This window comes from Arachis ipaensis, chromosome B9 (assembly GCF_059453495.1).
Source record: "Arachis ipaensis isolate K30076 ecotype BB chromosome B9, ASM5945349v1, whole genome shotgun sequence".
Classification (NCBI taxonomy): Eukaryota; Viridiplantae; Streptophyta; class Magnoliopsida; order Fabales; family Fabaceae; genus Arachis; species Arachis ipaensis.
The window spans coordinates 141,048,315-141,120,403 of NC_142444.1; the positions used below are offsets into that span (position 1 = coordinate 141,048,315).

Consider the following 72,089-nt stretch of genomic DNA (forward strand, 5'->3'; position numbering starts at 1 on the left):
CTGCATTCTTTAAACCAAACGGCATGACTAGCCATTTGCTCCTGGGAATCAAAATGCCGACTTTGACACGTCCTCTTCAGATATGAATATTTAATTATATCCCAAATATCCATCCATAAAGCTCAGAAGTTCGCTTCATACTGCAAAGTCGATTAACATCTCTGCAATTGGCATGTGGTACTCATCTTTTGGAGAAGCTTTATTCAAATACCTGAAATCAATACACACTCTTAGTTTTCCATTTTTCTTAATTACAGGCACAATATTAGAAATCCAATCGACATACCTGGCTATTCGAATGAATCCAGCTTTTAACAATTGTTCGATCTCCTCTTTAATATTTTCCATGATTTCAGGAGCACAATGTCTTGGAGCTTGCTTAAAAGGTTGAGCGTCCTTAAGGATAAGAAGCTTATGGTCAACTAGAGATCTATCCAATCCAAGCATCTCTTCATTTGCCAAGCAAAATAATCTTGATATTTCTCGAATACCTTTATTAACTCCTTTTTGAAATCAGGATCTAAGCACTTGCTTACATAAGTAACTCGACCTTCTCCATCAATCTCGACTTCATCAAGAGGATCTTGTACTTCAACTTTTTTATTGTGTAAACCTTCTGAAAATAAATCAGATTTCTCGAACTCTAAGGGGTCGAGATCATATATACAATCTAGTGCATTCCTTCTTCTCAGCCATATAGGCTGAGAGTCGAGCCAAATGGCTCAATATATCCATCAAATGGATTTTATGGCCAAGTTCTCCTTGGCCTTAGGGGCCAACTTCATGTCATAAGCCCCTACATAGCAAGTTTTGATGAAAGTAGGGTCAAAAGTGCTCATATCAATATCTAATAGTTGGACACTAGTATGATAACATTCATCTGTTTGACATAGCAAGGACTTTCATCAGTTTCAATCTCTTCAATCCTCCTGTCTTCATCCCAAAGCACCAATTTCTGGTGTAGAGTCGAGGGTATTGCCCCTACTCCATGGATCTAATCTCTTTCCAATAACATGTTAAAAGTTGCTTTGGTGGGTACTATTATAAACAATGTTAGTTGTTCGACACTCTCTACCTTGACCCTGAGTGGAATCATTCCCAATGCGGTTGTCGACTTACCATTAAACCCAATGACAACCAAGTTTATTTTTATTAGATTTTTTACTGTCTTTTGGAACAAGGATAGCATACTTTTAGGCAATAAATTAATCGCTTCTCCTCGACCTTAGCTTTAATGTGCAAAGGTTATGACCTTTGGTGATTTCATTAGGTTTTCTCGAACAAACCTTCTTTAATCAATCCATTCTTGACAAACATGCATTCGTCTCCTAGGATGACATCATCACAATCTCCTTTGAGACAATTCCAAAGCTTGTCAGGGTTGCTCTAGAAGTCGAAAAGGAGAACAAACACCATAGCCACATATCCAAAACCAGCTTCTCCAAACATCACATCTAGGTCGTCTTCGAATCCTAAGTTAAATGTTTCTATCAACGCTTCCTCCTCTTCTTTTCCTTTGGAAGTTGGTTTGGGTAATGAAGTTTCCTTCGATACGTTTGTTTACTCTTGGCTCTTAATCACCGATGGTGCTTTATCCTCCTCCTATACTTATTTTTGAGTCGATCTTCCCTTTTTAGTCAACTCTGGGTACTGACCCTTTGTGTTGACGTAAGCACCCTGTGCCTGAGCGATGGCTCTTGGAATGAAGGAAGCTCTATCCTGGGAGTTGCATCGAGATTGCGTTTGACCTCTGCCTCTCCCGTATGCCCCTTGTCGAGAGGCACCCCTCTTTTAATTCCCAGCCCAATTTTCAAAACCATCTCTAGAAATGTTGAAATTTTAATTCCTTGAGTAGTTTGTAGCATTGTTCTAAACCCATTTATTATTCGACATGTTAGCAGGAGGAATTCTAGTCCGGTTTGATACTCCTTGAGGTTTCTGATTGACTGTGATGATAGTATGCATCTGTTGCTTAACAGGCATGCTGGACGAGTCTCGACTCTTTCCTCCCTACTTTAATTGGGTTTGCCTCAATTCCTCTTGGTAAACCCATTCTCTACTCCTTTTATAAGAGTCGAAGGCCTTAGCAACTGATGTGTAATGCATGAGTATCTTTATTTGTTTTTCTTTATCATTCCTTTGAATAAAGTTAGTGATTTTCTCATTACAATAGAGATTCTTATGACTTAATTGATTTTACGTGGAGTTGTTTTAAGATTTGATATGTTTAGGAGATTTTTAAAATATTTTAGACAAGAACAAAGAAAAAATGGAACAAGTAGAGAAGCCCCAGGGAAGTGCAATGCCTTCGAAGAGAATTTGTAAATGTTGTCAATTCTTACCTCTTCATACTCAAGCGAGCATAACTTGAGCTATAGAGGTCCAAATGAGGCAGTTCTAGTAGTGTTAGAAAGATAACATCTAGAGCTTCAAAACAATATGCATGTATCAATAGTGGACGTTCAGTTTGAGCCATGCACAACCAGAACCTTTCAGGTTGTAAAAACAGCGCTCAAAACCGGCGTGCCACGCCCAAAACCGGCATGCCACGCCTTCGAAGGCCCCCAAAACTGGCGTGCAATGTCCCCAAGTCACACCAAGGGCGTGCCACTCCCTCCCATTGTTGTGCCATGCCAAGATCAAACAACTCCCAAGGAAGAGGATGTGCCACGCCCTCCCAATGGCGTGCCATGCAAAGTCTTGAAGACACGTCTAGGGACCAAGGCACCCATGGCGTGCCACGCCAAGTCCACCAGCGTGCCATGCCTTTGACTCCCTTCTATGAATGGGCGTGCCACGCCACTCTCTCAAGTGGCACATTGGGCCAAAAACCAAGAAGCCTCCTAAGACATCAACACCATTGCGTGTCACGCCACCTTCACCAAGTGCCACGCCAACTCTACCAAGTGCCATGCCCATGCCTCACATATTGGGCCAAGCTCTAGTGACCACCAAAGCACCTTGGCATGCCATTCCGCTTTTATCAAGTGCTATGCCAAGCCCAAGATCAATTGCATGGCCCATTATTTCAAGCAAGCAACTGTCAAGTTTTGAATCCTAATTACAAGGAGAATATCACTTTTTAGAGATTAATTAGAAAAGATTTGATTTGATTTTGTTTTGAATTTGAAAGTTAGGTTCAGGTTATAAAATAAATAAGTCCAAGGAACCATTTAACGGACATCACTTTACATCTTATCACAATTTACAATTCTGTTTTGATTTTCTCTGCATTATGAGCAACTAAACCTCCTCTGTTAAAGTTAGGAGCTCTGTTCATCTTTTTATGGATTATTAATCTAAGTGTTTTATTTTGTTTGAGATTTTTACATTGATCTATTTCATAATTGAGTTTTCCTTCTTCACCCCCTAAATATTAAAACTGTTGGAAAATATTCTAACTCCGATTTAGATTTTAGTATTACTTTGAAAATTTTAATATTAGAATTAGCTTGAAAACTCATTTTCATGAATTTTTAATCTAACTAGGAATAGTGCATTAAAAAGTGTGTGACATATAATTCAACCTAGGATCACTCTTGAATCTTATGTGAATATAAATCAGAATTATGCTTAACCTCTTTTCTTAAATAATTGACTAAGGAATTAGTGATTAATTGGGTTAAAGAGAAATTAAAATGCCAAGGAATTGGAGTTTGATTACTTATGATTTATCGTGAAGGATCTCTGTAAGCCTTAACTAAATAAACATCAGGATTGATTTTTCTGAAGAGTTGACATCTCCAAAGCCTTAACACTTTTATTCATATTACTTTTCTCATAATTCATATTTGCTTTCTTTTAGCTCTCTATTTTTTACACTTTAATACCTCTCAACTCCAGATTTTAATCTGTCTAATTAGAATACTCAATTAATCATTGCTTGCTTAGTCTATTAATCATTGTGGGAACGATATCCACTCAACGTGGTATTACTTGATACGAGTTGGTTTTACGACCATCAATATGTCGAATAAAGCACTGCATCGAGGACATATGGCAACATTTTCTTCTTCTTCCCTTTGTCTTAGCAAAAAATCCAACAAATCCACTCTTGCCTTTGGATAGATAGGCCTTTCTCTTTTGAACATGTCGAGTTCGAACTGATCACCTTTTCCCATAGGCTCGACAGAGGCCATGTTGATCGCAAAAGTTATTTTTTCTATTTCAGCAAATTTTGACGTAACTTGAAAAGGATCAGAGTCTACTTTCATTTTAGGCTTCTCCGCAAACTTTAGTGTACCATCTTCAATAGCCTTTTGTATCAAGTGCCTAAAATATACACAATTATTAGTATAATGCCCAGATGCTTGGTGGAATTTACAAAACTTTTTATTTCTGATTTCAGAAACAAATGGCATTTTCTTTCCTTCGGGTGGTACAAGTTGTTTGTCTTTTAATACCATGTCAAATATGTGTTCCGCTTTTGTCAAATCAAGTTGTTTGTCTTTTGCTGGATTAAGAGATTGACACACATATGGCGGTCCATCTTTTAATTTTGCAGCAAAAGCAGATTCATTATGGGACTCTTTCTAGCTCATACAGTCGACGTAATGTACTTTTTTGTTAAAGAAAGGCTTTCTTTTATTTGACTCTAGTTCCTCTTTCTTTTTATTTAGTTTTTTGATTTGCTGCACTTTATCAGACAGCTGAGCTAAATCCAAAATTTGCTAGCTTATTAATTTCTTTCGAATATTGAAATCAAAACCATTGATGACCATCTTGACTACTTCAGACTCAGGAATAGGAGTGAAATATTTGTTTCTCATATTCTTGTATCATATTAAGTAGTCGTTGATTGACTCTGCTTTTTCTCTCTTTACTGTGAACAAATCGGCTAGCGTTACTTTTATTTCACCTCTAAAGAGCTGATAATGAAAACTTCTTTCTAACTGAGCCCAACTATGGATCGAATTTGGGGTTGCAAGTTTGAAAAACAAGTGAAGGCATTCTTTGTGAGAGAAGAAGAGAAGTATCTCATTTTCAAATATTCATTACCAGCTATTTCTCCAATTTTAACTCTATATCAAGCCACATGCTCGACAGTCGATTCTCCACTCTCACTTGAAAATTTGGTGAGGAACTTCAAAGTTTTGACTCCTCTGGAGAGTTTAGCTTGTAAGACATAATCGGAAAAAGGAGATATGAAGTAAGGTTGATTTGTCACCCCTATGTTTAATCCTGCTCTATTTAAGAGTTGTTCGACAGCTTGGGTTATGTTTTGACCATAAGCTTGAGCAACATTATTTGCTCTAGCCTCATTTAATACCTTGTTTGGATTATCTCCCCAGTATAGTATTTACGGGTGGATTATTGGGATTTATTCCACCTATGAGTGGTACAAGCGATCGATTGATTGCTCCTATAATATCATCGACTCGTCGAGTGACTTGCTATATTCTAACATTGTTATTTTCTATCATTGGATTCAATACTGTAACCATCTGTTGCGTAAGCATATTGACTAAGTCATGATGACTCTCCTCGATTTGTTGTCTGAATATGGCCGAGTATTTGACCGTACTAGGAGACGTCATTTCCGACAGAAATTTGTCTTGACATTTTTGAAAAAATCGAGGTATGTGTTCCACCCATTGGAAACTTTGTTGCCCCTACGCTTCTGTCGAGAAGATATTTGGCATTGTTGAAGTAGGTTGTGACATAGGAATTGACCCCAAATATGGAGGATTATTCATCAAATATTGATAAGCATTGTAATTCACCTTATTAGGATTATAATTAGTTGGTATACCCACTGGAGGATAACCCAAAGGAGATATAGGATTGTACAAGGGATTGTTCCTTGTAGTGGTTGTGCCTCTTAAATATTCCATATTGGGATTTTCTAATAGTACAGAATAATTTGGAGGCAACCCATATGGAGGCCACGTGACAGGTACAGTCGATAGAATTCCTTCTATGATATCAGGGTTGATTCTTTGACCTGGGATGCCTGCTAAGCCTCTGTCTCGGGGCCTTTCGTAGACTCTCCAGTATCATTATTCAATGTATCAGTCGAAATTGAGGCTCTATCAGACATTCTTAATTTGTCATTGTGTAATCGCATACAACACTTGACACGTTAGCTTAACCCAGAGTTCCACCGGGGGTGCCAATTTGTTTGACTTGATTTTTGGTAATCTCGACAAAGTATCGAATCAAACTTGTATCAAGATCTCAATTCGGAGAGCAGTAGATACGACTTCTCTAAAAAAGAGTGAGCGCTACCCAAAAATTACTTAGCGTAGGTATCGAAACTGTGTATGTTGAAATATTTGTAACTAATTGTAAAGTAAGAAGATAAATAAATCGAGATAAAAACTCGGAAATAAAATGCTCGAAAGAAAAGAGTCAGAAAATAACAAGAAAAAGAAATGAAATAAATAAGAACTATAATTGAACTAACAAACAAATTTAAGTGTGAATAAACAAACGAAAAATAATAGGAATTACCAATGATAAATAAAAGAGAAAATTTAAAATAATGAAAATAAGATGAACAAGGAAAAGAAAATTTGACTCCAGACACTTACATGCACTTGCACTTCATAGATCTCTTTGACATCAGTGTGACTTTAGATTTTGTAGAGTTTTTATGTGATATGGTAATGTCAAATTGGAGTCCCTTCTCACTTCTGCCTTTTTGCTATTTATAGACCAAAAGATAGACTTACAGAGTGTTTTTCTCTTCCTACGATCTAACTTCTTCCTATTTCTTATACCATGATACTACCTTGACCATGAAAAATCTTGACTATCAAATTTGTGATCCCACATTTTTCTTTATCTTAGTTTTCAAACTCCACATTTCATAAAAAGTCTTTATCTCATTTTGACTTTTAGAAATCATCAACTCGACTCCTTATAGGGTCAATCAAATTTTTGTGCCAATGCTCTCATTGAATAAACTATGTTATAGTACTTCGACCTAACAATTCAGGTGCTATGACATTTTGACATACATATTTGTCTATTTATTTTTTAATCAAACAATTATAGTCGAGCCACTTGTACCGTCAAATTTTTGTGTTAACAACCGTAAAATATTAAAATAAAAAAATAATATATCTGTGACTAAAACGTTAGAATATGTACTTACAGAAGTGGATAAGGAATATTTTTCTACCTCATGTTTGGAATCTAGTTTGTTGGTCGTTGCTGGCTTGCTGCTGTCACTATTAACTTTCTGAAATGTCGTTATGCTACCTATGACTATAAGTCATAAGTCATATCTTATCTAAGATTTTATTTTGGATATCCAAAAACCCGAATTGGATCCTACCCTCAAATTTCAGACCCATGTGGGATGGGGCCAGATTGATTTTTGGGCATAAACAACATTCGATGGCTGAAGCCTGTGATAAGGCTCGCAATTCATTGTCTCTTGAAATAAAATCATTATTACATGCAGTTGAGGCCTAGTTGAGAACTTGAGATAGTATATTAGTATGTCTTTTAATATGTTGTAGCTCAGTTCAAACCTTAGCAATATCAAATAGTGGATAAAAATTCTTAAAAATATTGAGTGTAAATAGATAGTATGTGTGAATTTGTGATGTAATACTTAAAATTGAGGGTTGTTTAATCTATCTAACAAAAAAATATTATTATATGTACACAAAAATTTAATTACGAAATTAATTATTTATATATAATGCAAGTATATGACATGATGACTAATTTGTAATATGCAGATAATTTTTTTTTATATTCAATACATACTTCATTTTGTACTCAAATATTTAACAATGAAATTAAGCTCTCTTGTCCAAATATATATATATATATATATATCAAAGGACGGAATCATCCCTCTAGACTGTAGTTCTCATTCTTTGAGGCTAGGGATCCAACAACGCTTTATGTGAAGAATTTGCCACTCATCTTATTCTTCGGACATCGCATCAAGAAAAATAAGAAAGGGATGGAATATTATATCTTTGTTATCTTTACTAGGCAATAGAGCACCGAAAGGGGAAAAAAATCTCTCAAATTATAGAACAATTTTTATTGCTAGTGATTTTATAATAGGCACAAACATACTTATTAATTCCCTTTTTATAAATTAAATATGGATAATAATAATAATAACTAATTTAATAAGATAGTAAATATGTTATACTAAAATTTAAAATAAATAAAATATTTTTATAAATTATATATTAGAAAAGTATTTTAGAAAAATAAAATTTGTGTATCATTCTAAAAATCATTTTAAGAACAATTTAGGGACCATTCTAGAAAGTTAAAAAAACACACACCAGAAGATGCTATGAAAACCGGTAGTCCGATACAATACATACGTGTATTCATGGTTTTGCAAAAGAAAATGTGTTTTCTTTTCGGTTTGGAGAAAAATGTACATTTGCCTTGTCTTAAAAGAAACATAATGTGACGTAAATAATAACTTCTTTTTGACAAGAAAATTACACAAAACAAAAGAAGAGAGGTTATGTAATTGGAAGGGGAATGACGTTTTTCTAAAAATATAGAACATTTATAACAAGAGGATCGATCCGCTAAAAAATTTAAATATGGAAGATTTACGCGTACGTGAAAACATGTAATTTAATGGGATGAAAAGCTTTTTCAGTGGGGGCACAATGCTCTTTTCTTTGGGTGAAAAGTCCTTTCGAGTGGGGAAAACAGCCCTAAAAATTGCAAAGAGATTTTAATAAATTTAAACATTACAATATTGGAATTTTTTATAAATAAATAAATTAAATATTCTATTTACTCATATCTAATTTGAGGAGTATCTACAGTTTTAAATCGTTTCTATGTCACGTCTACCACGTAAATGAAATAACTATAAACTAGATAAGTAAAATTTTAAATGATTAAATTTTATTTGCAAACGAGATATAAAGAGTTTACAAAAAAAATTATATCTTATTTATAATGTAAACGAAATATGTGTATAATTATAATAAAAAAAATTAATGTTTATAATATGATTTGGATCAATTTAAAAAATAAAATCCATATAAGTTATTATGATTTAAATTATATTGGTATAATTTTATTTTTTAATCTAGTCCAATTTATTTTAAATGATTGTTATATATCAATTTGGATATATTTTTTATTTCAATTTAATTCAAATTATTGTTAAATGATTGGATAAATTTATTTAATTTTGCTGGAAAAATTTATAATTTAAAAATTTTAAATTACAAAATTTATCTATATAGAATTATAAAATATTTAACAATTCAAACCGTAGAATGAAAAAAACGTAAAGATGTTAAAAATTAGTGTAAGTTTCGAATTAGGGGTAGTTTTCAATTTCAAATTTTTAATTAATTTAGTAGGGCAATTTCAAATTAGTGGACAATTCAATAATTAATGAGAGGTTTTATACGTACAAATACTCATTTTATTTATAGTGTAGTATATAATTACATATGTATCTCGTTTACACTTAATCAAAATTTAAAAAAATACTGTATCAAATTTTTTTAGAAAAAAAATAGATCTCTGACCAATTTGACATTAAAATAATATTATTTTGTTTGAATGAATAGAGATAAATAAAGCCTGATTGGCCAATGAATAATAGCTCAAATGACATAGACTCCCATACTCAATTAAGAGGTTGCGGTTCGAGTACAATTTCTTGAAAGCTTCAATTTTTGGTTTGGCTAAATTTTCTCTCTATAAACGCAAAAGTGATTTTAGTCTCAAAACCACGTTTACAAGAAGCAACAATTTCTAGCTTCTACGTGGCACTAACTAGCTTTTGACCATTAATATTTAACATTTATTTTTTTTACCATCTTTATCCTTTATATATATTATTATATTATTTATAGAATTGTTATTATTTCTCCTTATATGAGTTTTTTTTATTATTTATTATTTATATTTTTTATTAATTTTTTATTTGACATTATATATTTTTATAATGATAATTTTTGTACATTATATTTATTATTATCTTTTTATAATATAATCTATTGAGTAGGTAAAATAAATTAAACAAAAAAATTAACCATAAATAATAATAATGGTAAAAAATTATAGCGTACTAAAAGTACTAAGAATATACTATATAAAAACATATAAAAAAAAGTATAAAAAAATTAAACATATATAAAAAAATAACATTATAATTTAATACCATGTCCTTTTTAATAATTATCTATCTAAAAGTGATTTTAATTGATATTATCTAAACAATATTTATTTTATCAAAATCAATTTTAGTATAAAGTTGCCAAACATAAATCATATTGACACAAACTTGCTTCTACCCAAAATCAATTCTATAAAATCACTTTTATTCAAACCTCAATTTAACAAACCACACGCTAACCTTTATCCCAGTTTGTTGTAAGAGATCGAATTGGTAATTCACTCTAACTATTATCCCTATTTGTTGTTAGTGAATCCAACTAACACAATAGACAATGTAGATGAAATTTCAAAATTTTTAACTGCACAGGAGGGTAATATTCATAAAATTAATAGTGCAGAAAATGTTGTATTTCTTACTTTATTGTCTTGCAAGATCATCATCCATTAGGTACATTCTATAAGAGAAGCAATATTACTAAATCTGAACCAAAATCTTTTTAATTAAATAACAAACTTCTTTATACTATTATGCATCAAAACTAATTTTTTAAAAATATTAAAAAATCACAAATAGAAATTTCAGCATTAAACTACAGTTTCTAAGGAATAACTTTCTATGCCTAGCTTTTGATTTGAAAAAACAGAACACTGAAGGCCAATTTAAAACCAATTTACATGGTTGCTGCAGAACACTCTATTTTGGAATAAACCCCTAAATTAAAATTCACAGTTGGGGTACAAGTATAAAGAATGAAGACTTTATACCCTCAAAAAGAAAAAGAAGAGTTGGAAATGACCTACCTATGAATATCTCTCTCTCTACTATACATCCCAACCATCTTGTCTCCTGTCGAATTCCCATTTCCGACCGGCCAAGCTTCCGTACATCTCCGAGAATTTCATGAGGCATGAGCTCCTCAACCGATAATGCACTTGTGTGTTCCCACTAATCGCCACACCGGAAAATTTCGAGGTGTCAACTGCCCATGCTGGCTTCACGTAATCAACTGTCCTTGATGAGCTTGCGTTCGCATACAAGTAATTTAAGAGAACATCTTCGCAGTTAAATAACTTGTCCACAACTTCCCTCCCTTGCTTGGCTTCCTCACTCCAGTACCTCTTGAAAGCTAATTGAGAATCGATGAAAGCCGCACCAGTAAGAATCATGTTGTACCCTTTATGCTTTCGTGCATATTTTTCTCCCCTATACCTCAACGGACTGCCATAAATAAGCCGGGGATAAAATCCAACGATTCGATCTGGATGCTGACGCCACACCCTGAAACCTCGCTCAACATCATTGCATGTCATCATAATGTCGTCGTCAAGCTCTAGTACTGCTCGCGTCTTTATCAATGGGTCAATCTTGAACCGATTATTCAAAGAGTTCTTGTCCTCTACCCTAATCCTCACCGGTACTGCAGAGTCAAAATCACTCAATTTCGGAGGGACTCCCTTGTTCCACACCACTACAATCTCCCCAACCGAAGAGCATCTCGAGTAATGTCTGATATACATCTTCAAGTTCCATAGTCGAGCATCATAGGTCATTGCTAACAAGGTGAACTGTGAATATTGTCCATTATATGGGTAAGGTTCTTCTGATCCATTACCTCCGTAAATATTTCTAACTCCTATACACATCAAGCCAACTACCACTGCAAATAATATAACAAGAATAAACCTCCTGGCGCAAGCATTATGCTTTATCTTACCTCGGATAAAGGTCGGGGCTCTGTTCAACCGGCTGCAAAACCGTCTTACTTTTGAACAGAACACATTAGATCTCTCCCAAGACAAGACGGTTAAATTCCTCTTTGCCGAGTTATGAATGAACCAATTGAGAGGGACAATGCAATTCACAAACCCGAGCAACACGCCCAAAAACACAATAAGTACTGCAGCAACAGCAACGGAAGCACAACCAACCATGAACCGCCGGATTGAATCTCCAGAAGGAACACGATCTCCATCCATAACCCCAACCCAATCACCAGATGGCAGCTGTTGCACATCAAGGTGATGGTAACGAGCACCATTCCAAGCATTTCGACCCTTCTTTGGCTCAACAAAGCCAGAAGGGACTTCAACTTCTTTGTATTCTTCAGGAGTAAGAGTTTCTATCTTAAAGACACGCACCCGTCTCCCATATGTGTCGCCACAATCCTGACCAACACGATAAAGATTCCCTTCGTATAAAAACGGCCTGCCCCCATTGCGAGCTCCTTGACTCTTGTCAATATTATAGATTGGGTTTTTCTTGTGAGGTTTCCAAGGACCAAGAGGCGAACTACTATGCCAAATCTCCAACTGCCCATTTTTCTCGGTTCCAAAACCACTATGGTCTGAGCCAAAAAGCCAAAACCTTCCACCATAGTTGACAATGAAGGAATCAATGAGGGGCTTCTTCAGGAGAACCTTTTTCACTTTCCAATGCAAGGGAAAGTTAACTGCTTCGTAGAGACGAAGGTCTCCTTTCTTACTTCCCTCAGGCATCATATATTTCTGCCAATTCACAAAAGAAAAAGGAAAATGAAGAAGACAACAATTATAATTTAATTAAACCAATTACTTTAGCAAGTACATGAACAACATACAAGGTCATATGCATTGCATCCTTAACTATAACATTGAAAATTACCTTCCCATCATGCTCAAAGACATATGGATACGAAAGGTGCCATTCCTCATCCAAAGCAATTCCGAGGTGTTTCCATGTTGCTCCCTTATCAGTACTTTTTGAGACTCCAATATCACCTTGCATGGTTATTGCATTCTTTGTCTCATAGAATATATAATAATCATCTCCCTGAATTGCAAGTAAACATGAGTAAATAGGTTCATAATGAATTAATGATCGCTAATTATCCATGTAACAAACAACTGAACAAGCAATATCAAATCCAATTGACCTTCTATTTTTTTCTTCTAACATCATCAACCAATTTTAATTGTTAAAATATAGATTATGCAACTATTCTAGATAACCAACCTATAGGGCCAGTTTGTATTTTTCAAAAGCATTAAAGGACCCTGGATATCATAGTATTCGACTAACTGGTTGTACCCAAATAAAAGGCGAATACTATGTGAGTAGAAGGCCGACTTAACATGTTCTGCACTGAGATCCTCACAGTTCAACTGATCGATGTTTTCACCAAAAAATCCCTCATGGTATTTAGAGTAAAAATGTGCTGCCTTGTACTTAAGAACAAGACCTTGCAGAGAAGAAGAACAACATACAAGTCGCCTTGTTTCTCATTCCATTTCTTACAATTGAGTAGTTCGCCTATCTGCTTTCAGCCTTACTCTAAAGACACAACCGAGTTATTCAAAATTATTCAGGAGTAACAATAACAACATGAATGCAAAGGTTGACTTCACTAACAAAATACTAGTATTGAAGAATAGGTAGGATCTTTGCTGGTAAAAATTGCATAGGAAAATTCTAGACGGAAAAAATTAAATACAGAACAAAGGAAATACTAAACCTTTTGACAGAATCAAGAACACAAGGTATCTATAAGAAGGAACAAAGGGTGGACCAGAACCTGTTACCTGAATGAAAAGAAAGGGATCAGCAACAAAATTGCTGGGAGCACCACCATCAGAAACAGAAGCACATGTCACAATAGGATTGGCTACTGGCCAAGCAGCACTCTCGTCGTTCCCTAGGTTCGCCTGCACACAATCAAACACCATCATCCATCTACCTCCATGGAACAAAAAATAATACACACCAAAACAAATCTCCCCAATTAAAAATTCAAATTAATTTCTCTTATGAAGATGATGAAACTGGAAAGCACAACAGAACAAAAGCAAAACTACCAACCTCATAATATTTCAAAAATAAATCATACCAACATATATACATATACATATATATATAAACCCCCTCCACTCCAAAAGAAGTAATCATCATTTCAAAAAAAGAAAATGAAAACTTCAAATTAGAAACCAACACAGGCATGCATGTGAGAAAAACCACAATAAACCCCACAAATAAAAACAGAAAGATGAAGACTTTGAGAAAAACTCACCGATTCTATGGGTTTAAGAGTGAAGGGTGAGTCACCATAGAAAATCCCAATTGACCAAGAACCCTCATTGTCCTCTTGACAACCCAAGGTGGAAAGACCCGCATGAACAGCGGGTGAGAAAGCGAGCCACCCATAAAGAGTCGCAATCGATCCGAAGAAAACAAAACACCCAAAGAAGAAAATGAAACCCGAAGAGAAAATACTGTTATAGTAGCTCATGTCACAGTAACCACCACCGCCACCATTATTAGAACTTACGCCACCGCCACCCCCGCCACCGCCACCGTTTACCTGACCCGTACCCATCTCGCAAAAGGGTCGCCGGAAACGCTCAAAATTAAGGATTTTGAACGCCGCAAGATCTCGCAGCGCCACCGCGATGCACCACCTCGGACACAAGCATTTCACGCCGAAAAAGAAAGAAAGAAAAGAAAGGAAAAAAAAATAAAGCACGGTTTTTTTTTTCTCGTCTTCTTGGTGATGTTGTGAAGTTTCACTCTCTCTCTAACTCTGTTTTTTCTCTCTCTCTCTCTCTCTCTCTCTCTCTCTCTCTCTCGAAATTGAAGTTGACACAGGACAAGGTTGTAATTTCGGGAATTTTAGTGCGACTGGAGCTATGAACAGAACATGGTTTTACGTTAGTGCCAATGTTTATATATACATACGGTTTTAAGGGCAACCATTTTAATATTCATAAATTATATTTCATAGTGTTTGTTTGGTGCTATTAAATTGATTAAAAAAATTTTAAAAAAAAATTATTTTTTAATATATTTATTAAATTTTTAATAATAAAAATAAAAATATTAAAAAATAAAAAAATTTAAACAAATTATAATTTATATCTTTAAAAAAAAGTTTTAGATATTAAATAAATAAAAAAATGTATATTATTATACTTAAATATAATTGATAAATAAAAAAAATTGTATAAAACATTTAAAGATAAAATTATTTTTATTTTTTTATAAAATTTTTTAAAAACTAACTCAAAAAAATATTTTTAAAAAAATTCATTCAAATAAGCCCATATTAATAATTTTAAGCTATTTTTTTAAACTAGTTAGAATTGAACTTTGGATTCGGAGCACAGCGAACAACTAATTTTTGTTAAACCAAAATATGACATTTAAGTCATTCAAATAATTACTACTTGTCTTAAGTCTTATTATTTTTAAAATATCTTTAAATTTAAATATATATATATATATATATATATATATAAAGAAAATAAAATTATGATGATCCGACTGGGACATAATAATTATATAATAATATTACGTGTACAAGTATTTTTATAATAAATTTAATTAAATTGACATAACTTTAACAAAAAAAAATGATAAATTCTATGGTGTCTATAATTTTGGTGTTGAATTTGTCGAATTTATTTTGTATGGTAAATTTTAAATATTAAAAAATTATTTATTTTTATATTTTTTAATTTAAATATTAATCTTTATCTTCTTTTAGTAAGTTAGGCAAATATAGATAGGCACCATAGAATGCACTAAAAGAAATACATACACATGTATTATTGTTTTTCTTTTTCTACATTTTTTCAGTACAAAATTTTTTTGTTAGAAAATATATAAATTTATTAACATAATACATAAATTTACACATTACAAAATTTTATCAATATAACATAAAAAAATTTTATACATAACACAAACATTTGTATTCATAACACATAAATTTTTGTATATAGTACATAATTTTTTTTACTACAAATATAATTTATTGATTAGGTGAGTTAATGTTTTTAGCATGTGATTCTTTAAAAATTTGTGTTATACATAAAAAATTTATGTATTGTGCGTTAAAATTTTTGTGCTGTACAGCAGAATTTTTGTACTGTATGTATATTGGTGGTTGGATGTCAATGTTTTGGATATATAGTCCTTCAAAAAAATTTTATTGTGCACCAAAATTTAAGTATTGTACACCAAATTTTACGTGCTATATACTAAAATTTTTATGTTGTGCATATTTTTGTTGGTTAGATATCAATGTTCTAGGCATGTGATTTTTTTAAAAAATTCTGTGTTGTGCATCAAAATTTATATGGTGTGAATCAAAATTTATGTACTCTAGTTTTCTAAATATATATAAAAAAGAAGAAAATAAAAAAGATGACAACAACAATAATAATGATGATGATGAAGGAGAATGAGAAGAAAAAAATCAAACAAAAAAGAAGAAGACAGCAACGATAATAAAAGAGAAGAAAGAAGTGGAGAAGAAAGAAGAAGAAGGAACAACAACAACCATAATATATATGTACATACAATTGAAGAAGCGTGTTGTAATTTAATTGAGTACACAGTTTAAAAAAACTTAAATGCCTACTTTTATTGATAATTATATTTGTATTTGATCTCATGAATTAAATTCTCTTATATTTTTTTAGGCTAAGAAATATTTGCTATTTTATTTTAATTAAAGAAAAAATTATTTACACACAAAAAAGTTATGAAACAAATTAATTTTATTCAATACAATATTTTCTATTTAATGCATTATTATAATGTAAGATAATCATGCATGTAATTTTGGGATTTTTTTAAATAAATAAAATAAATATTATAATCACTGATATATTTATTTTGTAGAGTATTTACGTTTTTTCACACTAAACCTTATCGGATACGCACACTTCTCCACGTATCTCGTTTATAAACGAGATATTGCCATATTTGAGATAAGTGTTAACTCAGCTCGTTGACACAATAAACGAGATATAATAGAACAAAAATCAACCATCTATAAAAGGATCAACAAACCATTGGTATTCTTCACAAAATTATCAATTTTTCCTTCTCTTCTCTTTTTCTTTCCAGAACATCAAAAAAATGTCTAGTGACAGTGATTTTTTTGTTGTGATGGTTTATCCCAACTGTTAGATGAGAAACAGTGACAGCGGAATGATATTTGAGTGCGAGAGTCCAGCGCTGTTTCGATGTCAAAGAGCAAATTCGTTGTCGGAGCTAAAAAGTATGATATTGACGCACGTCGGTGGTGCGGGGAGAAAAGAGGTTGGTCGAGTTGGGTATAGGATGCTAGCACCGATGGAGAATGGGGTGTTTTCGATTTCATCTGTTTTGGCTCGATGACGATGAGTATGTGCGCCTTATGTTTGATATGCACAAGAAAATTATGGTTGAACAAGTGATGAAACTTTCAACGGAGGTTCATGACGTTAGTGGTGGTGGTAGTGGTACCTCGAACTTTGTATCGGATGATCCTCCTCTCGTACCAAGTCTGTTGCATTGTGCTAGTCCAGTGCAGGACATGGAAGTTGAGGGGGAGAAATCGGACGAATAGTACATTGCTGATAGTGACGAAAGTGGTTCATCTGAGGATGACGACGAAGATGAGTTCATACTAGAGACTCTCGTTGGGCCCTCACGTCGATACCTTTTGCCTACTCCAAAACCAATTCTAGAGTTATCATTTATGCCCAGCCACTACCACACAATGGACTTGCATGCGATGCATAAAGAAACTCTGTACTCGAACACGGGGGCCGACGATTACAACACGGATGGTGGTGTGGAGTTTAGGGTTGGTCACAAATTCAAGAGTAGAGAGGCAATGCTACAAGGCATGAAGAATTACAGCATTCAGCAAAGTGCAGATTATCGAGTAGTGGAGTTGGACCGGCTAAATTACCACGTACGATGCCGACAATTCACTAATGGTTGTCCTTGGACCCTCTGTGTCGCCCTCTGACAGAATCTCAAATATTAGTGAGTGTTATCGAATTTTACTTTGTTGTTAAAATCGTTATTGTTATTTTGGTTAGATTTTAATTTAATGATACTTAAAATCGTTAGGGAGGTGCGTAAATTTGGCGGACCACATACGTGTCTAGCCTCACCATGTCGCATGATCATCAATAGTTGGATTGCCACCTCATATGCAGACTCATCTTGCCACTCATACAGTCAAGTCCATCAGTTTCCATTCCTATTTTACAAAGTACAGTGAAGAAGAGCTATCAATTCAAGCCATCGTATAGGAAGGTTTGGATGGCAAAACAAAAGGCAATTGCTCAGATATATGGTGATTGGGAGGAGTCATAGAACAGGGTGCCACAGTTGCTCCAGGCATTGTAGAGTTATTGTCCAGGCACGATATGTGACTTTAGTGTAGTGTCGTACTATGATGGACACCTAATAGTTCCAGAGTGCAGTCAGTTTGATAAGATTTTCTGGTCGTACCCTTCATGCATTGAAACTTTCAAGCATTGCAAGTCGTTCGTATCGGTAGACGGCATGCGCTTGTACAGCAAGTATGGAGGGGTGTTGCTAATTGCAGTTGCCCAAGATAGTAACAGTAACATCCTCCCTGTGGCTTTCGCCATTGTTGAGTCTGAGAGTACGGAGTCATGTCACACCGCTGGAAGGGCTTCTCATTATATCTAACAGATCCCAAGCAATCAAGGCTGCACTTAGAGTTGATGATAGCCTATGGAAGCCTCTTAGGGAGTTTCATGCATATTGTGTCAGGCACATTGCTGCGAACTTCATGTCTCGGTTCAAGTCAGCGGAGGACAAGCGATATCTCATTAATGCTGCCTACAGTCCTAGCAGTGCTAGCTACGAGATGTACATGGATGCTCTGAGGACGCTATCGCGTGAGATGGCTGACTGGACCGAGAAATTTAATAAGGAAATATGGATGCAACATTGTGATGGTGGACGTCATTTGGTCACATGACAACTAACCTATCCGAGTGCATCAACACAATGCTGAAGGGAAGAAGATATCTACCCATTTCAGCTATAGTGAGATGCACCTACGAGAGGTTGCAGCAATTTTTTGTCTGTAAGGGTAAGGAAGCGCATGCTCAGTTGGCAGCGGGTAACCAGTTTTCACAGTGGCTGCAGGCTGCGGTTGAAAAGAATAGCGAAGGAATCCAGAAAGTTTGGGTTACATATTGCGATAGGATGGCTTCGATATTTGTGGTTGAAGAATTAGAGCTGTTTGAAAGGTGGAGTCAGGGTTCACTTCGTGTTCGATTGAGGGAGGGGTCATGTGATAGCAGGCTTTTTCAGTCACTTCATTTCCCCTGTCGTCATGCACTTGCATCTTATGCAGTCGCCAGCGTCGAGTGGGGTCCATATGTTCATCTAGTCTACCTACATGAGTCTGTCTTCAAGGTTTACAACTTGGAGTTTCCGACTATCTCTGACGAGAAGCTCTGGCTAGAGTGGCACGGTACACGTTTGCGCCCGAATCCAGCCATGCCTAGGAAGGCAACCGGTAGACTAGTTTCTACCAAGTTTTGCAGCAACATGGACGAGATAGAGCATCAAGAGAAACAGTGCGGGTTATGCCGACAACTCGGTCATACTCGAAGGGGTTGTCTGAATCAACCTACAGATGATATTTAGCAGTTGTTAAATTTGTTGTTGTTTTCATTTGTACTAGAAAGCGTGTTATTCAATAGTGGATCCATTATGGTTTTACAATGTGTTATATTTAGATTCGAAATGACATATTTTCTACCTTATACCGATAATTTGCATACATAACGGAGCCCAAAAAGGAGAATATGTAAATAAATTCAGCAACTAATATGCATAGATAGAACACAAACAAAAGGATTACAACATCACTAGAGTAAACATACATCATAAACTACTAAAGTACAGAACAACATAACAAACATACATCATAAACTACTAAAATACTAAACTAATGTAACAACATAGACTGCGTCAACGTTGCTAGTCCCCATGGTAATGAAGATGCTCTCCAGTGCCACAAGGTGGAGGTCGTGTCTGACGAGTAGGTCTGCGAGCACGCAGGTTTTGGGGAGCTGGTGGTGGTGGAAGGGCCACTGCATGTGACAGGGGTAGAGGGGGTTGAGGATGGTACGGGTATGACTGGTTAGGGACCTGTGCCTGAAAGCGTGGTGTGGGTGGTCGATACCGTGGTGGAGGAGGCACCCACATGAGGGCGTCATTAATCGGCTGTAGTTTGTGGAAGGCGGTGTGGCATACTGAATCCCGAGCCAATAACCTGGACCATGGGAGGAGCCTGCACTAGGAGACATTTGAGGCACCCAAACTGATGTCATAGCAGGTGGAGTAGAGAAAGGAACCCCATATGCGGCACCATGCTCTCTCGCTATGTGGAACTGCTCTGCAATCGGAGTATGGTCTGCGGGTCAGCGCTACGAACCTGAAAGACCTCCGAGAACTAGATCTCATCCACCATCGACCTCTCCTGCTGATTGGCTGATGCACCGAGGTCAACCCAGCCCAGAGGAGTAGTGAACTGGTCGTCATGGTCAAAATGGCTAACTGGTAGTGGTGGTGGTGACAATGGTGGTGACTCATTGGCATCATGGGGTATGTCGCCATAATCCTCGTGCCAATCAAACTCCACCTCCTCCTCAGACTCCACGTCCAACCTCTGCCTGTAGGGTCTGGCTCGCTCTCGTCAAGGCCCTGCAACTCCTCCTCTAGAATCCCTTGCCCCCCTCTCCCTCTGGCCAGGCCTCCGGGTGTTTGGACAAACCTCCCTAGCATGCCTACGATGATTAGGAACATTTGGTGGAAGTTTCAGGACCTCCCTGGGCATACTAGGCATGGGCTGGACATCATCAGGGAGTGTCGAAAGTCTAGGATCATCGAGTACATCCTCTCCGACACAGATGTCTGACCTGGCAGGTCCACTAGTACCAGTCCCATTACTCTAGTGTCGGCCTGTCGTCGGCAATGGGCTGAATGGTGATCATGTGGCCCACCTCAAACCGAGCTTTGAACGCGCCGTACCACTCCCGAAGCTTTGTAGGCCACCATACATCCTCTCCTCGTCCAATAATGGTGAGAAACCTGTTGACATTAACCGGGTTGACTGGCACCGTCTGCTCACCTCCGAATTGGCGCTTCACCCGATCGGATTGGTGAAACTCCACAATGTTGAAGCACACAAATGGAATGACAGACAACCAAGTCCTCCACTCACCAGTAGACCTCACCCAGTCCGGAGTAATGTCCTGTAGCCAAGGGTCAGCGTACGGCGTCCAAGGAAGCTACAATACACAGCATTATATTGGCGTCAGAAGCAATTCACTACATAATTATGGAAACGTGTGACATTTAACAAAGTAAAGCACAATAGTATACCTCGTCTAAAGCGAGCCGATCTAACGACGTACTCCATCGAAGGACCCTTTGTGCATGGTAGTCCCTAATCTGCTGGGACATCCCTATAAACTTGTTAATAGACGAAGAAGTTGAGTTGTGTTAATCCATGCAGGTAAAACTTGATAAATAGAAATCGACAAAATCTCAAAACGAAAACAGTTACCTCACTACTAGTGGAAAGGTCGGAATATTCATGTCCTCAGGACACCATTGTGGAAACATGTGGTATATCCACGACATGAGCAGCGGTGTGCAGTCAGCTATGTCCGTCGTATCACGATGTTTTGCATGGCACAAGGAATGGTACGTCCATGCAAGCACAGCGGACCCCATGAAAGACCGCTGCACCTCTCAAAGTCCGCCAACAATGGCAACCACCTGATGTGTACCTGATTGTTGGACTTGTTGGTCATCAGGTAACCACCGATTAGCAGCATGATATAGCACCTGGTGTACTGTCGGAGGGTGACCGGATTGGTGGTCGCTAGCATGTGCTGGGCTCGGTCCCTGAGCCAAGTCATCTTGATGCTGAACGACTCCTTTCTCTACGCACCCTGCTGCGCTGGAAGGGGCGGTCTGGCACCTAGGAGCTCCTCCATGTACTCTCATGTCGTCCGCTGGTGCGAAATCTGAAAGTCACGCTAGCACCCATTCACTGGCTCTTCGTTTGTGCATAACCCAAGGTGGTACGCAACATCCTGTAGGGTGATGGTGCACTCATCCCATGGCAGGTGGGAAGTTTAGGTCTCCGGACGCTACTGTTCCACGAATGCAGTGATCAGAGAGTTGTCAAATACAAAGTCTCTGAGCTGTACTATGTCGCCAAACCTAGCTTCCCTCAAGCAAGGGACGATGGCGTCCGGGGATGCAAGTGTGTGACTAACCCGCCTAGGCAATAAAAGGCGAAGCCTCTGTTTAAAAGTCAAAATTTTATAAATACAAAACTTCAAACTAACTTCTCTAGCATGTTCAAAACTATTCTAAAAAATATAATGTGCAACTCAGATAAACATTAGAACATAATAAACAGCATAAAAAAACAATACTTAAAATTCCTTCCCGAATTCAAAACAATAAAAGTAACTACTAAAACTTTTAAATCAACGAATCAACTCAAACTAAGTAGTTATTTAGCCTTCACTACTAATATAAACTTCACTATGAATAAACTTAAATACTTATAAATGTCTTAATCCCTATTTGCCAACTAACATACTCTGTGTTACCTAAATATCATTCAATCTATTCCGTATATTCACTAATTAAATCGCAAATAATTATTAATTTGACCGATAAAAGATAACACCAACTTCAAAGTCGATAACTCCTGCAATGTGCCAGCTAGCATTCAGGCGATTGATGTCAGGATTATGTGCCATAACTTCCCGAAAACTCAGAAAGATCAATAAAATGGCCTAAGATAGAGAGAAATGTGAGAAATGTGGGTTAGGAGTGGGGTCAAAGTTGCTGTCAACGAGTTGTATTTATAAACGCCAACGTACTTTATCTCGTTTGCACTGTAAATGAGATATGTGGAGGGACGTGCGTGTTTTATCTCGTTTACAATGTAAAGGAAATATGACTATACTTATTTCGTTTACACTGTAAACAAGATAAGACTTGGTGTGAAAAAATATAAATATTCTAAAAAGTACATAACAGTAATTATAATATTTATTTTAAAAAAATCCTACAAGGTATGAAGTAAAAATATTGATTATTTGCTTATCAAAGAATGAAAAAAATTTAGGGTGGTAATCTATTTCTTCGAAGCTCTTCTATAAAAGGGGATTGGAAAATGACAAGTGTTGAAGTGGCAAATTCGGGAACGCGTGGCCGTCATGTTTTAACGAGGGCATTGTTTGGTTGTGTTACGAAGGTTTTAAGGAGAATAAGACTGGGTTTCAATTGTTGAATGCCACTCCAAACAAGTGACAAGATTGGGTCCACTACTATTTCTTTTTATATACTTCCACTTTCTTTCATTTTCCAACCTAGAACAAGGAAAGATGGTGGAAATTACTAAGAGGTGCATATATAATAATAATAATAATAATAATAATAATAATAATAATAATAATAATAATAATAATAATAATAATTACCAAATTTGTTTCTAAAATTTTTTTAATCAAATATTTTAATTTTTAATAAATTTTAATCACTAAATTAATTTTTAAAATTTTATTTCATTAAATAAATTAATTCTCACATTAGATTATTTTTTTATATATGAAGGATTTGACTTTTTTTTTATTAAAATTTAACGTAAAAATTAATTTGTCTAACAAAATAAAAAAATTAAAGATAATTATTAATTTAATGATTAAAATTTGTTAAAAATAAAAGAATCTAACTAAAACGTTGTTTAGGTTAATTTGTGTAATAATAATAATAATAATAGTAGTAGTAATAATAATTAAATTGGAATATATGTAACGTCGGTGTAAATCAAGTCATATATTTACAGTCCAATATTTGAACTAAAAGATATTTCAATATATAGAATAATTATTTTATAAACTTATAAAATTTGAAAATGAGTTGTTATTTCGTTATATATTGTGAGGGAAAAGAAATTGTATAGAAAAAAAATTAGGAAAAATCAATTTAAATTAGAAGAAGAGAGAGAAGATAATTTTATTGATAAGGAATTCTAAAAAAAAAAAAGAATACAACCACTAATTTTATATTTATTTAATTTTATTATTATTATTTTATTTATAATAAATTGTACTACTAATGAAAACTATCACCTAATTAGGTTATTAACCCCACTTTTACTCCTTACATATACCATTTATTTTAAAATGTAAGTAAATATCAACTAATGGATTATATACTTATTGATATCTAAAATTTCTAAAAATACAACTTTATATGTGTTTGATTATTATTTAAATAAATAGATAATATAAAATAATTTAACGGTTGATTAATGGAACTCAAAATCTTTACAAAATTATTCAATGATATGAGTATCATAACTTATTCCTAAAGTAAACTGATCTTCTACACCAATATTATTTAATAATAATAATAATACTACAATGCCTTAGCATTGTATGTACAGGGTGTATATGAGCATAAGAATTCAATATATATTTTGGCCTGCTAGCTGGTCCTCTCCCATGTTTATATTATTTGCCTAGGCTCAATTAAATTAATGGTGATTCAAGCATTACTCTCATTTTTAAAATTTATTGGATAACGATCGATAACCTTATAACTCAGTTTTTATTATGTATTATGAGTCATAATTCAATTTTATTTATTTGTATTCTAAGTTTGTAACGGACAATTTTAATAATTATTATTTTAACTTAATGACCAACGGTCATAACATAAACTCTATTTATCAACTCTATTTTTTTAAAAGACATCAATTTCTATATCTCAACACACACATTATAAATTTTATTTTATGTCTAATATTTTATATTCATAGAATTATTATAAAACACATAATAAATTTTATTTTATGTTTAATATTCTATAATCATAGAATTCATATACCTTTTAAACACTTACTGATTTGAGCGTTAGAATGTCTTTTGCAGGTACTCATTCACTGTGTTCTTCGACGTCCGAGTTATTCTCACTCGAAAAGGCGTATTACAATATCGTAATGCTATGTTTGGTTGGAAGGAAAGAAATAGAAAGGAAAGAAATAAAAAGGAAAAAAAAAAGAAAGAAAAGAAATTGAGTGGATTTTTATTTTCCTTAGATGTATTTAGGTGAAAGAAAAATAAGAAGAAAAGAAATGTTATAAAAAGATAATTTTATCCTTGTAATATAAAATATATTAAAAAAACGAAGGGGTAATATTGAAAGTAATGAGAGAAAATAAGTTTTTTCTCTCTTTTCTTTCCAACATTGGAGAGAAAAAAAATTGGTGGATCTACCAATTTTTTTCCATCCTTTTTCTTTCCTCTCCAATTTCTCTTCACAACCAAACAATAAAAAATAATCATTTTTCTTCCTCTTTTCTTTTCTTTTTTTTCTTTCTTTCTATTTTCTCTTCAAATAAACATAAATAGATAACATTTTAATTCATCATTATTATTAAACTATTTAAGGTTTTTTTTATTTTTCATTGGAATTAAAAAAAAGGTTTCAATTTTCTTATTTCTAACCAAAACCCTAATTAAGGTTAACCCACAATGGCATCCACGTGATACACCGGGTGTGCCAAACTTTTATTGCTTTTGATGAGTATGCAATAATATATTGCTATAATTAACAAACAATAGAATTACCTTTAACACATCATGTGTCAATTTGGGGGAGGATTTGAATAATCTAAAATGTATGGTATAGAAAAGAAAGGGCGTATAGTGTTATAATAATTTATTAAAAATAATAAAGTGATTTAGATACATGTTTGAAACATTGTTATTTGGTTCTTACTTTGTATATATTAGCTACTGCGGTCTTTTAAATTAGCAATTATATTTACATATATATAGTATTCTTTTTTATTTTTCTTTAAAAAGTATAATGCTGTATATATAATAAGATCCACTTTTAATCATGGGACCTGAAAAATGTGCTTCTTATAATTATAAATTCAATTTAAATTTACAATATTCTCATCGCAACATTCCATGTTACTAACTACTTTAACCTGCCTTTATCAGTACCTATTTTATTATCCAAACTTCATGATCCACTTTTTCTGGTGGCAGAGTATATGATATGATTATACGATATGATTCTCTCATATCAACATTGTTGAATTCCTGGTCCTCATATCAACTTTGTATTTTTCAATATTCAACAAGAACAAGGGGACGGCTCACCAACCTTGGCTGCACACTCTTGTCCACTCTCATATAGCAATAGCATAATGTAAATAATAATTAAAAAAAAAAAACAAAGAGCTCCTTAATCTTTTAATTTAAAGATAAATAAATTATTGATTAATTAAAAATATAAAAGTATTTTTTATATTCTAAAATGTAAGATATTTAAATTTTTCTAGAGAACCTATTTGTAATTATATATTTTAAATAAAAAATTTAGATATTCTATATTTTAATATGTGAGAGATGTTTTTGTATTTCTATTAGTTAGAAATTTATTTATGTTTGAGTTAAAATATTAGAGACTTATGTATCTTTTTCTTTCATAAATATATAATGGAAGAGAAAAAATATTTAATTATTATCATTTAACTTTTTGCCTTTACAAAATAATAATAATAATAATAATAATAATAATAATAATAATAATAATAATAATAATAATAATAATAATAATAATAATAATAATAATAATAATAATAATAATAATAATAATAATAATAATAATAATAATAATAATAATAATAATAATAATAATAATAATAATAATAATAATAATAATAATAATAATAATAATAATAATAATAATAATAATAATAATAATAATAATAATAATAATAATAATAATAATAATAATAATAATAATAATAATAATAATAATAATAATAATAATAATAATAATAATAATAATAATAATAATAATAATAATAATAATAATAATAATAATAATAATAATCTATGTCCTTGCTGTTATGGTAACATATGTAAAAGATTACGAACATATAATATATTAAAAGATAGCTTTTACTTTTGAAAAATAATTTATAAAAAATAGCTTTTAAAAAAATATTTAATTATTGCCATCTAACTTTTTTCTTTTACAAAGTAGTAATAATAATAATAATAATAATAATAATAATAATAATAATAATAATAATAATATGTAAAAGATTATTATCAAATCTATGTCCTTGCTGTTATGGTAACATATGTAGAAGATTATTAAATTTACTAACATATATTGGTCGCTCATCTTATCAGTCACCACACAATAATTAATGGCCATGCATGCACTATTCATTTTATCCTTTCTAACAAAAATAATTTAATTTATAAAACCGTGAGAAATGCTAGCTAGTTTTAAAGCTTTATTTATATATATAGAATTTATTTTTCTAAAATAATGTACTATTTAAAAGTAATAGACACTGTTAAATAAAATTTTAGTAGTAATTATATTAAATAAGTTTTATATGTTTATTTAAAGAGAAAATTTTATTCTTTTTTTGAGAGATGTTAAAATGATTTATTTTTTTCTATTTGTAAAATTTATACTTTCTTTTCTTATAACTTTTAAAAAATTTTCTCTTTAATTCATTTAAAACTTTTTGTGTTAACTAATAATATTAACTTTACCCCTTTTTTTAAAAAAATAAATTATTTTTATAAAAATATTCTTTAACAAAAATTTTATTTTTTGTGATTAAATTTTATTTACCAAAATACTCTTTAACAAATTATTTTTGTATTTTACTATTAATTTTTTGATATCAATGTATATTATTTTAACATTAAATTAAAAAAATTTTACCACTGTTAATATATATAACAATTAATATTAATAAATAATTTATTTCATAGAATTATTAAAAATTATTAACAACTTTATCAAAACTTAAAAATAATGCAAGATGAATAAATTTTAAATTTTAAAAATTGATATTTTATTCCTTCACATCTTTACAAAAACAAGTTCATTAATAATTAAAAAATTATTGAAAGATATCATAGAAAAAATAATTTAATCATTAAAAATATTTTTAAAAATATTTTGAAAAAAATAATTTAATTAATAAAAAAATAATTTATTAAAGAGTATTTTGATAAACAAAATTTAATTACAAAAAAAATTTGTTAAAGGTATTTTTGTCAAAAATAATTTATTTTTTTTAAAAAATAAGTAAACTTAATATTAATTAACACAGAAAAAATTAAATAGATTAAATTTTTTTTAAAAAGTTATAATATATATATATATATATATATATATAAATAAATAAAAATAAAATGTCATTTTACCATCTTTAAAAAAAGAAAAGTATAATTTTCTCTTGTTTAAATTATTCTAAGTCTAAGATGTCATTAATTTTTTTTAAATTTGATACTGGACATATATTTTGTGTCTTTGGGAGCATATATATATATATATATATATTATATTACTGGAAAAAAATTTAAAATGAAAATTTGATAAAATAATAATATAATAATTTAATCATTTTTAAATTTATAATTGTTATATATAAATATTTTAATTCAAAATAATTAAATTATTATATTACCTAATCATTAAAAAAAACTTTATTCATTACTGATAGAAAAATGTTGACATTGTGGGACTCGAAAATTGAGTGGAAACTTCTAAAAGACCGCGTTTGGTACATGAGTTTGACTTCGATTTGTCAACAGTCAACATTTAATAATTTAATGTATTGTATATTTGTATTTGTATATGAACTGAACCTCAACCAATCCTAAACCTTTTCCATGTCATTGTTTCCTCACAAAATGAACATTGTTACTGGAGTAACATTCTAAATCAATTTTTTGAAAATTTATTCAAGTAATTTATTTTTTAATTATCAAATTAATTGTTTATTTTATACTTTTTAGATAAATTAATTATATATACTTTTAATTATATATCGTACTTTTAAATATTTAGATATAAATTGTTTTTATCATTATTAATAAAAATATTTAAAAAGAAACTCTTAAAATTTGTGAACCAAATTTCAAAGTAGACAAATAATCTAATGTAGATACTGATTTAATAAATAAAATTCATTAAAGACCGAAACACTTATTAAAAAATTTATTGAGACTAATTTGAAATATATTTCTCAGACTTGGTCACTCCAAACAATTAAATTATAATATATTGTTTTGAACGATGAATTTTTTGTCAGTGTCGAATTTCGATTTTTCCAACCCCCTTTTAAGTATAAAGAAAAAGGTTTTACGGTGACCTAAACAAAATATGGCTAATGAAAAGATATATAAATACATTAATCTCATCATCTCATGGAATGTTATATTAGGCCACTAGGTCAGGACTTTCTATTAAATACATATTTAAAAGTATTAATTTCTAAAATGCCCATATGAATTTCTTTTTCAAAAATACGCTTATGAATCAGTTAAATCATGCTTATATTTTTTATTCTGAGCATATTTGGCAAAAGTGTTAGTATTTAAAAAGTTTCATATAACGTGTAGACTAATAATTTAATTTCTTGTGAATTAAGTATGTGAAACTTGAATACAATACATATATGCTTTTTTATATTTAATTAATATGTGATGATTTCAAATATTTACTTACAATACTTTTTATTAATTGATGTGTATATCAGATAAATATCGTCATTAATAATTGATCTGACTGTTACAAATTCGACGTTATAACTCGGCATTATGTGTTATAACTTAGCAAACTTACGTTATAGCTCGGCCTTACATGTTACAAGTAGATTCAACGGACTACATCTTGGAGTTAAAACGTCCGATCAGATATCATTACCCATTACATCTTTATTATTATTCTTCAATTTAGACAATAAAGCAGGAACGTAACCGACTTGTATGGTTTCACCTATAAAAGGTATGATCTTCTATCCTAAAGGACACATGGTATTCACAATACTAACTTAAGCATCGGAGTGCCTTTTGCAAGTACACTCCTCCATTCTTGCTCGTTCTATCCACAAGCGTGTTACAAGCTCGGACTCTCAGAACTCACAAGTTCGGTGCTGAAAGCTATAACTCGGCATACTCATCAGGGACCGAGCTCTCTTAAAGGTATCCATACAGGAACAATTGGCGCCCACCGTGGGCCGAGAATATAATTCTTTCTTTATTTCATCGGCCTCGACGTTCTCACCTAAAGACATGGTTGAGCAACTTCCACCTACGCCATTCGAACTTCTTCGGATGGTGACTGAGTTACAACAAGCCAACCAGCGCATGGCAGAAGAAAATCAAAGAATGGCAAATCAGATTGCTAATATGAATAATGCTCGGATTGAAAATAACAATGACTGACAAGAACGAATAGAGGAAGCCGAGCATCAGTCAGGGCCGACGCATGTCTCCAAAACTGCTCGGCGCGAAGAAGAACAGCCTGAGCACAATGAGAAAGCTCGGCCAGAAAACGAAGATAACAACCTAGAAAACTCCCCCGGGCCATTCACGGCCGAGGTGATGAACTTCGTGCCGGCCAGGAGGTTCACTCTACCAACTACCTTAACCTCATATGATGGGTTAGGTGATCCAAAGAAATACATCAAAAAGTTCACCTCCATAATGATAGTAAATGGTGCATCCGATAAAGTTTTATGTCGTTGTTTTCCATCTTACTTAGACGGTCCTGCACTTGATTGGTTTTGTTCTTTGCCTGCAAGTTCCATCTCTCGTTTTCGAGACCTGTCAAAGCCGTTCGAGGAACATTTTGTAGGATCAGCAATCTGTCTGCATGATTCCGATTACCTGAGCACAATCAAACAAGGCCAGCATGAAAGCCTAAGAGATTACATGACGCGTTTCACAAAAATAGCTATGAGTATACCAGATCTCCACCCTGAGGTGGAATTGCATGCCATCAAAAGCAGACTCCGACCAGGGAAATTCCAGGAAACTATTGCTGCGGCCAAACCTAAAACCATGGCCGAGTTTCATAAAAAGGCGAAAGGTCAGATTGACATTGAAGAACTCCGACAAGCTCGAAAAACAGAGAGACCACATACAGAGAAGACGATAAAACACGAGATAGCAAGAAAAACTTCAAGCCAACTCCCCGATATGAATCTTATACTCAGTTCAACACCAAGCGTGACAACATCATCAAGGAAATCTTGAATTCAAAGTTGATCAAGCCACCGCAAAAAGCCGGCAAGTATCCAGATTCAAAGGGGGGCAGGCAGATCAAAATATTGTACTTTTCATCAAAAGTACGGACACACCACTGACGAGTGTGTCATCGCCAAAGACCTTTTGGAGCGGTTAGCTTGGCAAGGTAATCTCAATAAGTATATTGGTGGCCACATACAACGGCGCGCACCTCCCCCTGGTGACCAAAGCTCGGCAGCACAGCATAGCCGAGATAAAGAAAGACCGAACACCAACCCTCCCGACCAACCGAGATGTATCATTAACTGTATTTCTGGAGGTTTTGTAGGTGGAGGCGCCACAAACTCGGCACGAAAACGGTCTTACCGAGCTATGGTTTCAATAGAGGCCAGTCAAAATCATCATCAGACACCTCCACACTTTTCTCAAATGACATTCCAGGCCTCCGAATTCAACACCAACGTAACAAATCTAGATGACCCCGTTGTGATCTCCCTCCAGCTTGGAGATCTCCTAGTTAAAAAGGTTTTACTAGACCTTGGGAGTAGTGCCGATATTCTTTTTTACTCCACATTTCAGAAGATGAAGCTGAGCAACAACATCCTCTAACCTTCCACTCGAGACCTGGTCGGTTTCTCAGGTGGGAGAGTCCCGGTTATGGGCTCTGTGTGGTTCCAAACCACACTTGGTGAGATTCCCTTATCAAAGACTTAAGATATTCAATACTTGGTCATTGACTGTTTTAGTCCTTACAATTTGATACTTGGCCGACCTTTCTTAAATAGGTTCGGCGCTATTGTCTCTACAATTCATCTCTGTGTTAAGTTCCCTTTGCAGGATAATAAAATTGTAACTATCCACAGTGACGCCCGAGAGGCCAGAGAATGCTACAACAAAAGTTTTAAAAGACCTGAATGAAGTATCCAAAGTCATGTTCACAACATCATCAATTAACAGGAGCTACCAGCCCTGTCCGACCTTGATCCCAGGGTAGGAACCCTCGAACGACCGACCCCGACGGAGGACTTGCATAAAATCTATTTTACAGATAACACGGAAAAGTTCACTTATGTGGGATCCACACTAATCAAGGAGGAGAAGACTTTATTCTAGATGTTCCTCCAATGAAACTCCGACTTATTCGCCTGGACCCCAGCTGACATGCCAGAAATTGACCCATCCATCATATCCCATAAACTGGTATTGGACCCGTCTATCCGACCTATAGCACAAAAAAAGCGAAACCTCGGTCATGACAAAAAACAAACCTCTCTGGAAGAAACCAAGAAGCTCATCAATGCCGGCTTCATTCAAGAAATTAGGTTCACGACATGGCTGGTGAACATCGTCATGGTGAAAAAGCATAACGGTAAATGGCGCATGTGCGTTGATTTCACCGATCTCAACAAAGCATGCCCAAAAGACTCTTATCCCTTACCATCTGTAGATTGTTTAGTTGACAATGCTTCCGGTTATGAAAAACTGAGCTTTATGGATGCATATTCTGGTTACAATCAGATCCAAATCCATCCATCTGATCAAAGCGAGACCACTTTTATTACTGAATATGAAAACTACTGTTACAAAGTCATGCCATTTGGCCTTAAGAATAAGAATGCAGGTGCAACATATCAATGCCTAATGGACAAAGGAAACCACTATTTTTATATTTATCTGTGACTAATTGGGCTGTTAGCTCCGTTCTTATTGCAGAAAGGCAAAAGCGGCAATTGCCGATCTATTTCACTAGAAAAACACTACAAAATGCAGAACTTCGCTATCCGAGCATTGAGAAGCTAGCTTTAGCCCTTGTTTTCTCGGTAAGAAGACTTCGACCATATTTTCAAAGTCATGTCATCTATGTTTAGACAGATCAACCTTTGCGACAAGTTCTTCAAAAACCAGAACTAGCTGGCCGACTAGTAAAATGGTCGGTGGAACTTTCCGAGCTCGATATCAGATACCAAGGACGATCATCCATCAAATCTCAATTCTTGGTCAATTTCATTGTCGAATTCACGGTTCCAGACGCACCTAAAAATTCAACCGAATGGTCTTTATATGTAGACGGCTCCTCTAACCCACACGGGTGTGGAGCTAGAATCATATTAGACGATAGAAATGGTAATGTCATCGAACAATCGCTACACTTTTTCTTCAAGGAAAGTAACAACCAGAGTGAGTATGAAGCTCTTATTGCCGGCTTCAGACTCGCTACCGATCTCAACATTGCCGAGCTTAAGGTATACTGTGATTCCCTGCTCATCATCCAGCAAGTAAACGAGTTATACCTAGTAAAGGACCCTTTATTATCCAAATACCTTGCAATTGTTCAAACCTTACTTTCAAAATTTCATAAATGTGACATTGAACATATACCCCGGGAGGACAATAGCCGAGCTGACATCCTATCTAAGCTCGCCAGCACTCAAAGAAATAATTCCTCCCTTCACCAATCTATGCTAATTAAACATAATATACAATTAACAGAGGTTCTTAGTGTCACACAGGATGCATATTGGAGAACATCATACATAAACTATCTTCGGACAGGGATCTTGCCAGGCGAAGTTAAAAACATTCAGCACTTTCGCCGACAAGCTTCGTTATAACAATTGCCTATATAAACGAGGATTCTCTTGTCCTTTACTAAAATGTCTTTGCAAACCAGAAGCCGATCTTGCGCTAGCCGAGGTGCATGAAGGTATTTGTGGTACACACCTTGGAGTCTGGAGCCTGTCTTCCAAAATCCTTCGAGCTGGTTTCTATTGGCCAACGTTGCAACAAGATTGTAAAGCAAAATTCAAAAGCTGTGACAACTGCCAGAAACACAATCCGATCACACACCTTCCAGCGGAACTCCTACACAGTTCCGAGGTAAGTTGGCTGTTCAACCAATGGGGGCTCGACATCCTTGGTCCCTTTCCCTTAGCGGAAGGGCAGGTAAAATTTTTAATAATAGCCATTGATTACTTTTCAAAATGGATAGAAGTGCAACCCTTAGCGAAAATCGCCTCACAACAAATGGTTTCCTTTGTATGGAAACATATTATCTGTAGATTCGGCATACCTCGGCACATTATCACTGATACTGGCCGCCAGTTTGCCGATAAAAAATTCATTTCCTTTTTGCAGAACTTAAAAGTCAAACTTCATTTCTCCTCGGTGGAACACCCACAAACAAATGGATTAGCAGAAGCCATGAATAAATTCATCCTACATGCCTTAAGGAAGAAACTCGACGAGGGAAAAGGCCTTTGGGCCGAACTCATTCTAGAGATCATATAGGGATACAATACCACCATCCACTCAACAACAAAAAAAACACCTTTTCGACTGGTGTATGGCTCTGACGCAATGATACTTGTGGAGATCTCTCAAGGCTCACTCCGCACTCAAATGGCCGACCATACTACAACAGATAAAGCTCGGAAACCCGAACTAGACCTCCTTGAAGAACTCTGAGCTTCAACAGCAATCACACACCGAGCTATGCAACAACATATAGCTCGGCGATACAATGAGAAACTTCACCCAAGGTCCTTTCAAGTAAACGACCTTGTGCTTAGAAGAACAGAACAGGCTCGGAAACCATCAACCCATGGCAAGCTAGCAGCTAACTGGGAAGGCCCTTTCCGGATCATAGAAGTCATCAGAAAACGGAGCCTACCGACTACAAACCCTAGATGGTAACACTTTGCCTAATACTTGGAATGTATCATCTTTAAAGTTATATTACAGTTAAAAGTCAGGGACAGACAAGTACTCTTTTTCCTACTGCCAAGATTTTTTCCCAAAACGGATTTTGCTTGGAGAGGTTTTAACTTGGCTTGTGATGCTTGAGCATCTTTTCTATCTTTTCCTAGTGAATTTGTATTTAATTTGTTGAGTTTAATCAAGAATTAATTATCTTTTAGCCACTATGGATGCTACTTTGAGTCGTGTGCGATTCTGTTTATTTTAGGTAGCATTTGTTGGATTTGATGGAGCTTCTGCAGAAAAAGAGAAGAAGGCTATATAGGGCAGAAATAGCCTAGAGGATGGAGAGAAAGCTTGCGAAAATGGAAGGAACACAAGAAACCAAGGAGCTGACTAGCGAGGAACGACGCGTGCGCGTACCTGACGCGCGCGTGTGATTTGGAGCTTTCCATGGCGACGCGTGCGCGTGATTCGGAGATTTGCACAGTGACGCGTGCGCGTTCCTGACGCGTGCGCGTTCCTGACGCGTGCGCGTTTCTAACGCGTACGCATGATACACGAAGAAGACCATCGATGCGTACGTGTGACATGCGCCACGTGCAAAAAATGCAGAAAACGCTGATTATTTAATTAATTCTGATTTAAACTTTATTTTATTTTTTTTAAAATAGGAAAAGATATTATTTTCGTTTTAGAAAATAGATTTTAAATTAATTAGGATTAGATATAAAAGGGAAAAGAAACTTCTCTTCGGGGATTCCACTTTTCATTCTACCTCAGCCCAATTTATAGTTTACCAGAATCCTTATTTTCTCTCTGAACTATGAGCAACTAAACCTCCACTGTTAAGGTTAGGAGCTCTGTCTATTGTATGGATTGATACTATTATTTTTTTATTTTAATTCATGTATTGATTTCTATTTCAAGAATTGCTTTCGTCCTTTATCTTATGAAATTGGGTGGAACGGAAGTATGATCCTCTTTCTAATTGAGTTCTTGTATAACTTGGAAAAGCTCTTTACTTGAACAACAGCTTGAAAATAATTTTTCCTAAATTCTAATTATTTGGACTTAACAGGATACGTGACATATAATCCTCTTATATTTGGATAATTAGAATTTTTGTGGCATAATAACTAGAATTAAACTTTACCCCCTAATTGCAATTAATTGACCAAGGAATTGGCGGTTGATGAAAGTTAGAGGAGACTAGAAAGTTCTAAGGAATTAGGGTCTAGTCACATATAGTTTGCCATGAATTAAATCTTGCATGATTGAAATAAATTAATAAGAAAAGTCAATCCGAAAAATAGATAACTCTGAAGCCTTAACTGCCTTCTCCATACATATTTCACAATCTGTTTACTGCTTGCTTTATTAAATTTCTGCATCATTGTTTAATGCTTTTGAATACCAAAATACTCTTTTCTGTTTGTCTAACTAAGTAAATTAATCAACCATTGTTGCTTAGTCCATCAATCCTCGTGGGATCAACCCTCACTCACCTGAGGTATTACTTGGTACGACCCAGTGCACTTGCCGGTTAGTTTGTGGTTATAAATTCTGCACCAAGTTTTTGGCGTCGTTGCCAGGGATTGATAGTGATTAACAACTATTAGTTGTTTGATTGCTTAGATTAGGCGTTTTAATTTTAATTTTATTTAAATTTTCCCTTAGTATTTTTGAAAATACATAAATAAATAAATAAATAGCACTAATATTTTTCTTAATTTCTGAAATTAAGTTTGGTGTCCCCTAGTTATTTTTATTTCAATTTTTTCTGTTTATTTTTCTTGTTAATTTCGAACTTTTCTGTCCTAATTTTGCCTACAAATTTCAAAATTTATTTATTTATTTTATTTAGTATTTTTATTTTAATTGTTTACACAGGTTACCTCATTGGGAATTATCTGCACTCTGACGTAGAGAGTTCCATCGTTTCTTATCTTCTGTCTGTTTATGCGCAGGAACAGAGATAAGGAACCTCTCTTAGAGGTTGATCCTGAACCTGAAAGGACTTTCAGACAGCGTTTGCAACAAACAAGACTTTACAAGACTGCAGAATCCACTATGGATCCTAATAATGCTGTTAATGCCAATGTAGTAAATCCAAATGAGAATGAGCAACAAAGGAGAGTGCTTGGCTCTTACTCTGCTCCTACTGCAGATCTTTATGGAAAAAGCATCGTGGTGCCTCCTATAGCTGTGAACAACTTTGAGTTGAAGCCACAATTGGTCACCCTGGTGCAACAAAACTGCCAGTATCATGGTCTTTCCCAGGAAGACCCAAATCAATTTATTTCTAATTTTCTGCAGATTTGTGATACTGTAAAGACAAATGGAGTGAAGCCAGAGGTGTACAAACTCATGCTCTTTCTGTTTTCTCTGAGGGATGGAGCAAAGCTATGACTAGATTCCCAACCCATGGAGAATTTGGATACTTGGGACAAGGTTGTTACTGAGTTTTTTACTAAATTTTTCCCACCAAAGAAGCTGACTAAGCTTAGGGTGGAGGTTCATACCTTCAGGCAGAAGGATGGTGAAACTCTTTATGAAGCTTGGGAGAGATACAAGCTGCTGACTAGGCAATACCCCCCGGACATGTTCTCCAAATGGACCCAACTAGATATCTTTTATGAATGTTTGGGTGAAATGTCCAAAATGTGCTTAGATAATTATGCAGGTGGTTCATTGCACAAGAAGAAGACACCGGAGGAGACTATTGAGCTGATTGAATTGGTTGCTAGCAACCAATATTTATACTCATCTAACAGGAATCCTGTGAACTCTGAGGCTCCTCAGAAGAAGGGTGTTATGGAAGTAGAAGCTCTTAATGCTATTCTTGCTTAGAACAAGCTTATGTCTCAATAAATAAATCTACTTACTCAGCAGATGGGTGGAATGCAGGTCTCAGCTATCAATGCCCAAAATCCACCTCAAGAGGTCTCTTATGACATGACAGGTAACTTTATGAAAAATGATAATTATGATTATGCTCAATCCTCTTCTGAACAGGTCAATTACATGGGGAGTGGTCTTAGAAATCCCAACAATGATCTATACTCTAAGACATACAATCAGGGATGGAGAAATCATCCAAAATTTGGGTGGAGGGACCAACCTCAGAGACCTCAGAATTTCAACAATAATTCTCAGGGCGGCTTCCAACAGAACAATCACAATAACCGCCAATTTCAGTCTCATTAACGACAATCACCTCTGCAGGAAAATTCTAAATTCCAAGAAGATTCTAATTGGGAGATGATGAGGAGTTTTATGCAGGAAACCAGAGCCTCCATTAGAAAATTGGAGGTGCAAATGGGCTAACTGAGCAAGCAAATACCTGAGAGGTCTGCAAGTACATTTCCAGGTGATACAATGGTGAACCCAAGAGAAGACTGCAAGGTTATTCAATTAAGAAGTGGTAAAGTAGCTGGCTCTGAGACCAAGGTCAATGGAGAGTTAGTTAAAAAAGAAGCTCCAGAGGAGAAGAAGGAAGAAGTAGAGCACGCCCCTCCAAAGCGTGCAGACAACCCATTCCCTGACTTTCTTGACACTTATCCTACATTGCCAAAGGCTCCAGAATACAAGCCAAAAATGCCATATCCTTAGAGGCTTCAGAAGGCTTCCAAAGAAAAGTAATTTTCTAAATTTTTAGATGTCTTCAAGAAGCTACAGATCAACATTCCTTTTGCTGAGGCTCTTGAGCAAATGCCTCTCTATGATAAATTTATGAAAGAGTTGCTAACCCACAAGAGGAATTGGAAGGAACAAGAAACAGTGGTGTTAACCAAGGAATGTAGTGCCATAATTCAACACAACCTTCCTGAGAAAATGCCAGATCCAGGAAGCTTCGTAATTCCTTGCATCATTGGAGATGTCACCATTCAGAGAGCTTTATGTGATCTTGGAGCTAGCATCAATCTAATGCCACTTTCAGTGATGAAAAAGCTTCAAATTGAGGAGTAAAATCCACTCGTATTTCTCTTCAACTTGCTGATCTTTCTATTAAATTACCTGTGGGTGTTGTTGAGGATTTACTTGTTAAAGTAGGACCATTTATTTTTCCTGTTGATTTTGTTATATTAGACATGGAAGAGGAGGTAAAGTCCTCTATTATACTTGGTAGACCCTTTTTAGCTACAGGTAGAGCTCTGATTGATGTGCAAAAGGGTGAATTAACCCTGAGGGTCAATGAAGAACATGTGGTCCTTAATGTTTTTGAAACTCTCAAGCACCCTAATGATTCTGAAGGGTGTACGAAAATAGATGTTATTGAACCACTTGTTCAAGAGGTACTAAAAGCTGAGGTACTTGATGACATTCTGGATCCTATTTCTGAGTATGAATTAGTGGAAGTTGATGATTCACCACCCCAAAAGGCTGTGGTTCACACGCCTAAAGCAGAGGAGGAAGCCCCCAAGCTTGAGCTCAAACTTTTACCTTCTTCTCTAAAATATGTGTTCTTGGGTGAAAATGATTCATATCCAGTGATTATTAGCTCTTCCCTGAAGCCTGAAGACGAAGAGGCGCTTATTTCAGTGCTCAGGAGCCATAAAACAGCTCTTGGGTGGACCATTAGTGACTTGAAAGGGATTAGTCCAACCAAGTGTATGCACAAGATCCTCCTTGAAGATGATGCTAAACTAGTTGTGCAACCACAAAGGAGACTCAATCCAACCATGAAAGAGGTGGTCCAAAAAGAGGTAATGAAATTATGGGAAGCAGGTATTATTTACCCTATTTCTAACAGTCCTTGGATAAGTCCTGTGCAGGTAGTTCCCAAGAAAGGAGGGATGACCGTGATCAAGAATGAAAAGAATGAGCTTATTCCTACAAGAACAGTCACAGGTTGGAGAATGTGTATAGACTACAAGAGGCTAAACACTGCTACAAGGAAGGATCACTTCTCCCTGCCTTTCATTGATCAGATGCTTGAGAGGTTAGCCGGTCATGCTTTTTATTATTTTCTAGATGGATATTCTGGATATAACCAAATTGCAGTGGACCCTCAAGATCAAGAGAAGACAACATTCACATGCCCCTTTGGAGTATTTGCCTACAGGAGAATGCCTTTTGGACTTTATAATGCTCCAGCAACTTTTCAGAGGTGTATGCTTTCAATTTTTTCTGACATGGTTGAAAAGTTCGTTGAGGTATTTATGGATAATTTTTTTGTTTTTGGTAATTCTTTTGAATCCTGCCTTAAGCATTTATCTCTTGTCTTGAAATGGTGTCAAGGATCAAACCTTTTTTTAAATTGGGAAAAATGCCATTTTATGGTTACAGAAGGCATTATTCTTGGACACCGGATTTCAAGTAAGGAGATTGAGGTTGATAGAGCAAAGGTGGAGGTAATTAAAAAATTACCACCACCAGCTAATGTTAAGGCAGTCAGGAGTTTCTTGGGTCATGCAGGATTTTATAGAAGAGTTATAAAGAATTTTTCTAAAATTGCTAAACCATTAAGAAACCTGTTGGTTGCTGATGTTCCTTTTATCTTTGATTCTAATTACCTGCATGCTTTTGAAACTCTGAAAGTAAACCTTACCTCTGCTCCTATTATAGCTCCCCTTGACTGGGATTTACCATTTGAATTTATGTGTGATGCTAGTGATTTTGCTAAATGAGCTGTTCTAGGACAGAGGCATGGCAACCTTATACATGTCATTTACTATGCTAGCCGTGTGTTAAATGATACCCAAAAGAATTACACAACTACAAAAAAGGAATTATTAGCTATTGTGTATGCTGTTGATAAGTTTAGGTCCTATTTAATTGGTTCTAAGGTTATTGTTTATACTGACCATGCTGCTTTTAAGTACCTTCTAACCAAGCAGGACTCTAAACCAAGATTAATCATATGGGTGTTACTCTTTCAGGAGTTTGATATTGAGATAAAAGACAGGAAAGGGTTAGAAAATCAAGTAGCTGACCATCTCTCTAGAATTGAGCCTGATGCAGGAGTACAACCACCCGCAGGAGTACAACCACCCACAGCTGTGACTGAAACATTTCCTAATGGGCAATTGTTCCTCATTCAGCAGGCTCCATGTTTGCAGACATTGCAAATTACAAAGCTATGAATTTTATTCCAAAGGAGTACAGTAGGCAACAAGTAAAGAAGCTATTAATTGATGCAAAGTACTACATTTGGGAGGAACCATACCTTTTTAAAAGGTGCTCAGATGGTATAATCTAGAGATGTGTCCTGGATGAGAAAAAGTAGTAGATTCTTTGGCACTGTCATGGTTCTGATTATGGAGGTCACTTTGGTGGTGAAAGGACAGCTACAAAGGTCCTTCAGAGCGGGTTCTATTGGCCGACTCTCTTCAGGGACTCAAGAGCATTTGTGAAGCACTGTGATAGATGTGAAAAAGCCACGAATCTCCCTGCCAACCATGAAATGCCACAGCAGGGGATTCTTGAGGTTGAGCTGTTTGATGTGTGGGGCATTGATTTCATGGGACCCTTCCCACCTTCACATTCAAACAACTATATCCTAGTGGCAGTTGATTAAGTGTCCAAGTGGGTGCAAGCTGTGGCTCTACCTACCAATGATGCCAAGGTGGTAATGAGCTTTCTTCAGAGATATATCTTTAGCCGGTTTGGTGTCCCAAGGACACTCATTAGTGATGGAGGAAGTCACTTCTGTAACAGACAGCTAGACTCACTTCTGCAGAGATATGGAGTCCGTCATAAAGTGGCAACCCCCTATCACCCTCAGATAAGTGAATAGGTTGAAGTTTCCAACAGGAAACTCAAGAGGATTCTAGAAAAGACCGTTAGTGTTTCAAGAAAGGACTAGTCTAGAAAGCTTGATGATGCTCTCTGGACATACCGGACAGCTTACAAGACTCCTATTGGCATGTCCCCTTATCAGTTGGTCTATGGCAAAGCCTGTCACTTGCCAGTTGAGCTGGAGCATAAAGCTTACTGGGCAATCAGGTATCTGAATCTTGATTCAGAAGCTGCGGAAATTAAGCGAATGCTTCAGTTGAATGAGCTTGATGAATTCAGATATTCAGCCTATGAGAATGCCAAGCTCTATAAGGAGAGAACCAAGTTATTGCACGACAAGAAAATTTCCATCAGAGTCTTTGATCCAGGACAGAGAGTGCTTTTGTATAATTCAAGGCTCAAACTCTTTCCCGGGAAGCTGAAATCCCGGTGGTCAAGACCGTTTGTGGTTACCAGAGCTTCACCATATGGTCATGTGAAAATACAGGAAGAGAATTCTGACAGAAAATTTACAGTGAATAGCCAGAGGTTGAAGCACTATCTTGGAGGCGAGATCGATCGCCAGAGGTCCGCTCATCTGCTGAATTAGCAGAACTGACCGTCAAGTTAGTGACGTTAAAGAAGCGCTTGATGGGAGGCAACCCGATAATTTTGTATCCTTGGTTATTTTTCATAGTAGTGATTTTCTTATTATTTGATTTTTATTTAATTTTTACTGCTTTTCTTTCGTTTTAAGTGTGTTCTGATCATGCAGCTATTTTAGAACAGGAATCGAACTCTTCAAAAAAAAATGATCACACGGCGCGCGAGCGTCTACGATGCGTACGCATCATATGTGTGTGCGTGAAAAATAAAAATTGAACAGAAAGTTTTGCTTTGCAGGAGTGGTGTTGGTGGCGTGCCTTGAGCACAAGCAAGTCCACGCGTATGCGTCCCTCACGCATACGCGTCGCTTGCGTACGCACCAGTCCACGCGTACGCGTCCCCCATGCGTACGCGTGACCCTACAAATCGGCATAAATGGGTGTATGGCCAGAGAGTTATGATGGTGTGGGGCTGGAACTGTGCTGGGAGCACAAGCCCCACCACGCGTACGCGTCCCTGACGCGTGCACGTCGTTTTCCCACAATGGCCATCCACGCGTACACGTCCCTGACGCATACGCGTCATATGAGAATTTTGGTTTCCATGTCATGCAAACAGAGAGTTGTGCGTGCGCGGGGCTGCCCTCGCACCATTCGCACAACCAACATCACGCGTACGCGTCACATGCGACGCCCAATTAAACCACCTTAGCGCCTGATTTCAAATCATCCACCCCCCAATCCTAATTCTCTCTTGTTCTTTTATACTTTTATTCTTCTTTCATCATACTATGTTTTTTTATGTCTTTCTATGTCCCTCTCTATTTTTCAGTTCTTCTTTGCTTGAGGACAAGCAAACCTTTAAGTTTGGTGTTGTCACTTCGCTGATGGTTTTTCTGTTTAATTTTATGGTACCAAAGGGAGGCGAATCATCTTCACAGAGGAGCACAGCCTGAAGAATAAAACAGCCACTAGGATAACTGAGGTGGTTGAATTCCTTTCATTCTATATTCCTTCCCACTCTTACTATGTTATGTTCCGATTTTCTGCTATTTTGTCTCGTTTATTGCATCATCCTTTATTAGATAAATTCCTAGGTTCTAGTTTTGTTATTTTCAAAATTTCTATTAGTTGCTTTAATTCTGAAAGGTGTCTCATGTATTGCCCACTGAGCTTGAAATCAAAAAAGAAAGAAGAAAAGGGGATGTAATGCATGAGAAATTGAGTTTATTTTTTTAAGAGTAGTCTCATTTAATCAAATGTGGTGGTATTCTCTGTGATTTTGAATGCATGACATAAACTGTGCATATTTGAATTTGAATCAAGGAATGTTGACGTACAAGGAAAAGGAATTTAGAGAAGTATTATGAATTTTCTGAAAATTTGTGACAGTTAATCCTTGAAGCAAAAGAAACAGCAAAAAAAAAAGCGAGGTCCAAGGCTCTGAGCATCAATGAATAGGGAGGTTAGACATGATTAAAAGCTCAAAGAGTTGTTTCCCTAGTCATATGCTTGTGGTGTTCTTGTGTCAAGTAATCCTTGAGACAAAATATTTAGAGTCGAGATCAACTGCAATTAGTAGAGTATGCCAAAGGCTTTGAGCACCACTGTCTGGGAATAGCTGAAAGAAAAATCAGAACTTCAAAAGAGTTCCCCAGTTAAGTGCTTGTGGTGTTCTTGTGTCAATTAACCCTTGAGACAGAACATTTAAAGTCACGGCTAGGCTCAAGGTGCAAAGCACCATTTAATTGAGAATTAAGGGATATATGCTGTGTTCAAGGATTTAACTGAGGTATAAAGATCAGAGAACTCATAATATGATCCGGATTCTAATTCCGCATGACATTGACATTCTTCTGATTCAAAGGAGAGTGAGATGCCAAAACTATTCAAGATTGCAGCTGTAAACCCCACTATAAGAAGAGATATGAGCTTAATCGAACTCTCATTCTCATGCAAATTCACACCTTAATCTTGCACTCATTTTGGTTGCTTGAGGACAAGCAACAATTCAAGTTTCGTGTTGTGATGCGTGAGCATCTTTCCTATCTTTTTCTAGTGAATTTGCATTCAATTTGTTGAGTTTAATAAAGAATTAATTATCTTTTAGCCACTATGGATGCTACTTTGAGTCGTGTGCAATTCTGTTTATTTTAGGTAGCATTTGTTGGATTTGATGGAGCTTCTGCAGAAAAAGAGAAGAAGGCTATATAGGGCAGAAATAGCCTAGAGGATGGAGAGAAAGCTTGCGAAAATGGAAGGAACACAAGAAACCAAGGAGCTGACCAGCGAGGAACGACGCATGCGTGTACCTGACGCGATCGCGTGATTCGGAGATTTGCACAGCGACGCGTGCGGGTACCTGACGCGTACGCGTGATACGCGAAGAAGACCATCGACGCGTACGCGTGACTGACGCGTACGCATGGCATGCGCCACGTGCAGAAAACGCAGAAAACGCTGATTATTTAATTAATTCTGATTTAAACTTTATTTTATTTTTTTAAATAGGAAAAGTTATTATTTTCATTTTAGAAAATAGATTTTAAATTAATTAGGATTAGATATAAAAGGGAAAAGAAACTTCTCTTCGGGGATTCCACTTTTCATTCCACCTCAGCCCAATTTACAGTTTACCAGAATCCTTATTTTCTCTCTGAACTATGAGCAACTAAACCTCCACTGTTAAGGTTAGGAGCTCTGTCTATTGTATGGATTGATACTATTATTTTTCTATTTTAATTCATGTATTGATTTCTATTTCAAGAATTGTTTTCGTCCTTTATCTTATGAAATTGGGTGGAACGAAAGTATGATCCTCTTTCTAATTGAGTTCTTGTATAACTTGGAAAAGCTCTTTACTTGAACAACAGCTTGAAAATAATTTCTCCTAAATTCTAATTATCTGGACTTAACGGGATACGTGACATATAATCCTCTTATATTTGGATAATTAGGATTTCTGTGGCATAATAACTAGAATTAAACTTCACCCCCTAATTGGAATTAATTGACCAAGGAATTGGCGGTTGATGAAAGTTAGAGGAGACTAGAAAGGTCTAAGGAATTAGGGTATAGTCACATATAATTTGCCATGAATTAAATCTTGCATGATTGAAATAAATTAATAAGAAAAGTCAATCTGAAAAATAGATAACTCTGAAGCCTTAACTGCCTTCTCTATACATTTTTCACAATCTGTTTACTGCTTGCTTTATTAAATTTCTGCATTATTGTTTAATGCTTTTGAATACCAAAACACTCTTTTCTGTTTGTCTAACTAAGTAAATTAATCAACCATTGTTGCTTAGTCCATCAATCCTCGTGGGATCGACCCTTACTCACCTGAGGTATTACTTGGTACGACCCGGTGCACTTGCCGGTTAGTTTGTTGTTATAAATTCCGCACCAGCTTGCCTACCTACACCTTTGTACTCAAAGGTCTTTCAATATGCATAACTTTCTTATTTTTAACAAATTCCTTCCTTCACATTAAGTTGCTTTCTTTTCCAAATTATATCATTCCGACATCTACTCACAATCAAACCTGTCAGGGGTTACCGATCAAATTGGAAATTACCAATCACACAATAATTGTCGATCAAACGAATCATTGATCAATCTACAATCACCGACCAAATAACAATTACCGATCAAACAGCAATCACTAACTAAATAACAATCACCGATCATACCAGAAATCACAAATCAAACAACTGTTCCCGATAAAATGACAAACGCCGATCAAATCAAACATTATCAATCAAACACCAATTGTCATTTAGACAACAATTGCTGACCAAACCAAACAGACGAATCTGTTCCATAAATATCATACAATACATCCTTCTATTTTTGCAGTTCAGAAAACTAGAAATTTAATCATCTATCTTCCCAAATACCAATTTTTTACCAAAGATTCAAAAACGACAATTCAAATACGCATCCTTGCAGCAACGCCTACTCAAACAAATGATCACAATTCAACATATCTATCAAAAGTTATTCATGCAAACTAACATCATATATTATCATGGAATAAGATGCCTTTCTTTTTTTACAAGGCACCTACAAAAATGTTCAAAAAGCTCACAAAAGGAGAAACAAGTTTAACTACACCAACTACTAAAGAGTTTAAACTAACATACAACACCTAAAAAAAATAAATTAGCAAACACAACAATTCATTCAAACATTTTCAGCCTCTTCCTCGGCATCGCCATCATCTTCCACCATGGCTCCATCTTGGACAATCTTTCCCGGATCCATCTGAGACAAATCAACATCAGGAGTAAGAAACTTGGCCTGTTGAAAAGCTTGCTCGAACTCTTCCACAAATGAATCAAGAATCTCCGTTCCCTTGTGCTTTTCCATCTCCTTCAACTTCACTGTAACCTCAATAACTTGAGTAGTCATGTTGGAAAGGTCGGCTTCATTCTTCTTAAGATCTTCCACCTCTTTCGAATAATTTTCCTTCATTACCTTCAACTGCTTCTTAGTTTCTGATAACTTAGTCTCCAACTCAGCAGGTTTCTTACTCTTTAACTCCAGTTCTTCCTTTAAAGTCGGGTCTTGCTTAAGCTCGGCAAACCTCTGATGTTTCTTTTACTGGCTACGCCCCAAACTGGCAAGCCAAAAACAAATCACCTTAAACAAGAAACAAATCAAAGCTATCTTTAGATTTTCATCTATCTATAAAAAAAAACCAACATAACAAAAACAAATACCTGCATATATTGATTTATGGCGACGTCACCAACCTTGTCTGCCAACATCACATCCGCCGAAGTCTGGAACACATCATCAGCAACAGCCATATAGGGGAAGTCATTTACCCACAATGACGAGCCATCACTTTGATCGGCAACGTCATGCAATCTCTGTTGAATTTTGAAAAAACTTTGAATTTTCTCAATAGGAACTTCACTTCCATCATCTTCGGAACATTCAGACAGATCGACAACATTTGTTTTTCTTTTCTTCAAACTAACCTTCCTTCTCACTGGCTTCAGCTGATTAACTTCACCAACACCAACAGCCTTTTCTACTTTTGAAGTAGACCCATCTTTCTCAAGATTTTTGCTCTTAACCCGAGCTCCCAGAGTAGACGCCGACACCCCAGATACTTTCTTCCTGAAACAAAACACAAGACTTAACAACATAAACCTCATACAAATAAATAGTTCATGATTTTAAAAGATTACCTAAATATCCTATCACTGCCTGCCTATTCTTGTCCCACTATAGCAGATCAAACACAAAAATCAACTCTTTTCGATCAACACCCTCAACTAAATACTCAATTATACATTCATCTCTTGGCTTAATGACCTCGGGCCCTAAGATATTGTTCGGCTCCGAACACCACCGAATTGGGAACTTCTCCCCTAAGTGCTCATCAACATAAAAAGGGAAGTCCCCTTCAGCACTAGTCACCTTCAGATACATCTCCTTAAACTCCTTAAAGGACGACTTATACAGCTTAAAAATCGCAAACCTCGGCGAACTATTCAAATTCACCCACCCACCTTTCCGCACTCCCTTAGCCTGAAACAGAGAGAAAAACAGCTCCATCGATGGTACCTCCTCCAAAAATTCCATAAGAATTTCAAACGCACGAAGAAAAGCCTACCCATTGGGATGCAGTTGAGAAGGTGCGCAGTTCAACTGCTTTAGCACCTGACACTGAAAATCACTAAAGGGAAGCTTCACCCTCAGTTCCTCCAACACACAACTATACATAAAAAAAATGCTCAAAACCCTCCCCCCTATGGAATACCCTATCTTTTTTAGAACAAGGGAGTAACTCCAATCATACTCCAGAGCCAGCCTTCACAATCCTAGCCTTGTCTATTTCAGTTACTGCACCCTCATCCAGAAACAATGAAACACGACTCCTCACATCATCATTTACAGTCGTAAGACCAATCTATCTTCCCCTTTTTCTCTTTCTCAAACCCCATTCGAAAACAACAGTGAAGAAGAAGAAGAACAGAAAATGAATCACAGAATCAAAACTGAGAATACAAGATAAGGGATTAACACATACCTCTTGTACTCATTTTTCCCTTTAAAATGCCTCTAAAAAAGTAATGCAGCAAAATGAAAACCTTCATGATTCCAAAGTGTTTTAATTAACACACTTAAACCAAATTTCGGTTCCACTGCCCTCTATCCTATCAGTTACATCAAACCCAATGAAGCCTGCATTGGAAACACGCACGTTCATTAAACATGCATTTACTTCTTTCTCTCTCCTAATCATATCACTATGTAGTTTCGAAAACTGTTTAATAAAGCACCTTGAACTGGGGGCTCCAAGGGCAACCCAAACTCGCCAAGCTACATCCTCACTTAATAGCCGACTTATAACTCATTAAATGCTCAACCTGCTTCATTAAACATATTCTCAGGCTAAGCTTGGGGCTATGATCTGGCCATTACAAATTCAATGTTATAACTCGGCATCATGTGTCATAACTCGGAAAACTTATGTTATAGCTCGGCTTTACACGTTACAGGTAGACTCAACGGACTACATCTTGGAGTCAAACGCCCGATCAGATATCATCACGCATTACACCCTTATTATTGCTCTTCAATTTAGACAATAAAGCAGGAACATAACCGACCTGTACGGTTTCAACTATAAAAGGTATGATCTTCTATCCTAAAGGACACATGGTATTCACAATACTAACTTAAGTATCGGAGTGCCTTTTGCAGGTACACTCCCCCATTCTTACTCGCTCTCTCCACAAGCGTGTTACAAGCTCGGACTCTCAAAACTCACAAGTTCGGTGCTAAAAGCTATAACTCGGCATACTCATTAGGGACCGAGCTCTCTTAAAGGTATCCATACAGAAACAATAATGAATAATAAAATGATTTAATTGATTAATCATTTAATATCTGAATGAAACTAACTCAACAAGTGAAAAATAGAATATTTTTGGATAATAAACACGATAGACAAAGATGAATTAATTTCAAATATGAAAAATGGCCTACTTTTTGCTATATTTGTCAGAAATTGGACATGATGATTCAAATTGTTATCTCTTCGGAACTGAGACTAAGACTATAACACATTTAATATTAGAATGTCTATCTCTCAATTGTATCATTTTAATAACGAAAATATTATAACCACATCCATATATTTAATAATAAAATAAAACTTTTTAATTTAAATTTTATCAAACTGAAAATATTTTTTTCTTTTAAATAAATACACATGGATATAAATCACAACGATATATATATAAAAGTAACTAACAAACATTACAAGTAATTACAATTACGACTCTTATCCCTTTTTACAAAGATATCATAATAATAGCGAGGAAAAAATAATAATTAAGTTCATACAACAATATTGCATATATAAAAATACAGTAATTTTTTCATAAGCTTTTTCGTCCTTTTCCTGAAAAAAAAAGTTTGTAAGGGGTGCGAACTGAACCATACGGTTTCACTAGAGAAGTTTTAGAATTGTTATAGAAGGATATATAAAAAGGAGAGTTGTTTTCAACCACAGGAATCATCACTCGTCTTATGAACCTTTTCGAAAATCAACAATTACTTATCCAAAGTCCAAATTCATAGTTCGATTATAAAAATCTCAAAAGTTACTTAAATTATACGAATAACCAGCATGTTCCAAATATAGGTTCATTAAGTCTATGATGAATCAATTTAATTTTTTCATACTTTACTAAACCTCACACATAAATCAATCACGGCCTTCGGCTCAAAGTAAAATCAATCAACACTCAAACCACCACAAGTCGAAGTGTATATCGAATTTCCACCAACGTACCAAGGCACATAGCTTACTCAATTACGACCTCTGACCTAAACATAATTAAATCACGGCCTCCAACCCAACATACAATCAAATTACGGCTTTCGGTCTAATACAATCAATCAACCGCCAAACTACCATAATCCAAATTAACTAATCACAATCACAAGTAATGAAGTTCAAACACAATTAAGAGCAATTACAATAAATATGGCAATTAGCAGTTAAGCAGAAATATTCACATAGGCAAACCAATTATAATATGCACATACAAACAATGTCATATAGATGCATAAGATGCATGCCTATCCTACTGGCCATGAGCTCACACGTTGGTTAAACTGTCAGAACCCGACACATCCGATAGCTAATCTGGATATCGTCTCTCAACACGAAGGGAATCCTCAACCTTCCAATCAGAGAGAGACTGTAATGTAACGATAGGAAATCCCTAACCTAATTCATTCATACCACAGCAAAAAATTGAATCGAAGAGAATCCTCAACATTCTCCAATCAATTCTCCGATGTAACAAGAGAGGAAATTCTCAACCCTGCTTGTCCACCACAACAAGAGAGGGAATCTTCAACCTCAACTTGTCTATTGCAGCAAGAGAGAGAATCCTCAATATCAACTTGATTATTCGTGAGCGAGACAAAGCCGCCATCCTCACCACATTAATTCAAATCTCATTTCAATCAAACATAATCCAACATAACCAAAAATCGAATTAATAATATAGAATTCAACCAAAGGAAATCCTCAAACCTCTATCCAACTTTCCAATGCAATAAGAGAGGAAATCATCAACCTAACTTGTCCATTGGAACACAAGATAAGGAAATCCTTAACCTCAACGTGTAACTCATAATACCTCAACACATGATTACACCACATTACTCATTATTCAATCAATTATGTAATCGTATTCAATCATGATTCACGTATATTCCCACCATAACATCAAAATATTTTATTTAACAAATTTTTTATCAGAGAATTACTCAATTCAATCTATTATATTCACCCCCTAGTTCTTTTCACCAAAAGACTCAAAAATTGCCTTATTTCCCCAATTCAAATCTTTATTGAAAACATAATCATTTTCATCATTAAATTCATCATTAACATACTTGTAACCAAGCATAATCAAGACCACAATCACATTATTATTAATCATAGACACGCAAGCGGGATACCACCCAGGTCTTACCAATCCAACCCTTTAGGCCACAATCAGTCAATATTAATGTCTTTCAGTAGTATCATAAGTTACTAAACTCGTTAACTCCCAAATCATTGTTAATTTATCAAATTTAGGTTCATTAATCCCAATCTCTTATTCAATTTACCAAATTAATCCACTCAATATATTCGCACTCATTCCAGAGCCATAAAACTAATTTTGGACCTTAATTATGGGTTACATGAGTTAAAAAGCTGGTTGGATAGACTAAAACAGTTAAAACCAGTATTTTCTAAAAAATATGGCAGTTGTGCATACGCATGCCTTGTGCGTATACACGATTTCAATTTTGTTTGTGCATCATGCGTACACACGTCTCGTGCGTATGTGCAATTTCAATTCTATTTCACATTCATACGTACACATGACCCATGCATATGCACAAGATTCAGCTTTGCTAAAAAAATACTACAACTCTGTATAATTCAATTTTTTTCTCCCATTTTTAAATATCAATAACTTTTGCTACAATTATCCATTTTCCTCCATTCTTAAACAGTTTTAAAGCTCTCATCATTATCTTTAATTTAAGGTAAATTTCATCAAATTCTGAACTCCGAGAGCCAAATTATGACCCGTCAAAGTTGGTCAAAAATTCATTTTTACTAAATTTCGAAAAATACCATTTTCACAAAAACTCCAATTTGCTTCCCTCCAAACCATCACAAACCATCACTATACACCAACAATATATATTTCTCAATATTCAATCACCTCCTAATTATTCAAGCCTAATCAACCCACTTTCACTCATATAACCTAAACCATTAATTTTACATACATTCACAACATTAACCATACTCATCAATATCAATCCAAACTTATCATTTCAATCGTAATTCATAAATATACAATTTCACCGCTTATCATAACTTGCCAAATAGGAAATTTCTCTCCCTATCACGGCTTTAGGCCCAAACTCTCACATTAATAATCATAATTCAAGCTACCATCATCAATTAATCACCACAACAATCAAACATATCAATTCATGAAACTCACATGATCACCCAAAAATATAATTTTCACATCGATATCGATTTACAACAATCCTTAATAATAAAATAGTTTTAAGAAAAATCTTACCTTGTTCACGGAGGTTTCCAACCTTTAAAGTTTCTTCATAATCCAATCCGAGCCTCAACCAAAGCTCCACAGGCCAAACCAAGCATCCACTTCTGCACCAAATCAATCCAAACATTCAAGCAACACTAATTACATCAATTTTTCACCACTTACCCTAGGGTTTTCGTTCATATGTTAGGAAAAATGAGGGAAATAGTTTTCTTACCTTTTCTCATTAAATTTTAGATTAAAATTCTGCTAAAACTCAAGGTTAAGCTTTTCCTAAATATCAAAATCACAAAATCTCAACACCAAACTAACCAAAATGCATTTTCAAAAGAGAAACAGAAAATGGAGCAAGGATTTCAAAGTTTCTTATCACAATAGCTAAATGAAATTGAAGAGGAAGCTGAGACGAATGCGTAGCTATAAACATATTGTTAATCAGAGCTACGGTTTAGATATTATGTGGATTTGAATGATGAAGGTGAATAGTGTTAGGGCTCCAACTCTATTCCTCTCTTCTTTCTATAAGTTGGTCTCTCTCAAGGAATGGGAGGGGGGAAGGGGGAGTGGCTGAAATGTTAAGAAAGGATGGCTTATAAGCCATGGGCCTTGGGTTCAAGTGAGACCCAATCTTGATTTTAGCTCGTTTGACCTAACATTGGGCCAAACTTTTAAGATAAGCGCTCAGATTTTTATTTAAAAATATTTTTCTTGTCATTCATAAAACAAAATTCAAAATCTCAAATAACTCATAATTTAATTCTAAAAAAAAAATTTAGGGTCTTACAGAAACTGCAAAGCCGGTAAAAAGAATAGAGGGAGTTAGTGGCTTCGCTTCGGGTAGAGGTTACATGTACACCTTAGGACATTTAGGAGGATAAAAGTGATACAACTCATCATGTTAAAGCTAACCAACAGCATAAGCGGGCTAAAATTTTAGAGAAACTTACAAAATTAACTATAAGGGAAGATAAATCAGCATCCCAATCCATGACAAAATGGGATGGAGCACCTTTGGACTGGGATTTCTATTTCCTTGGCCATTAGTAGCATCACAATAAAGAAACATCGAGAAGTAGAGTATCATACTAGTCAAGTTCAGGGCGGGAAAAAATATAAAAATTTTTAGAGGCATGAGTCTGGGTGGGATTTTGACAGAAGAAAATACACACAAAAGAATTTATACCAACCACAACCAAGTCAGTTAGGGTATATACGAACAGAACTACAGGATAGGAGTGATCATCCAACACACTCTGTTTTCGAGACCAAAAAATGAAAACATATGGTCTAGAAAATAAATCTTTAATTTTCCAATAGCAAGGCAAAGGACGTAGGATTTGAAAAGCAAAAATATGTTAATGGGGGATGAACAGTGCCTATAAGAAAAAGGTTTACATATCAACACATTTTTATTCCATATTTTGATGCCCATCCCATGAGATTTTTGAGTTGGAACTGTCGTGGGCTTCTACTCATGGATAATGCGAGCTTGGAACAAATTCAAGTACCCAATATTGTAAACTAAGGATAGATGAGGTTTGGATCATATTTTTGGTATTGATTGTGTAGAGAAAGATAGACAACATTCAGGAGAATTGGCAGTTATGTAGAATAGGAGCATGCATGAACACGTTTCGTCACGTTCTTCTAATCAAACCACGTGTAAACAAGGAGAGTTATTGGATTTTATGGGTAACCGAAGGCCTCTCAAAAGGAAAAAACTTAAGAGCTTCTTAATGCCCTAAGAAAAATGCAAAATATGCCTTTATTGGTGTTTGGAAATTTCAACAAGATTTTGGACCGGAGGGAGGCTACCAATTTTTGGATTTGGGCTTTAAGAGACATGCTTTTACTTGGTATAATAATAAAACAAATGAAATTAACATTGAACAATGGTTGGACCGGACAGTAGCCAACATTGATTGAAAGGAAACTTTTTCGGATATAGTGGTGCAACATCTTGAGAGATACCGATCTAATCGTTGCCCACTACTTATTGATGTTATGGGAGAAGCCAATACCAAAAGGAAGCGGATGCATTTATTTTGCTTTAAAGAGAAGTGGTTGCAACACTTAGAATGTAAAAAGGTGGTAAATAGAGTCGAAAATAATAAAATATCTCAAGTACATGAGATAATTCAGAATTGCGATACTTTGTTACAAAAGTAAGATAGAAGCATTTTTGATATATTACCCAGACATATCAAAGAACGATAGAATCATATTATTTAATTAACAAGGGAACTCCAAATTGAGTGAACGATAAAATCACTTAGACAGACACAAACAAAAACTAGATGATCTTCTCAAACAAGAAGAAGCGTGGTGGGTACAATGGTCTAAGGGTCTATTTGAAAAGTTTTAAAAGTTACTTTTTTTGAGATTTTGACTTATGAAAACTAGTAGTATTAATGTCTGGTGTAATTTTCAAAACCAAATTGTAGCTTTCTAAGAAGCTATTTAAGTACTTATAGAGAAGTTAAAAAAATAACTTCTCTCATAATAAAAAGCTTTTTATCACATTTCTTTTAAAATAAGTACTTTTGGAACTAAAAAACCAAACATAAAATAACTTATTTATGAACTACTTTTAATATAAGCATTTATTATTTACGCTATTTTTTTAAAAAGAGCTTAATTAAGCTGTTTACCCAAATTGAGCCCAAATTCACATGGCTACAATATGGGAATAAGAATACCAAAATCTTCCAATGTGGTTGGAGTTGCGCATGAGGAGGAAAATAGGATAGAAGAGGTTCTAGTGGATTTTTATGAGAAGCTATTCAAGTTGAAAGACACAGTCGATATGGAGGCAGCAACTCGAGTGTTTTTATCAGATTTAGTAAGCGAGAATCAAACCGCCTTTATGCTGGGTAGACAAATTACAAATAATAGTCTTATGGCTTTTGAAAAATTTCATTACATGAGAAAAAAAATCTAGCACTAAAGGTTATTTAGCAATGAAGCTTGATATAGAAAAGTCTTATGACTAGCTTAAGTAAGATTTTCTTTTAAAAGTACTCAAGGTAATGGAGAGTCCACAGTATTGAATTGACATAGTACAAGGATGTGTCAGTACAATTTTCTTTTCGATGCTTATCAACAGTACTCCCTCGAAGTCTTTTGCTCCATCTCCAGGGATTAGACAAGGAGACCTATTATCACCATATTTATTTATCTCATGCCCAAAAGTGTTCTTAGGATTACAAACAAGTTCAACATGTTATACACTGGATAAAAGTGGCTAGACACGTACCAAAGATCTCTCATTTATTTTTCACAGACGATAGTATGATATTTCTAAGAGTAGTATCAGAATATTACAGAGGTTCAGAAAATCACTCATACCTACCAACTAGCATCAAGATAACACATTAACTTGGACAAGTTTGAAAATTTTTCAGCTGAAATGCGTCTTCTTTTAGACAAACTCTTGTCCAAGAATAATTAGCAATTAAGGCAGTAGATCACCACTGTAAGTATTTGGGAATGCCAATTTTGTGGGCAGATCCAAAAAGAAAATTTCTTATTTTGTTCAGGATCGAGTGTGGAAAAAACTACAAGGTTGAAATGAGACTAGTTTATCCAAAGCCAGAAAAGAGGTTTTGATCAAATCAGTTGCACAAACTATACTGTCACATATTATTGTATATTTTCCATTACCTAGCAAATTTTGCCACAACATAGAGCGAGAAATTAGCTAGTTTTATTGGAGAAGCAGGAATGATGGTCAATACGACGAACAACATATATATTGGATTTGATGGTCAAAATGACGAATGACATAAATATATTTTGGTCTTCTAATATCAAATTGTAAAGTTTCATTAAGAGCATTTAGAAATATCCAAATTTCACATATGAAAAGGAGAGGAAATTTGGTAGGCTACTTTAATGAAATTAGCTCTTACCATATAAGACTATAGTTGTCAGAACCGGATCGAACTATTCGGTTAGATCGAAAAACTGGCAAATCGGTCACAAAGCCGATCTAGTTGAAATGTGACCATAGAAGGGATACAACCTGTTTGGACCGGCCAATTTTGTCAAGAACTGGTGAACCGGCAATTTTTAATAACCGACAGTTTTGCTGGTTAAAAAAAAACCTAATCTAACCCAAAGTTCCCCCTACCTTATTCTCTCTTAATCTCACTTAGCCTCCACTACAGAGTCCAGACTCTAGAGGCAATGAAAAACTATCTCACACTCAGAAAGAAACCTCTGGCCACTGCCATTGCCACCGCACGGTTGCTGCTATGATATTCGGCTCTTCCCCCTCCCCAACCCACACTCTCAATCTCTCTCGCTGAAAGTCTAAAACGAGCAAAGGAGAGAATGCGACGCCTCAACCTTCTCCCTCTCATTGTGCAGTCGCCGTCTCGTCGTTGGCTCGTCTGCGTCCGCCAACTCCTGCACCTTCATCTTCACTGCCATCGCATTGTCTGTAGTCCGTGTCTGTTGCCTTTGTTCGCGTCGCGTAGTCCCTACGTTATCACTACATCTCTCAGCTCCCGCGCCTTCACTGCAAGCGGATCCAGAAGCGACTCCAACAAGAAGATGGCCAAGCAAGCAACAACGAAGAGGAGGAGCATGAAGGAGATGGCGACGAGGCTAGAAGTGTAGAGCATGATGAAAACCCTATTAGATTTGTAAGCGACGATAAGGATAGGTCTATTTCTATGACTATCATCGACCTTGATGTCCTCGATTGCTGCATTTGCTATGAACCTTTGATTTCCCCTGTTTTCTATGTCAGTTTCCCCTTCTTTATTCAATTGGGACTTGAGGAATGATCAGAATTGCTATGTTAGAAAGGAATCATCATAATCAGAACGAGATTGGAGAATAAATAATTTTAGGGTTTGAAAACTTAATTTGTTTATTTGTTTATTACGAGATTATTACTAGTTACAATGTTATTTGACTGTTTCAGTTTGTTGACTCATGATTCTGATTCTATTTTTTATTTTTCATGATTGTAGTTGTTTTTTATAATTGTTATTGTTTAGGGTTGATTGATGCTGTTTAGGATTGATTTATTTAATGTAATTGCTATTTTATACTTTGTGAAAATGTTGATTATTGATTGATACTATTTGTTTTGAAATATGCTTATAAATTGTTCAGAGGATTATTATTTGTGGAGGTTTATATAAGTTCTATTGATTTTTTTTTATTTATATAAGATCGGTTCTATCGGTTAATTACCAGTTCGAATTTGACAACTATTATTAAATATAATATAAATAAAAAAAAGACTCCAGATGACATATATGATTTAGCTCTCTTTAATATTTTGAGACACCTTTGTTAATAATAACTATTATTACATTTTTTTAAGATTAGTCTTTATATTTATTTAAGTAACATTCATTATTTACCTTCTAAATATATTAAATCTACCATTGGCAAGCTTTATTTAAAAAAAAAAACTTAGATAAATCACTCTCAATTCATTCTACTCTTACAATTTCATTTTTCTCAATTTTTTTTCAATTTTTTTTTTTACCGCAGTAAGTGCCTTTAACAAAATTGCATTAGCGGATTTTTGGAACGCCTTTTTGAAGTCCGTGACATATTTTTTATATAGTTATTTAAATAGAAAACCCAATTGAATTCCTTTTCAGCTGTTGAGTTGTGTTGTTTTTGTTGGGACTAGAGGCTTCTTAGGGGTCAGCCGCCTAAGCTGATAGCAGCCCTTGGAAAAGCCGAAGGCTCCCGTTGAAAGCAACCGCCACCTTTTATTTTAGTCAATGGATAATTAATTGGATATGGTCAAATGGCTACGCTGATGAATATGGACTTATACTATTTATGTAATTAATTTTTTGTGCTTACTTTTGATAATCGAATTTATCTCCATATTGTTATCGCTATTATTCTAATTATTGCCCAAATAAGTGGGTATAAGTTTTTCATCAAAAGAATAATTGAGGGCGCTTGTTGAATGGCTTTTGAAGAATAAATGAATAATTGCGGGTGCTTGTTGACTTCAAAAGCCATTCAATTCTGCTAGGTAGAATTTATACAAATAAATAAATATTCATTATTAGTATATATGACGGAAGGGCGAAATGCGTGTTTGGCAATACTTTAGCCATAAGTAATCTCTATATACGATCATACGTTACGTTCTTCGTATTTGAGGTTGCATTTGTTTATTGTCTTTTAAATATATAAATTTAGATATATATATATAAAGATATATAAATATTTTATTGTGTTTGATAATATTAAATAAGATACAGTATAAATTAAATATCAATTTTATTTTTATATCATCACTAATAAAATAAAGATAAAAATAAATTATTAAAAATAAAAAAGTAAATATTTATATTCCATCAATTTATTTTTGTGTCTTATTTTTTTTAAAAATACCAAATATATGTATTTTATGTATATTTGTGTGTCATCGTATTCTTAAAAAATTTGTGTCTTAAGGCTCTGTTTGGTTAATGTCTATGTCCATAAGGCTGCGTTTGTTTTCAGAGACAGGACAGAACATGACACTGAAACGGAGACAATAGGACGGAGACACTAAAAATTATCTTTTGTGTATTGTGTTTGGATACGATGGACAAGACACTAATGTAATGTCTAGTATTATGTTTGGATACACATGGACAAGACTAAAATATTATATGAAATGACTAAAATAGCCCTGTGATTCCAAATTTTCTACATCAATACAAATTAATTTAATAAAAAATGAGAGTACGTAAGAGTACAGACGGAACTTGAAAAAAATATTTGAAGAGACAAAAAATTTTAATAAAAAAATATATTAATATTTATATTAAAATAAAATTTATAAATATAATTATTTTATTTTAAAATTTATTATTAATATGTAGGAATACATATGGTTAAGATTAACAAAAAAAATAAATTTAAGTTTGATTAATAAAAAAATTTATTTAAGTTAATAAGCTAAATTAATTTTAAATAAAAAATTAATTTTAAAAAAATCTATTTTTATATGAAAAAATAATTAGTTTTTGCATATAAAAATCTATTTTTATTTAAAAAAAAAACTAATTTTTTTATCTAAAAACTGATTTTTCTTTATAAGAAATTGATTTTTCTTTAAATTATATAAAATCAATTATAATTTATAAATTATTTTTTAACATTTTAAAAGATTAATTTTACTTTTGCTAATATTTATCTTTCAAAAGTTTCAAGATTAATTATTTTTGTTATTATTTTTATTACAAATCAAATAATATAATATAAAGTTAAAATGGTATTGAAGTAAAACGATAAAAATAAAAGAATTATTTACCCCAAATAAAAAATTCTACAGAAATGAGAGAGTACTTGGAAAAGAAAGAGATAACTGTTCATGTCTCTGCTTCCAAACACTTTTTAAACAAGTGCTGTCCATGTCTCCGTGTCCTGCCCCCGAAAACAAACGCTACCTAAGAGACATGGACACGGTGGTACGTGTATACTGTTTGTTTGCTGAGACATAAAATTTTAAAAGACACGGTTACACACAGATACACATAAAAGACATGTATTTAGTGTATCTCTTTCAAATTGTGACACTAAGACACAATTCATGAGACACAAATTTTTCCAATTTTATTCCTAATTATTTTTTAAAATTTCAACCATTGTCCTTTATTTTTTAACACTTGAGTTGTTTTAGTTTGGGGATAAAATGGACTTTTGAATTAAATACATGTGTCTTGTGTATTATCACCAAACATATTATAAAATTTGTGTATCTTTGTGTTCATGTGTATTTATGTCTTTGTATCTATGTCTCTATTTTTGTGAGACAACAACCAAACACTGCCTAATAAACAAACGATAGACATATACCACTGTATTTATGTATTAATGTTTGTGCATTATCAAACAAACGCAACATAATAGCACACGAGCATTGACACTCGCTCGATTACAACAACTCGAGGGTAGGGTATCAAAGCGGGATACTTATTGAAATGGAGTTAGGAGATTATTAAATAATATTTATTTTTAGAGACAAAAATTGAAGTTGAAAGACAAATTTAACATTATATTTGATGGTAGACTGCAATTAATTTCAGTTTTATGACATAAAATTATAGTTTTTATAAATTTCTAAAAAATAAAATAAAAAAAATTAAAATTTTTAAAATTAAAGACTAAAACCTAACATTTTTTAAAAAAAATTTTAGTATAATTTTTTAAATTTTAAATCTACCTCTTAATCTTTATATTTATCTTAAACTAAATATGATACTTAAAAATAATTAATTTCAATATATTTTACACCAAACACAATATAAAAATTATCTATTTCAGTATTTTTTCCAAATGCAATCTTATAGTATTTGAAGATCAATTTTGGAAATAATAATAATGCAATTAAAATTTTAAAGATCAAATCAGTACAAGATATAGATTTTAGACACCACTTTAAAAATTTAGTTAAAATTAGAATAAAATATTTTTTATATCTAACGTTTGTGAATTTTTTTAAGTATATCTTAATATTTAATTTTATTTAATTTTATCGCTCACGTTTTTTATTTATATTAAAATTACTTCTGAATATTTAACTTAATCTACTAAAATATCAGAAATACAATTAAATAAAGTTAAACCTTAGAAACGTTTTTAAAAAAAATTACAAATATTAAAAAATATATATTTTATCCTAAAAAATTAATATGATAAATCTTATATGATGACTGCGGTAATTATGGTATTTTAGAAAGTATTACTAAAATCGAAGTAACGTTTTTTTTTTTTTAATAAAAGTGTTGTTTAAAAAAATATTACCAAATTATAAAAAATATGACTTTAATTTCAACGGCACTTATATAGTCACTATAATTATTATAGCATAATTATTTTAGAATTCATGTGGCAAAATATTACCAAAAATCCTAAAGCTAGTTTTTTATAACAAAACAAGTGTAATAGCCCGTGTTATGTACGTGATAAGATTGGAATTATAATTTTAAATTCTTTTGTTAAGATTAATTTAAATTATAATAATTTGATTAATAAAGATGTAACATATTATGTATTGTTTATTTTTTCTTAATCTAATATTAAATGTATTAACTCTAAAATAGTTATTAATTAGTTTTAGTAATTTACTTTTTTCAATAAATCAAACATATATACTTAATGTGACCATAAATAATCTAGTAATACTTAGACTCACCAATAATTTTTTATATGTTGTTTTACTATCAAGTAAGAACATATCAAAATCAGCTCAAAATAAATAATAAATTATTAGAGAATTCTAATGCACAAAATTCTCTAATAAAGAATAAATAATTTAAACCCACTAAAAAATAACTCAACACTTTTCTTTGATATCTGCAAAACATATACCTGAAATAACATTATATGAATGTTAGTATACAGTTTTACAATCATCGACCATATTTACTATACGTGACTCCTTCTTAAAAGTTATTCTACATACGTGTGCAGTCGAAAGATAAATTACTGGACTTTATTTTATTTTTCTAAATTACTATAATTATGCATTATTCATTAAATGCTACTTGTAATATAATTGTAATATTGTAATATAATTATAATAAATATATTTTTCTAAAATAAATTTAGAAGAGAGAATAGTGCTTTCATTTTGGAGGGAAAATGAATTCATGAGGAATTGACACTTCACTTTTATTAGTTGATAATGTATTAAATATTGATTTTATATAATTATAATAAAGATATTTTTCAAAATTAGTATAATCATGCATTATTCGTTAAATGTTAATTGTAATATAATTATAATAAAGATATTTTTCTAAAATAAATTTAGAAGAGAAAATAGTGATTTCATTTTAGAGGAAAAATGAATTCATGAGAAATTGACACCTCACTTTTATTAGTTAGAGGAAAAATCCAGTTTTAGTATATTTCTCGTTATTATATATTTTTCTCTAATCATATATCCACTGTTTTCTTTCCTTCGTTTCAGCATTTTGAATCTGGGTTTAATTTGTCGTAGTTCTCACTTCTCAGTCATTCTATTAGATGTAGTTGATAACTATTGAAATTCTTTGATTAACATAGGAGAAAAATATATTATTATATGATAGAATTAATATGAGTATATTTTGTTATTAAATACACAAAGTTAATGTAAAATAAAATTACATATAAAAAAAGCAAAGAAAATAAAATTAAAATAGTAAAAACGATAAAAAAATTATTTTTACAATTTTATTTTGTCATTTTTATGTATAGAAGATTAGAAAATAATAAACTTTTGACTAAATTAATTTTGTATTTGTTGTATTCAAATTAAATAAGTAATAAGTTATATTATTTTAATTTATTTCTTAAATTTATATATCATAAAAATCAAATCAATATACATAATTTTAAATTGTGTGATACTTAAATATCTAATCAAATCAATTAGTTGATATAATTAATGCATCATAATGAATTGTATTTAATGAGTTAAACAAAATAAATTAAGAAACACTCTCAAAAACATGCTACGTTGACTCTATCATTAAATGTAAAAAATCGATTTTTATATAATAGAATCGATAGTATAATAGATGGCGAAAAAGAGAAAGATAAACACTTTAGATCTTACATTGTTTCATTTAGATGTTGTAATGTGGGTATCACATTATTTTACTTATTCTACCTATGGACCTTTTTCAACTTTATTTCAATATTAATAGGATTTTACTACCTTTTAGTAATAAATTAAAATCCAAAATAAAATTGAAAGAAAAAGTAAAGAATATAAAATTATTGATTGAAATTTTATTTTATTTTTTGTTATTATAACAGGTATTTTTATTTAATATACCAATACTGTATAAAATTAATCGTAAAAAAAGTATAAAATATAAATAAATATACTGAATTAAGAAATAAAATTATATTTGTTATCTCATTTTTACTTTTAGCAGCACAATAGAATATCATGTATTCAACATAATTTAGATGCAAATTATAATTAATTATACTTTTTATTTTAAAATATTTAAAATTAATCTTAATATAAATAAAAATGATTTAATATATTAAATAAATTAATAGAATAATATAAGTTAACTATTTTTTTTATTAATTTTGTTATTTTTTTCTGACTACCTTTAAAATTACGACTTTTTTTTTTAAATTTGACCGTGAAATAAAATTAGAGTTGTTGGTCTACACCTTTAAAAAAAATAATACTATGCAATTACATTTGTACATATAACATGTTCCTAAATTTTTATATGCTAAACTTAAGATTCTGTATTTCTTTGTTTATGCAATAAATAAGTATTATTTACAATGATTCGTATTGATTTAAAAGCTTATAAATTTTTGTACGTATTAATTTTATATTTAATATTAAAACATGAAATTTTACTATGTTATTTTACTATTAATGTATGTAGTATTACATTATAAAATATAAAAATTAAAATGATTATTATATAGCTTAGATGTATTGAACTAAATATAAAAATATAAAACAGGATTGTATTATTAAATTTTTTTAGTAATTTTAATTAGTTAATAATATAAAATAAGATAGAAGTGACTATTTATAATTGAATAGTTTTGGTTGATTAGACTAAAAAAATCAAAAAACACTCTAAATAAAAAGCCAAATTAACTTTAATATTAAATTCATTAATACGATTTTAATTTTATATAATAGTTAGATAATAAATTAGTAAAAGCAAATGGAAGGATGGTTTTAATTAGTATTTGATAAAATATTCATTTAGAATAATAAAAAAAAAAGTAAAAGTATGATATTATTGAAAATAATACATTTTTATGTTTAAAATACATTTAAATAAACTATTTGTAAATATAAAATTTAGAATAATATAGCTTCATGAATATTAATCATTAATCAATTATGAACTAACATAAAATTATAATGCAATTTATTGACGAAAAAAATCAATAATTAATATTAATAAATATAAAAATCATCCAAACACTTTGATTAAAAGTATGAATGGTTAATTATCATTTATTATTAATAATATTTTATTCATAACTAAAACTAAAAATATAATTATTCAGATTTAAATTTTAGAAGAATAAACGTATAAGTAACAAATAATCTATTTTATCATGCATATTATAAATTAATGAATTAAACTAACTGATATAATGAATTATAATTAATTAATTGGTATAAATTATAATAAATTATATGATATTTAAAAAAATAAAATGAATAAGAAGAAAATAAAAAGAAATAGAAGGGATAAAAGACTATAATAAAATAAATTAAGTGTAAGAGTTTTATTTTATTTTTTTTTTACAAATTTTATATCACCTCCGTTTTAATAATAATAAATAAAAATATATCAACTTGATATCTAAGAGAAAATGGTGAGATAAAATCATAACACAGTTCTAAAACAAAAGCTTAAATTAAACCATAATATCATTGCACACCACAAATTGAAAGTAATTTCATGCTATAATATACCACACAAACAGGTAAATGACTTAAACTTAATTACGGAATTTTTTTTATTTATGCATACATGATAATACCATGGTCTATAAATGCTTCATGGATAACATATCATATATTACTCTGAATGATGAGCACGGGAGTTGAAGAGTGTGTGGTCAGTGGCGGAACTTGAAAAAAAATTTTGGGGGGGCCAGATAGAAAATAATTGTCAAAATGTTTTTGATATGGACCCATTCAAGATAAGCTCGTCTAATCTCATCTCTCTGGTTTAGGTGATATTGCCAAATTTAAAGCCGTTTTTCAAGATCTCGTTCCAAAAAGTTAAGGTTAAAGTCATCAGATGTAACTTTTTGAACTTTTGAAGGTTATATTTCACTTTCTTCGTGATTCATTAAAGTAGAAGAACTATTTACAGGTGTTGATATTATAAAAGTTATATGTTCTCCTTCTTAAATATTAGCCTTCCTCTTAAAAAATATATCAATTCTTTGATTTTTTATTATTATTTTATATAAAAATTTGAATATATATCTTATAAAATATGTAAAGAAAAAGTTAGAAGGACAAATATTAAAATTTATAATATTTATTCAATTTTTTTATCAATTTATACAAATACAATAATATTAATACTTATTGAATATTCTATTATTTTTTATCATATAAAAAATTAAATTAAATAAATAAAAAATATCTAATTTTTTATATTTGAACTTAAAGATAGAGAGAATGTTGTTTATTGAACTTATTAGATACTTTAAGTCATAATAAAGTATTTAAGTCAATTGAACTATTTTTTATCTTTTGAAAAAGTACTACTAAGTTTTTTATAAAAAGTTTGGGGGGCATGGCCCCCCTTGTCTGAACTAAGCTCCGCCACTGTGTGTGGTGGTTTGTGTCCATGATAGTTGACTTCTTGCGACGACGCCTCATAGGAAGAAAAAGAATTGTTGTAAAAGCTACCTAATGAAAGAGTAATTGGTAAATGAATGATATTTTCTTCTAGCATATATGGTCTTTTATAGTGGTAAAATAAAAATGGAAGGAATACAATTTTATATTTTTATATTCGAAATAGAATTTGATATTTATCGTAATAAAATTAAATAACTAATCAGTTATAATTCATGTATTTAAATAAATAAAATAAATTAAATAAAAATATTTTTAAGAATTAATCAAATCAGTTAGTTGATACAAAAAATTAGTATAATTGATTTTATTTGATTTATTGAATTCAAAAAAATAAATTAGAAAATAATTAATTAAATTAATTAGTTGATATAATTAATTTATTATAATTGATTGGATTTAATAAATTAAAAAAAATAAATAGAAAAACATATGAGACAATGATTTTTTAACTAAATTAATCTGTATTTATTGTATTTAATCATTATAAGTAACAAATCATCTATGCTATTATGTACCTTATAAATTAATGAATTAAAATAATTGATATAATAAATTACAATTATTTGATTGATATGAATTATAATAAATCGTGTGATATTTAAATATCTAATCAAATCAATTAGTTGATATAATAAATTTACTGTAATAAATTGTATTCAATAAATTATAAAAAATAAATTAAGAAACACGCTCAAAAGTAGTGACGGATCCAGAAATTTTAAATAGTAGAGGTAAACATATAGCATAGAAAAATAATAAAAAATATTTATAAATATATCAAAATATACAAAAAATAAATAATATAAAAATATTAAATATTAAATATTAAATAATTTTTATGTAATCATTATCAATATTAATATATTGATAAATAATAATATGGTTATTAATTTATCTTTCTGTAAATTAAATATAATAATAATAATAATAAATGAAATTAATCAAAATATAAATAGGTTATCTTTTAATCAATAATAAAAGTCAAACATATTTTTTTATGAATTATATACAATAAATGATATTTTAAAAATGATATTTTTTTATGTTATATTTTTTCAATAAATGATATCACGAATAATTTTCATTATCATATATTATTATTATTATTACTATTATTATTATTAAAATAATTAAAAATATTTTTAATTGATAATTGATAAGTAGTTTAATAATGTATTAAATATTGATTTGATATAATTATAATAAAGATATGTTTTTAAATTAGTATAATTATGTATTATTTATTAAATATTAATTATAATATAATTATAATAAAGATATTTTTTATAAAATAATTTAGAATAGAGAATAAAAAACTTCATTTTAGAAGAAAAATAGAGTTACGAGAGATCGACATCTCACATTTATTAATTGGGGGAAAACCCAATTTTAATATATTAAGTAGATAAGTAGATTTTACTAAATTAAAAGTGGCATTTTTAATTCAAGAGATACCCGATTACCCGCCCTCTAAATGGAAAATATGGTCTATGAACCATATCCAAATCCAAAGCATCAACTATTTTGTTGTCTCGAAGGTTTTAACCTTAAATGGGAGAATATACCTTGGTATATATTAAGTTCACTTGTGTCTACCTAGAAGATTCCAACGATGTATGGCAAACAATTCCATATCTACTGAATTTAATTTGGATATAAAGAACCGTGTGTAAAGAATATATATTGTCAAAGATAGTTATAATAATACAGATTCGCTTCTTTAATTTCTTGGCAAAATTAAAGAACACAATTCTCTTTCTTTCTTCTTCTTTACTTGTTTTTGCGCTGCTACCACTTATTTACATTTACGTAATATTTACGTAATATAATCTAAAAATCCAGCAACGACCCCCCAAATTAAAGATGTAAAAGACTATATGACCTAGGCTTAAATATAAAGCAGAGGGAGACAACACAATTTAATTAGTCAGGGATAGTATATGATCCAATAAACAGTAGTTCCAAATACTAAGGTTCTATTGCAATAAAACAAGAACAGAATAATGGAATTAGTTCTTCCCAGGAACAAGATCGCCATGGCAAGCAGGGACGAATTTAGTGGGACGAGCAGTAGCTTTGATTTCCTAAAATTTTTAAAAAACTATATTTATATATGAAATATGTGTTTAAAAAAATAAAAAATATTATATAATTTAATAATTTTTATATGTATTATTTTTTATTATGTAATAAATTTATGTCTTAATTATTTAGCTTATTAATATTTTGAGAAAAAGACAAATAGGTCTTGACCTTTTGTTCCGCGGATATTTTCGTCCCTAACTATTGAAAAATACTTTTAAGTCTCTGATCTTCACAAAACTTGGACGGGTCGGGACGAAGACATTTGGACGGATCAGTCCCTGACGGAGACAGTTGAACGGAGGGACTGATCCGTCCAAATTTTGTGAAGGTTAGGGACTTAAAATGTCCGCGAGACGAAAGGTCAGGGACCTATTTGTTCTTTTCCCTAATATTTTTTTACTAAACCAGTTTAATATTATAATACTCTCGAGTCTTTGTATATTTTAAATTAGATTTTATATAATTACCATTATATCTACTTTTAAAAAATTATTTATTTTTTAATATTAACATATTTAACATTTATATTATTATATAAAATATTAATAATGACTTACATAACTATATTTTAGTAATTACATTGTGTATTTTAAATTTTTTTATAAAAAAAATACTTATTTTTCTTTTAAATTTATATTTTTAAAATTTTTTTATAAAGATATTGTATTTTTCGAATAATTAATAATTTATAATTTTTTTAAATTTTTAAAAAAATTAATTTTAATTAATAAGATATGTGAGAATTTTTTAATTAAATATACTATAAATTATTGATATTTTATAATTTCATAATATATTATTGATATTGTTATGTTTTTTTTTTATAGTTGTCATACTAAAAATAAAATTGTGAAAAAAATTTATAATATATATATATATATATATATATATATATATATATATATATTGATAAACTTTTTGAAAAATTAACTTAATAACCATAAATTATGTCTAAATTATTTTTATGAAATGAAAAAATATAATAAAAATTAATTAAAAATTAATCTAAAATTCGGCCTATCTATATTAAAATTTATGAATTCGTATCGACAAATAAAAATACATAAATAATAATAATAATTATATATAATCTAACAATATTATTAATCATTAATGATGAAACACCTACTCCCGGATAGGATCATCAGCTGTGATTAAAATTTAGAAGATACGGTTTAGATATGAAAATAATAATAATACTAAATTAGTGATGGTCATGCAATCATACATTGGATGACTAAAGAATGGCCAACGGGTTTCATGACAAGGCATACCAACTTTAATTCATCCCTCGATCATGGAAGGGTGGCGTTGTAAGCAATTTTTCATTATTTTATATTTGCACCAATTTTTGTTTTTAGTAAAGTATGTTTGTTGTTTTTAAGTATTTTTTAAAATATTTACATAATATTTAATTTCATTCAATTTCGATTTGCATTGTGTTAAAATTATTTATGAACGTTAGTTCTATCCAAAATATTATGGATAAAATTGAAAACATTTAGGAGTAATTTTGACATAAATTAAAATCATTAGAAACAAAATTGAATGAATAAAAAATATTAAAGATAATATTGAATGAAATTAAACATTAAATGTATTTTTGAAAAAAAAATTACAAACGTTAAAGATAGAAAATATGCTTTATCTTTTTTATGGTTGTATTAAAAATGACTACCACATGCAATATACCTTTAAATATTTTTTATTTTGAGTAAAATGACAATTAGATTTTTGAAGATGTTGATATTGGACTAATTTGTCCTTGAAAAAAAAAGTACTAATTAGGTCCTTTAAGATAGTAAACGGTGGACATGTATGTCCTTTTATAAATAAATAGTGCGAAACGAAACTGACTTGTTCATGTATTTCATTATTTACAGTGGTGCATGTCTTGTTACTATCACATGAGTAAAAAAATGATGTAATTTTGGACGTTGAAGTATTTATTATCTTTTGAGTTTTCATATATCTTTTATCAACTACTCTTTATTTATCACAAATTCTATCAAAATAAGAGAAATTTCGTTTCAAAAGTTGTTATTTGCATTACTATCTTTCATAGATAGATATGTCAGAGTAATTAACAGTATATATAAGCATCATCGTTAGGTTTTAGTTGATGAATTGATAGAAAGACATCATTTGCCCACCGTTTGCTATCCTGGAGGACCAAATTGGTACTTTTTTTTTTCTTTAAGGACTAATTTGTCTGAAATCGAAATCTTCAGGGACCTAATTGTTACTTTACTCTTTTATTTTTTTTCCGCTGTCATCTTCTCAGCATATAGCTAATATATGGAAAAATTACTTTAAAAAATCAAATAGAGATAAATATTACCCAAATATAACTTTTGTAAAAAGGTTTTCGGTCTTCTTTTGTCTCTATGTAATTCCTTGAAGACTAAAATGAATTACGCATATGAACATACTTTGCGGAACTCTAGAACAGATTACAATAGCTTAGCAATTAAACATAAATACGCGGGAGGGTAGCATGAATTGGTGGAGCTTGAAGTAGTTCGCTCCAGGCTATAATAAATTAATTATGTGCCAGGAAAATTCGTAGGAGATTGTCGCAAACTACGTTGAAAAGGGAAGGGCTAATTCACTAGAGGCTCCCACAGATTAGTTTGAGGGAGATCCATAAGCTCGCTTAATCTAGCAACTAACTACCAGTTCCATCGTCCTTCCAAAACCTTACCCAAGAGATTCCAGAGATAAACACGATAATCACGCAAAAGCGGGATTATGGATGAAGCAGATCGTCTCTACTGGCTAGACGATGTTGTTTATGTTATTGAAAACATCAATAAGGAGGTTACTATAGTAATTTCTATTTGATTTAGAAGATTTCATGTTATATTAGAAATGACAACGTTATTGTTAACTAAAAATAGATTTTGAATGGTACTGATATTGTTTATTAGTATTGATGAATCAATTTGAAGTAGAATAATAGTGATTAGAGTTAAATAAAAATAGATTAGGATATGTGGTAGACATTGGATTGGGATAAAGTCTATAATAGATTAGGATAGGTGGTAGACATTTATAAGTTGTTTGGATATTTAGGATAAGGTTTGAAAGGCATTAATGCATTTAATTTAAAAAACTAAAGTTTATTTGTTAACTATTATTTTTATTTATATGTTTTTGGGTTTAGATTTCTAATTAGTCGAATTATATATTTACCAAGCAGCTTCTTTGCATTCTAATCAGCAAAGAGATGAAAGAATACTACAAAAAAAAAAAAAAAATACTAATTACCATCGATTTTATTGGTGAATTTAGTATAAAAAATTACAGTCGAATTTATTGGCGAATTTTTTGACGGTTGCAACACTAAATTCATCATCCATGAAATGTTACTATTAGATTTATATTTTCGACCCTAAATCCGACAATAACGAGTTGTACGAAAAATAATTAATGGGAGCGCATTTTATTATTGGATTTACCTGTGAAAAAATCCGATGATAAGACAATTAAATAAAACGTGCCGTTTCGGTTATGACCTAATCGTTACTATTGAACTTTTCCACTGGTAAATTCGACGATAAAATTCACTCTAAATTCAAATTTGTGAACCCTTTCCCTCATTTCTGCAACATCACCAACCTCCCTTCTCTCCCCTCTTTCTTTCTCTCTCGCTCTTAGCCCCACCATTCGCCATTGGATCGCTGTGATCGACCTCTTCCCACGACTCTAGCCAACATCGTTGTCGAGGAGCGTCCATTGGGAGCTATTTTCTATCCTGGGTCACCATATTGTCTCCTCTGCGAGTTGTTGCCGCCGTCGCCGCTTTTCTCTGTCAATTGTGACACGTCCCTTCCTCCTTCATCTAGGAATTCCCTTATCTTCCTTCGTCCATTTTGTACATTGTTGCCAAATTTTTCTAAACCCTAACACTACACTCATCTCCTCAACCCTTAGTGACCACCACTATTGCCACCATGCCGGAAAATTCTTTCACGCCATTACTGTCTTCAAGTAAGTGAATAATTTTTTTTCCTTTTCTTTTTCAGCTGTATGTTATTTTGTATTAATGTAATTTTCATAGTTTTAATTTATAATAAATAATTTTTTATTGCAAAATTGTGATATAGTTTAAATTTAGTGTAATTAGTTTTGTAATCTTGTAAGTTATTAAACGTTATTGTAATTTTTATTTCTAATTAAGACATATAATTCATGGTTATAGAATTCAATTCTCATTTATAAATTATTTATTATGAAATTGTGACATATGGTTAATCACTTTATTTAGAGTAACTAGGATTTAAATTAGATTTGGATTAAGTTAGATAGTTAATTGTGTTAATCTTACGTTAATTAGGTTGGCTAGGTTAACCATGGATATTTAATTTCTGTTTGTGAATGTAATAATTTGGTAATTAGCAGCATACACAAAAATCTACTAGTAACTCATTACTGGTGAGCTTATTATTGTTTAAAGTTATCCGCCGATAAATTCGACGATAATGTTTTACAGTTGAATTT

General features: G+C 32.7%; 1 protein-coding gene across 1 annotated transcript; it reads right to left on the reverse strand.

The window, feature by feature from the left end:
• Positions 1-10,574: 10,574 nt before the first annotated feature.
• On the reverse strand, positions 10,575-14,752 carry LOC107615996 (glycosyltransferase family protein 47). The gene is made up of 4 exons (XM_016318005.3): positions 14,124-14,752; positions 13,639-13,761; positions 12,722-12,889; positions 10,575-12,585 (listed from the first exon to the last, which is right to left on the reverse strand). Exons 1-4 carry the CDS (start codon positions 14,427-14,429, stop codon positions 10,903-10,905), a joined length of 2,280 nt encoding a protein of 759 aa, XP_016173491.2. The 5' UTR covers positions 14,430-14,752; the 3' UTR covers positions 10,575-10,902.
• Positions 14,753-72,089: the final 57,337 nt, after the last annotated feature.

Excerpts from the sequence above, each read along its gene's own strand:
- LOC107615996 (XM_016318005.3), bottom strand. The coding sequence starts at position 14,429 with ATGGGTACGGGTCAGGTAAACGGTGGCGGTGGCGGGGGTGGCGGTGGC. Across the intron at positions 13,762-14,123 it reads CTCTTAAACCCATAGAATCG|GCGAACCTAGGGAACGACGA; the intron begins GTGAGTTTTTCT and ends GATTGTGTGCAG. Across the intron at positions 12,890-13,638 it reads ATCCCTTTCTTTTCATTCAG|GGAGATGATTATTATATATT; the intron begins GTAACAGGTTCT and ends CTTGCAATTCAG.